Genomic DNA, 72089 nt, shown 5'->3' on the forward strand with positions numbered 1-72089 from the left:
AGCAAATTAACAGCATCAAAGATGAAAAGGGGGACATCACCTCTGATGAAGAGGAAATTAAGGCAATCATTAAAAATTACTTTGCCCAATTATATGGCAATAAATACACCAATTTAAGTGATATGGATGAATATATACAAAAATACAAACTGCCTAGACTAACAGAAGAAGAAATAGAATTCTTAAATAATCCCATATCAGAAAATGAAATCCAACAGGCCATCAAAGAACTTCCTAAGAAAAAATCCCCAGGGCCTGATGGATTCACCAGTGAATTCTATCAAACATTCAGAGAACAGTTAATCCCAATACTATACAAACTATTTGACATAATAAACAAAGAAGGAGTTCTACCAAACTCCTTTTATGACACAAACATGGTATTGATTCCAAAACCAGGCAGGTCAAAAACAGAGAAAGAAAACTATAGACCAATCTCCCTAATGAATATAGATGCAAAAATCTTAAATAGGATACTAGCAAAAAGACTCCAGCAAGTGATCAGAAGGGTCATCCACCATGATCAAGGATTTATACCAGGGATGCAGGGCTGGTTCAATATTAAGAAAACCATCCACATAATTGACCACATCAACAAGCAAACCAACAAAAATCACATGATTATCTCAATAGATGCAGAAAAAGCCTTTGATAAAATACAACACCCATTCCTATTAAAAACACTAGAAAGCATAGGAATAGAAGGGTCTTTCCTAAAAATAATAAACAGTATATATCTAAAACCATCAGCTAATATCATCTGCAATGGGGAGAAACTAGATGCATTCCCAATAAGATCAGGAGTGAAACAAGGATGCCCATTATCACCTCTATTATTTGACATTGTACTAGAAACACTAGCAGTAGCAATTAGAGAAGAAAAAGAATTTGAAGGCATCAAAATAGGCAAGGAGGAGACCAAGTTATCATTCTTTGCAGATGACATGATGGTCTACTTAAAGAATCCTAGAGATTCAACCAAAAAGCTAATTGAAATAATCAACAACTTTAGCAAAGTTGCAGGATACAAAATAAACCCACATAGTCATCAGCATTTCTATATATCTCCAACACAGCTCAGCAGCAAAAACTAGAAAGAGAAATCCCATTCAAAATCACCTTAAACAAAATAAAATACCTAGGAATCTATCTCCCGAGACAAACACAGGAACTATATGAATATAACTACAAAACACTCGCCACACAACTAAAACTAGACTTGAGCAATTGGAAAAACATTAACTGCTCATGGGTAGGACAAGCCAATATAATAAAAATGACCATCCTACCCAAACTTATTTTTCTATTTTGTGCCATACCCATGGAACTCCTAAAAAATTTCTTTACTGATTTAGAAAAAAACATAACAAAGTTCATTTGGAATAACAAAAGATCAAGGATATCCAGGGAAATAATGAAAAAAACACAAATGAGGGGGGCCTTGCAATCCCAGACCTTAAACTATATTACAAAGCAGCAGTCATTATAACAATTTGGTACTGGCTAAGAGACAGAAAGGAGGATCAGTGGAATAGACTGGGGGCAAGTGACCTCAGCAAGACAGTATGCAATAAACCCAAAGATCCCAGGTTCTGGAACAAAAATCCACTATTCGATAAAAACTGCTGGGAAAATTGGAAGATAGTGTGGGAGAGATTAGGAATTGATTAACACCTCACACCCTACACCACGATAAATTCAAAATGGGTGAGTGACTTAAACATAAAGAAGGAAACCATAAATAAATTGGGTAAAGACAGAATGGTATACATGTCAGACCTTTGGGAAGGGAAAGACTTTAAAACCAAGAAAGACATAGAAAGAATCACAAAATGTAAAATAAATAATTTCGACTACATCAAATTAAAAAGCTTTTGTACAAACAAAACCAATGTAACTAAAATCAGAAGGAAAACAACAAATTGGGAGGAAAATCTTCATAAAAACCTCTGACAAAGGTTTAATTACTCAAATTTATAAAGAGCTAAATCAATTGTACAAAAAATCAAGCCATTCCCCAATTGATAAATGGGCAAGGGACATGGATAGGCAGTTTTCAGATAAAGAAATCAAAACTATTAATAAGCACATGAAGAAGTGTTCTAAATCTCTTATAATCAGAGAGATGCAAATCAAAACAACTCTAAGGTATCACCTCACACCTGTAGGAGATTGGCTAACAAGACAGCAAAGGAAAGTAATGAATGCTGGAGGGGATGTGGCAAAGTAGGGACATTAATTCATTGCTGGTGGTGTTGTGAACTGATCCAGCCATTCTGGAGGGCAATTTGGAACTATGCCCAAAGGGCGATAAAAGAATGTCTACCCTTTGATCCAGCCATAGCACTGCTGGGTCTGTACCCCAAAGAGATAATGGACAAAAAAACTTGTACAAAAATATTCATAGCTGCTCTTTGTGGTGGCCAAAAATTGGAAAACGAGGGGATGCCCATCAATTGGGGAATGGCTGAACAAATTGTGGTATATGTTGGTGATGGAATATTATTGTGCAAAAAGGAATAATAAAGTGGAGGAATTCCATGGAGACTGGAACGACCTCCAGGAAGTGATACAGAGCGAGAGGAGCAGAACCAGGAGAACATTGTACACAGAGACAAACACACTGTGGTATAATCGAATGTAATGGACTTCTCCATTAATGGTGGTGTAATGTCCCTGAACAATCTGCAGGGATCAAGGAGAAAAAACACTATCCATAAGCAAAGGACAAACTGTGGGAGTAGAAACACCGAGGAAAAGCAACTGCCTGACTACAGCAGTTGAGGGGACATGACAGAGGAGAGACTCTAAATGAACACTCTAATGCAAATATTAACAACATGGCAATTGGTTCAAATCAAGAACACATGTGATACCCAGTGGAATCACGCGTCGGCCATGGGGGCTGGGGGGGAGGAAAAGAAAATGATCTTTGTCTTTAATGAATAATGCATGGAAATGATCAAATAAAATACTATAAAATTGAAAAAACCTCATTTTGGGTTTTGAACATCAAGAAATCTAGATATCATTCTGGTGGAAGTAAAGTAGTGAGCTGAAGAGTATAAATGAGAGATGCTCCTTTTTTGGAGGCTTTTTAGGGATACAAATGCCCTGAGATTAACTACCCAACTTCCATTCACATGCGGGAAGGTTGGGGGTTATAAAATGTATTTCACTTCAGCTACTAGAATGGGCCTTACACCTCATGGTAGGGGCAGGCAAAATAACCAGAGATTGTTAAAAAAAATTCCAAAAATCATGTTTTAAAAAAACATTAAAATCAGTTGAGCTATTTAGACATTAGATTTTCCAAAGGTTGTAATACCAATTGCAACCAGTTCTGAAGAAGTCCATCTATCCTCTATGTGACAATTTACAAAGGCAAAAATAGAAAAGCTGGTTTTTTTTCATTAATGGGCTTTATTACAATGATATTTATTCAATATGGTTATAGGGGGAAAGCAACAGAATTTAACAGTAGTTAACCCAGCACATTAAAATGATTCAGTGTAACAGAATAATACTGAATGCAGTAATAAATAAATTTAAAATCACAAAGTTAAACCTTAAACAAAGCAATCAATAAAATGCAATAGAATACAGAGATTTTTTTATAAACCATTGGAGTCTGAAATGCCTTAAAATATATAACCTCCAGTCTTTTTAAAGTTCCTTTGGGTTCTTTTTTTTTAATTATCCATTTAGATGTCTATTGTCAGAAGGCAGGAAATCAGTTAAGCAATGGGGGTTAAGTGACCCCCACTAGCAATGGGGGTTAAATGACTGCTCAGGGCCACATGGCCATGAAGTGTCTCAGGCCATATTCCAACCCAGGACCTCCCGTCTCTAGGCCTGGCACTCAGTCCACCGAGACACCCAGCTGCCTCCCCAAAGTTAGCTAAAAGGTTGTACAGAGCTGAATATTTTCCCTGACACGCAGGTGAAGTCAATAAAAGGATCAATGCAATTAAAAGATATCCTTGTAAAATAGCCATGCTTTAAAATTCCTGTTCGTAAGTCTCTTCTCTCCCTTTTTCTCTCTCCCCTCCGATACCGCCTTCTGCCCCAGTCCACCTGGCTAATCTTAGCCTAAGGGAAAATTACCCCATCTTTACCAGCTGGTAGAAATGAGTCCTGAGTGATCTGCTCCAAGGATGTGGGTTGAACAGGGATTGGGTGAGCGAGAGAGAGCAACGAGGCGGGCAGTGCCAGGAGCCAGAGCAGGCAGCTGGGGTGGGCAGGTGAGCTGAAATCTGGGTCAAATAGCAAACCGGTCTGGAGCAGATGGCTGCAGGCAGGTAGAGAAAAGCGGCCGAGCTGGGTGGGGTAAGCTATCTAATGGCTGGAACGAGCAGCAGTTTTGCGAGGGTAAAAAAACCTTGACCAGAGAAAAATGGTTTAAAAAAAAATCTAGGCTAAAAAATTTGAGAAATTCTCATCCAATCTAGTGGTCCCTATAACTGTAACAGATAAAATTTAGGGAAACTGAGCCAAGTAGAAATTAGTTTCGCTCTGGAAGGAATATTAAATTTTTTAGAGATTTATTAAAGGTTGAGAATTTAAGAAAATACAAGTAAGAAAGGCATGTGCTAGGTGAGCCAAGAGGCCCAATTCAATTTCACTCACATAATGAGAGACACATCTACTCCAAAGCGGAAGTAGAAAGAGCGCACTTAGCCTTTACAACCAGGTAAAATGCCCCATCTCGCTCTCAACCCAGGTGAGGTTACAAGGCATTTTGGGAAGTGAGCAAGGACTTCTGGGGAATGGAGTCCTGGATTCAATTCTCCATTTTTTACACTAGGCAATATTAGAGAGTCACAGAATAAGACAAAAACAAGGACTTTTAATTGTGCTTCTCAAGAATCTTTCTGGACCCACATCAGCTAAAGGAAGGTGAACACACAGGTAGGCAATCTACCTCTCTAAAAAGAAGTCTGGCAGGATAGTTTATAATCCTTCTATTCTTCTCACCATGAAACAGTCCTTTCAAATCCTCTCCTTTAAACTCTTCCCTTATTTTCTCATAAACTCACAAGCAGCACAAAAGCTGCTCGTAATGTTTGTTCCTTTTTCTATGCATGTGAACCATCTCATAATGTCTTCAAAGAAAGATCCTCTAGGAGATGACTAGTATATGTACATCACATTGGACAATAAGATGCTGGTACACAATTCTATGATTTCATTAAAGCAGTCTATCTTGAATGACAACCTAGCTCCAACTCATCTTTCTAGGCTGAGTTCATGTTATATTTCCCACACATTATATTCCAATCAAAGTGTCCTACTTGATATTCCCTTGCATACAATATTTCACGTTCCACCTCCATATCTTTGCACAGGCAAAGAGGCCTTTTGAGATGCTCCTCCATTTCCAATTAGTAACATTCTCTACTCCACCACCTGGAAGATAAAACATCATGTAAATTCTGTAAAGTCCTGCACTTTGGATCAAAAAATCAACCATATTTTTATTTTATTTATTTTTATTACCTTTTGAGTTCCAAATTATCTTCCTCCCTCCCAAAACTGTATCAGAAAAAGTTAGCATTATGTGTGTATGTGTTTTATTTATTTTAATGCTGTTGTCCAGTTATTTCAGTAATATCTGACTCTTTGTGACCCCATTTGAAGTTGTGGTTTTTTGTTGGGGGGTTTTGGCAAAGATACTGGAGTGGTTTTCCATTTCCTTCTCCAGATTATTTTACAGATGAGGAATTGAGGCAAACAGGTTAAGTGACTTGTCCAGGGTCACACAGTTAGGAAGTGTCTGAGGCCAGATTTGAACCCAGGATCTCCTCTCTCTGGGCCTGGCTTTCAACCCACTGAGCCACCCAGCTGCCCCCTTGTCATTTCTTAACAGTACAGTAATATCCCAAAGATCAATGTATTAGCACATGATGATGAAAGAACAGTTAGGCAACAGTTAAGATTTTTTAAAACTGGTGAAGAAAAAAATATATATAGGAGATATTCAGAACCTCACCTGTAATCCTTTACTGTTCTTTGTATACAGAAATGTTCATGTTTGATATTTGTCCAGTTGGTTAGAACAAAAGGGAAATGTTCTAAAATATAAAGAAAAAAGGCCTGAGAGAGCTAGTTATTGCAAGCTCAATGGGAGTCAGAAATGTAATGAAACCCAAAAAGCTAACTCTTAAGACTATTCATGGAAACCCAGGATCCGGAATAGGGTTGGCAAAACTTTTCCTAGTTCAAGTGCCCCAGAGAGAGTTAAGTGAGAAAGTGCTTCCTTTGGGCTGCTGGACAGAAGGGTGAGGCTTGCAAAAAATGTGCTGGGCACTGGGAAGAGGGGAAATGGAACAGATACCTGAGAGCTGGCTGGGCACACGTGCCACTGCTTCTCCAAGGAGGATCTCCAATGAGAGAAAGTCTGTTTCTTCTGTCTACCACTCTGGTCTGATCACTTCTGGAATATAATGTTAAATGCTAACATTCCTTTTAGTAAGGACATTCACTTGACAAGCATGAACAGAGTGAAGTGAACAGATTGATGAGATTATGCCATACAAAATAGATGTGTAGCATGGCATGGAGTAATTGGAGAAATGTTTAGCCCAGAGAAGGAAGATTTACTGAGGAGCAGAAGAGAGGTGTGTGAGAGGGGCATTAGGTTTTTTCTGTTTGTGCTCAGAAGGCAAGAACAATGGATGGATGTTGCAGAGAGGCAGATTTAGAATTTGCTCATAATTTGAGTTCAAAATGAAATTGGGTTTCCTCTGTTTGCTAGCACTGAAGATCTTCAATTGGAAGCTGGATGACCATTTTTCTAACATGAGTCAAGAGGAATTCCTTTTCTAGTATAGATGGATTGGAACAAGGGATCTTTGGGATATTTTCCAGCTTGGAAATTCTCCAATCCTCTCAATGTTCTGTCATTTCTATCTTCCCATTGTCTCTTGTGTTTATCTTTGTCCATTCCCAATACCATCTCCTTAGCTCATAGAATGCACCCCCTAGTTCTCAGTGCTCTCACTTCACACCTCCCATGAAACTATGCCTTCATCCTCTTCCAGTGGACTCAGTCCCAAACCTCAGTTCTTGGTCTGATTAGAAGCATAGACAGGCTCTCCGCAGAAGAGGTTAATACAATTTCAACATCATTCTTGCTACTGATTTCTAGATTGTGTGTCTCTCTCTCCTCATGCCATTGGATTAAGTTTATCAGAAAAACACAGCCCAAAGATGAGGGGTGGAGTACCAGGGGTGGGGATACAAATTCCAGAAGAAAACAGACTTAAAAAACATAACTGTAACTTAAGAACCAACTTTTGGGTCCAGTGGTATCCCCAGAGCCACCCTTTTCCACCAGTCCTAGGACAGAAGTGAATTTCCTGCTGGGAGGACACAGTGCACAAGACAACAGTTGTGTGCAGTAGTTACACAGCACAGCTCAATGAAACTTAAGAGGTAAGTTGGCTTTCCTTCTTAACTCTTCTGCCAATCCTTATTTTTGCCCTAAATCCAAACAGATTTTCTCCTTTTTGGAAGAAATTAATTTTCCTTTAGTTCTAGATATCTTAGTCTTCAGGGTCTCCAAAACATTGAATCTCTTTACTATCTTCATCCTTAAGAGAAATTCCTATGGGCTAAAAATATTAGAACCAGTTTCAAGGAGATCAGTCCTTGGAGAGAAAGTAGTAACTAAAAGAATAGATATGGTAAGGCCAAGCCATTTCTGGTACATAAAATAGTATAAACACAAGTACAGAGATAGGTGGGAATAAACATAGAAAAAGAAGGTGGCCTGAATGGAATGAAAGACAAGTGAATCTAAGGACTCATTTTTAGAATTCTGTCATTCTCTTGGGCCTTCCTAGGAAAGATGTTATGGAACTCAGATACACTGACACCCTCTCAAACTGCCATAAACACCCTGTCTCCAGGGTATTTTTTCCTTAGGTATAATGGAGATTGTCAGTTCTTCAGCCAACTTTCTCTCCAGCTTTCTCATCTTCCTCTTGCTTGAGACACATACACTGGCTTCAGGTAGGAGTATTTACTTCTCTTTGGCTCCCAAGGGGTTATCAAGTGGTTATCAGGTGAGTTCTGAAGGATAACTCTAGAAAGACTTTTGCCCTCCCATCTCACTCCCATTACTTCCCAAGTCATTCCCTCATTAACAACCAGTTCTTCCAAACACCTCACAGTTTCTCTTCTTTCCTTTCCAAAGTCTTCTCAATATCCTTATCATCCTGTCCTTTCTTCCTTGGTTTCTTCCATAGGTTCTGCTCCTTTTTCTTTCCAGATGCCTTCTTCTGTCCCATTATAGCTCCCTAATTCCCCTCCCATCTTTTACATTTTTTCTCTATGAACTCATTTCTCTTTCTCAATAGAGCGATTTTCAGTGATTGGACCTACAGAACCCATCCAGGCTTGGGTAGGAAGAAAGGCAGACCTACCATGTTACCTGTCTCCCCAAAAAAATGCTCAAGCCATGAAGGTGATTTGGTTCCAATCTCTGGATATAGTGCATTACTATGAGGATGGGCAGGATAAGTTTGACAATCAAAGCCCTAAATTCCAAGGGAGGACAGAGCTGGTGAAAGATGCCATCACTAGAGGAAATGTCACCCTGAGGATATGGAACATTACAGCCTCAGACCAAGGACACTACAAATGCCATTTTGATGATGGTTTGTATCAAGAAGAAGCTGGTATAGAACTACTTGTCTCAGGTGAGGAGTCAAAAGTGAAGTTCTGGAGATTTGGGGCTTCAATATGAAGAATTGGGAGGGTACTTTTCCCATCTGAATAATGATAAGTTGAGGGTGGTTGTCAGAGGAGGCAGGGAGACTTGGGTCCTGAAATATAAAAACCATGACAGGAAATTTAAAACAGCTTTGTAACACTGATCCCAGGGGTAAAGAAGGAAAAAGGAAATGAGGAAGGGGAAATAAAGAAAGAAAAAGAAACATAAGAAGGGACACTGGTGATGAAAGAGAGAAAGCAAAGAGGGAAGACATAGAGGAAGAACCTGTATCTTTCTATCTTATCCACAGCTCTAATATGAGATACTGGATCATGAGCTTTGCTAAAAATATAGGAAAACTCTATCTACAGAATTTCCCTCATCTACTAGCCTAGTAATCCTATCAAAAAAGGAAATGGTGTTTGTCTGGCATTACTTGTTCAATGAATCTATACATGCTCTTGGTAATCATTTTCTCCCTTTTCTAAATGTTCACCAACAATCTCTTTCATTTCTAGAATTTTCCCAACAAAATCAAATTCATTGGCCTGTAATTTTCAGACTCTTCTTTTCCCTTTTTGAACATCACACTTGTCTTCCTCCAATCTTACAGTATACTTTCCGTTTTCCTGTGATCTTTCAACTATCAATGTCAAGGATTCAGGAATTGTATCTGCTAGTTCTTTCAGAACATGAGGAGGTACTTCATTGGAGCCAAGTGATTTGAATTCATTAGGTATTCTCTTACTATCACCTTACTTCAATTCAGTATCTCTTTCTTTTAATAGACAGTATTAAGAGAAACATAATCCATGGTACTTCAATCTTTAGTTTCTTGCCCAAAAGAATATTTGTGGGCATACTTTTTCAATTCGTTTAGATCATTTGGGTCTGTACAAATAACATAAAATGAACAATTGTTATACATTTTGTTAAATTAATTGATCTGTCTTGAGGAGGGAGAGAAAGAGAAAGAAAGAGAGAAAGAGAGAGCGAGAGTGATGAGGGAGAGACAAAAAGAGACAGAGAGACAGAGACAGAGACAGAGAGAGAGACAGAGAGAGAAGAGAGAGAGACAGAGACAGACAGACAGACAGAGAGACAGACAGACAGACAGAGAGACAGAGACAGAGACAGAGACAGAGACAGAGACAGAGAGAGAGAGAGAGAATGCTCCCTGGAAGACAAATAGATTAGTGTCTCTGAGTGAGGAATCACCAATTACAATTCTTCTCTTATTCCTCTTTCCCTAACTGGATGATCTCTCATCTGACATCCACTAGAGGTCTATTCTATCATCCTTCAGAGAATAAGCAGCTTCATCCCCCCAACATGATCCAACTTTTCCTCTTCAAGAAGAACCTCAAGGGATAGATAGGTGGTTCAATGAGAGCTAAGCCTAAACACAGGAGATCCTGAGTTCAAATCTGTTCTCAGATACTTCCTAGCAATGTCACCCTGGACAAGTCACTTAACCCCCATTTGCCCTTACCACTCTTCTGCCTTGGAACCAATACACAGTATTGATACTAAGATGGAAGGTAAGAGTATTTTTTTTAAAGAACCTCAAATGTGTATTTAAATAGTCATCATACAACTGTATTTTTCCTTCTCTTTCTCCTCTGTATTATCCTCTTCTACTCTCCATTATCCTGACAAAGATTAAATCTCCCCTCCATTTCAGATCTCTTTCTTTCCTTCAAAAAATTTCCATAAGGCATACCCATAAATTCACTCACCTTCAAGGCAGCTAATGGCACATTGGATAGGGTACTAGGCTTGGATTCAGGAAGATCTGAGTTCGAATCCAGCCTCAGATACTGGCTACATTATCAAGGGCAAATCATTTAGCCTTTGATTCAGGTTCCTCTACTGTAAAGTAGGGATAGAGCTTAACTTATAATGTTGTCATAAGAATCAAACGATATATTGTGGAATGAGGTTAATGTTTTATACAGTGCCTGGCACAGAGTGGGCACTCTATAAATACTTATTCTCCTCCCTTCCTGGATATCTTTCTCTGAAACCATTTCAGCTCATCCAAGCCCTTGCAATACATGGAGCTCATAACTGAACACAATACTTCAGATGTCCTCAGAGCAGAGCAGTGCTATGAAAATATTATCTCCCTTATTCAGGGGAGGTTGTTTTTATTAGAATTAGATTCTTAGCTATGTCTCATTCCCAAATCAAACTTGCTGTTCCCCAAAATCAACTTGGTTTTTTTTTTCTTAAAGAAAAATGAATAGTTTTATCTGTGCCTTTTGTTTTCACACAGTATTTATTTCTGAATATGCCATCTATCACATCACAATCCAGTGGGTCATTCTACTTTATAACCAAAAAATGTCAAACAAAACTGATCAATATAGCCAAGGGTCTGACTCCCTAAATACCATTCTACACCCATACTCTTCCAGCTTTTTGACAACATAATTCCATATTTCTTTTCCAAAGACTTTTTAACATTGTTTTAATTTACATTATTATAGTCATTGTTTTATTATTTATGCTTACTTCCTCCTATATCAGTTTTTACAAGTTCCCATGTTTCTCTACATTCATATCCATAATTTCTTATAGCACAATAATAGTCTATTTATTATGTATATTTTGTGTACAAAATGTGTATGTATAAATCACAATTTGGTCAGACATTCTCTTAACTGATGGGAAATCAATTTATTCTCTTTTTTTTTTAAGTTTTTTTGCCACCATAAAAACACTGCTTATAGTTCTACATATTTGTCTCTCTATAACCTTTCTTTCCTTAGCTCTTTGGGGTTTATTTCTAATAGTGAAATTCATATTCAAAAGAATATGAACAATTTAATGACTATTTTTTACAAAATTACAAATTATTTTTCAGAAATTAAACTAATTCCCAACTCCAACAGAACTACCAGGTGTTTTTCATACAAGCTCTTTTGTTACTGTCATTCAATCATTCTAGGTCACATCCAACTCTTTCTGACCCCATTTTTAGTGTTTCCTTAGCAAACATACTGGAGTAGTTTGTCATTTCCTTCTCCAGTTCATTTTAGATATGAGGAAACTGAGGCAAAGAGGCTAAGTGACTTCTCCAGGGTCACGTAGCTAATAAGTAGCTGAGACTTAATTTGAATTTAGGAAGATGAATTTTCCTGACTCCAGGCCCAGCACTTTTTCCACTGTGCCCTTTAGTTGCCCCATTAAATTGCTTTATATGTATTATTTAGTACGCCTCCCTCATCCTACACCCAACCAGTTGATTTTTTTGAAGTCACATGTAGGAACTGACATTTGTACTTCTAGCCAATGTCATTATGGGTGAAGGAAGAGCTAAATAATATCAGGAGCCTTCTACTGCCAACCAAAGAGAGTTGACCAATTGTAGAGGGTTACAGCATACATATATGCACCCTTGAAACATCACTTCATATTATGACTGGCTTAAAAGTCTCTCCAAGTTCAAATATGGAAAAATCAAAGGCATGATCTATATATCACTAAAATTTCAGACACACGGTCTAACTGAGTCTGGGGCCACCACAGCCTGAGCCAAAGAAAAGCTCTCCATTTTGAGGTTAACTCTCTCCCACTCCACATGCTCAGACAAAAATCATAGTAAATTGCCCGTTTGGCAGCTTCAAGTACATTGTAATCCAAATGAACAACAAAAGGGATAAAACTATTCATGTTACCTCCCGTAAGGCAGAAATCAATATTTTTCCACTCTCCATGCTGCAGAGGGGAAATAGGTAGTGGGGGGATAGGGCAGGGAATATGGGAACAATTGAAGGGTCTCCCTGGGCAACTTCCACAAGGAAAGAAAAGGGAAAAGCAAAGGAGTTCTTACCTGGATCTGGGCATCTGGGCAACCACACACCTGCTGCTCCAGCCTAATCTTACCTCAGTTCCATGGCTCTAACCCCAGGCTTCCAGTCTTTCTCCTACTTTAGAAAGGAGAACAGCCCTTGTGTGTATACATGAACTTAATTATTTGTTGACTCTTTAAGAAATGCAACCTTCTCCCTACAAATTACAGCAACTTCCATCAACTTATGCTGAAATGAAAACTCTCACTTCTTTATTGCTCTTGCTGCCATCTCTTCTGAGTTTTCTCAACTATTTGCTATACTCAGGGCTACCAAAGAGATATTTTTTCATTTCCATTATCTGCTATTTGTCAAGATAAGTTTGATCTGCAATTAGCATGTGGCAGCCAAATCCCTAATGCAAACTGAAGCTGCTCTCAGCTCTTATCTGTAAAGTCTTAGGAGGAAATCTGACTTAGAGTTACTTCTCACCTTTTCCTTTCTCCTATCTTCATATTTTAGCTCTTTGTTCTGCCAGTGCATTCTGGTTAAAAAGCCCAGAATATCTCCTGTGAAACCTTTTTATTGCAGATTTTTCTGATTTTTTTTCACTTATCTGATGCTATTAGCTTCAGGTGGATAACCCAAAAGCCACTGGTCTAGGCCTATAATTGGGCTGAATATATGGGTCAGACCATGTTAGAATGGAGCTGGATAGGACACAAGTTTTAGCATCATGGAACCTCAGGGTAGAAAGAACCTCAGAGGTCATCTAATCTAACTCACACTTTGAATAAGAATCCCCTCTACAGTATCACCAAGGAGTGGTTTACTTATCTCTTCTTAAAGGTTTCTATAGAGGGAAGAAAGTAGAGAATACTTTCATTGTTCCTCTGATGACCTGGTCTCCAATATTCTCCAAACTCTAGATTTATTCTGGCTTTCAAATGCCTTTTGTGTCAAATTAAGAATTTTTGTTTTGTTTTAAATTTTAACATATTTTTCCATGGTTACATGATTTATTTTCTGTCCCTCCTCTCTTCCCTTCCTTCTCTTGACCATATTATTAATTTTTGTAACAGAGTAATCTTTTAAGGCCAAAACCCGAAATCAAACCCAATCAAATCAAAAGCCAAAACCCATGCAAACAAATGATAAATCGTGTTTTTCTTCTGCATTTCTACACCCACAGTTCTTTCTCTCGATGTGGATAGTAGCATTAGTTCTCATGAGTCCCTCTGGATTGTCCAGGACCATTGCTACTAGTAGCAAAGTAGATTACGTTTGATCATAAATGAAGGAGAATTTGGAATTGAATCAGAGGACCCATTGTCGCATTTGCAATTAGGGTGAACTTGGACAAGTCACCACCTCTCTGAGCCTGAATAATAATACAAGCCCCAGATGATCTCACAGGTTGTTGTGAGGAAAGTGCTTTGTAAACTATAAAGCATTATTAAGATTCATTTTATTATCACTACTGTCATTCCAGAACCAAACCCTACATCCAAATACAGTACAAGCAGAATAGATGCTGGTGAGACTCTCATATTCTTCATTCTAGAAATTGTCTTTTTATTACTGAAACACTTAAGTGACATCATCTCTCTTCATTTCTCCTAGTATTGAAAATTGTAACTCAGTGAAGCACTCTGTACTGAATCTCCTCTCTCACAATCATGATCACCCTTAACCTATATAAGCTTCTTTATTTTATTCTTTGCCTGATATTTGTGATCAGAACATCATTGAACAGGATTGTGTCTGTTATTGTAGCTTCCAGGGAATCTTAAATAATTTTGTTCTGTGGATGGGAGACATTGTTGGAAGAGAACTTTAAAACTGTTTTTATTCTACCAAAGGCAATACTTTCTCATACTCAATTAACAGTTAACCCTGTAGTATCGCTTTTCCTCTATAGCTTTCAGTCATCCGCAAAACTATAAAGATATGATCCATCATTGGCCCAAAGCCTTCTTGCTCCTTACTAATACCCTCATCAAGGATATCCTTAATTAATGTGTACACAAAGCTCATGAATAATGAATGAGAAAATAGGCTGGAAAAAAGCAATATAGAATGACAGCTGTCAGGAATAGCAGAGAGCAAGAGTTTTTAAAGGATGGGGAAAACTTTGTTGCATTTATAGGTAGCAGAGAAGGAATCAGTAGAGAGGAAGTATTTGAAGATTCTCTCTGTCTGACAAGTCAAGCAGACTAGGAGCTTTTTAGACTCTTTTGGCCACTTTTTTCTGACAACTGACTTATTTCTGTATAAAATTATTATAAGTCTCTCTATTAATGCAGCCTAATAGTCCCCCAAGTGGCAGAAAGCTAATATTCCAAAGTAATATTTAAACCATCTCCTCTTAGGTGAGGGAACTGAGCAACAGATACCTTGGTGGAGCATCATCACTGACTCCTTTATATTGTTTTGGATACTGATATTTATTATTTCTGTGGTTTTAACCCTATTATTCGGAAGTAACTATGAAGGGGATTGGGAGGGGGGCTACTGGCCAGCATACTGGATATATCTAAAAAAGAAGGTCAAAAGAGAAATAAGGAATCAGAGTACTGACTTCTCATCCATCTCCCAGCCACTGATCACTTCTTCCTACACACATCCAACCACTCCTGGAGTCACCATCTCCAAAAACTTCCCATAAGTCACTGCCTCCAGATCTGCACCTTAAGGTCACTCCATCTAATGCATCCTTCCTCTCAAAGTCACTATTCTTCTCACTCCCTCCAATTTCCCTTCTCCACATATACACAAAACCTCATCAATAGGATGGCTCTGAAAGGTTCAAAAATTCCCATCCATCCCTAAGTCTTCATCCAATACTTATATAACGACAGAATTTCAGTACTGGAAAAGACCACAGTGGCCATCTAGTGCAACCTACATGTAAAACTGAGTCCCAATATAACATCACCAAGTGATCCATCATCCAGCCTCTGCTTGGAAACCTCAAAGGCTTACAAACTCACCACTTCTAAAGGCAACCCATTCCACACTTTGGAAGCTTAAAGTATTAAGACAAAACTAAATTTATTTCTTTGCAATTTCCACCCTTTGTTTGTTCCACACTTTCTGGGGACAAATAGAATAAATCTAATTTCTTTTTTGCATACTAACCCTTCAAAAGCTTGACAACCACTTACATGTCTCCCTGAATCTTCCTTATCTTCACCAAGTTCAACATACCCAATTCCTTTATCTGATTTTTATATGGCAAAAACTCAGAGCCTTTCCCCATTCTGTCTGCCCTCCTCTGGACACTTGCCAGATTACCAATATCCTTCTTAGACTGCAGTTTCTAGAACTGTGAAAGCATTATTCCAGATGAGGTCTGATGAAGACAGAGCACAGGGGCATGATCATCTCCATGGTCCTGAAAGCAATCTCTTACTGTGTCAAAAATCTAATTGGTGTCTTCAGCTGCCACAGGACACTGCTCACTCATTATAAGCTTGTTGTCCACTAAAAATTCTAGGTCTATTTCAGATAAACTCTTTTCTAGCCTGAATCCTGTTCAAGCCTAGACTTGTCTCCCATCACTCTCCTTCATGCATGATACATTCTGGCCACACAGGAATGTTCTGCAAACTCATCAAGCTATTTCTTATTTACATTTCTTTACACAGACATCGCCCATGTCTAGAATGCACTCCTTATCACTGTTTCATCATGAAAACCTTAACTTGCTTGAGAACTCATAACTTTTATTCACAAAGTGTCTGTTGTCACCTAGGGTAGGGAGATAAAAGGTTCCTGTCCCTTTCTTCAACCTCAAACTCTTGAAAAAGGGGGGAGAACATTCCAGACGTGAGGGACAACCTTAGCAAAAGCATAAAGATGAGAAATGGAGTTTCATAAGAAGCAACAGGTAGATCCATACACCTAGGTGATAGTCAATAAATGAAGGTCAGCAATATGTTTAAAGGATGGAAAGGTATGATATGATGAAGTTCAGAAGAGTTTTAACTGCCAAATACAGGAATTTGCTAAGTGGAATGATCTTGACCCATGCTTTGAGAAGGAAGATCAATGAAGTAACTGTTGAATTATATCCAGAATATGTAAGAAAAGGAAATACAAGGCAATTTAAGGGGGAGGCACTAAAAACATGGAGAAGGAGAACATAAAGAAAAGCTATTCCTTAATTGATGAGGAGGAGAATAAGAGAGGTCACTGATGTTATTGTCACATACCTTTCAGAACATTGTCTCCAGGACCTTCCCTGGGTGCTGTATATGAATGGGATCATAATTGTGACTTCTGCATTTGAAATTATCATTGCCATTTGTCATCTGTGGATGATGCAGACCTGTGAAGGTAAAGAGTTGGGGAAGATGGGAAGGAGTTATGGGGAGGGGAACAAGATGAAATTAGAGTTGAAGGACCCACAATTGTTATGCAACTCGTATCCCTAATGTGCCTCTACTCACTCCATTCATTATGCTGCCCTTTTAGAATGTAGCCCAAACTTTAGCTCTGTGCTTGTTAAGGACACTGGGGACTGCCAGGTCTGCTCTGAAAGCAGAAATCAGTCACCCAGATATGCTCAGGCCTGGACTCTAGCTAATGGGCTTTGGGGTTTGACTCCCCGCCCCCAGGATATATTCACGGAGAGAATTGGAAATGTATGAACTTATTCATTTGGATGATCTTCCTGTCCTTCGCTTCTGTTAGACTTGTGATTCAATTCTACTTGCCATCTACCTAATTCTGAAATATGCGGATCATTTCTTCCTGCTCCTGGGCCACTGAAAAGGTAACCAAGAATTGAAAGAGTAAACTGATCTCTCCCTCCCTTTCCTCCATCTCTCTTCCATCTCTCCTCTTTCCTTTCCTCTCAATTATTTGTACCCTCTCTAATTCTCCCTACAGAACTTTCTCTTTTTTTGTTTCTCTCCTTTTCAGTCTGTTTCTCTCTATGTCTCTATATTTCTGTGTATCTATCTATCTCTATTTCTGTCTCTGCCTCTCACTCTCACTCACTCACTCCCTTTTCCCTTTTTTTCCAATCCTCCCTAACTTCTAGATCATAGGTATCATTCTCTGTATTATCTCCAGGGAAAGACAGAACAGACATGATATTTTGCCGCCTCAAAAGGAATCCTGATGTAGGAGAAAGATGACTGGATCTATGTTTCTGAATCTAGGTTTTAATATTTATTGATTACATGACCTTAAGCAAGTTTCTCATCTATCAATCAGTCCAGAAACACTTATTAAGCACCTACTATGTGCCAGGCACTGTTTTAGCCAAAGCATAGACAGGAATAATAGTAGTAATAGACAGTGAAGATAATCATCAGAGGGAAGACAAAAGCATTTAGGAGAATTCAGAAAGATTTCTTTGTCATGAGTCCTGACACCAGGGAATTTGATGCAATGGAAAGAACTTTGGATTTAGAATCAGGAATCTGGATTCAAATCTCACTTCTGCTGCTTCTTAGTAATCTTAGGCAAAGTATTTAACCTGAGCATCTGTAAAGTGAAGGAAGGAAGGAAGGAAGGAAGGAAGGAAGGAAGGAAGGAAGGAAGGAAGGAAGGAAGGAAGGAAGGAAGGAAGGAAGGAAGGAAGGAAGGAAGGAAAGAAGGAAGGAAGGAAGGAAGGAAGGAAGGAAGGAAGGAAGGAAGGAAGGAAGGAAGGAAGGAAGGAAGGAAGGAAGGAAGGAAGGAAGGAAGGAAGGAAGGAAGGAAGGAAGGAAGGAAGGAAGGAAGGAAGGAAGGAAGGAAGGAAGGAAGGAAGGAAGGAAGGAAGGAAGGAAGGAAGGAAGGAAGGAAGTCTACTCTCAACCCAATTAAAGTAATCATGAAAGGCCCAGATATCTCAATTTAATAAATCAATAGATGTGATACGGTTTTCATGGAAAAACAAGATGTAGCTATGCCCCAATAGCAGGAGGGTTAAGAAATTCTCCTACAAAAGAGTGATTAAGTCCTTAGTCACTTATAGAGAAGTATATAGGCTTTTGACCACTGGATGAAGGTAGATACACAAGAAATATCTTGTGATTGGCCAAAAGAATCAGATATGTATATCGTCCATATGCATTGTGAATCTTTATATGCATATGGACTACATTCATATCTGGCCAGGGCCATTAGGGGAAGAGTATGTCTTTTGTATACACAGTTATTTACATGTTGTCTCAATCAGAATGAGAATTCTTTCTTTATATATGCTGTGCTTAGCACAATACTGGGCACATAGAAAGTGTTTAAGGACTGACTAATTGACTGGTCCCCCAAGTGTGTGCTACATGTAAAACATAACTTTGTAAGCTACATGTAAAATGTAGCTTTAACTAGAAAAAGATAATAGCAATAACTATAATAGCAAGCATTTATAAAAAGATTTACAAAATGTTTTATGAGTATTATCTCAGTTTTTCCTCATAACTTCCCTAGGAAGTAAATGTTATTAAGTACCCCATTTTACAAAAGAGGAAACTTAGCAAAGGTTAAGTGACTCCACCAGGGTTACAAAGCTAGTTAGTATCTGGGGCTGGATTTGAACACAAGTCTCCCTGGTTCTAAACTCAGAGCTCTATCCACTGTACCACATAACTCCCTATAGTTTTCCCCAGGTCTAAATATTATGCTCTTATGAAAATTGACTAAAACAAAACTTACAGGTTGCAAGGTAAAGGGGCATGGCAAGAGTTCATTCACCCCCCCCCATTTCCTGGCTATAGTACTTTAGTACTTCATTCCCTTTCTAGATTACCTATCCTTTGATGTACTTAGAACCCTTTTCAGTCAGTCCCACATCCCTCACTAAACTAATGTTGGCATTCTGTGCAATCTTGGGGTATTCGGAGCTGTGTAAGATATGACACATTCTCAGATAACTTGGTTGGTTGGTTGGTTAGTTGGTTGGTTGGTTGGTTGGTTGGTTGGTTGGTTGGTTGGTTGGTTGACAAGAGAAATCAAACCCCTGAATAACATCAAGGCTTTCCCCTACTCTGAGAACAATCTGAGACCCCAACTTCTCATAGAACAAAATATGAACTCCACAGATTGGTCTAATAAATACAGTCCCAATACACACTATTTCCAGTTACCCTCCTTCACGTATTTTTTTAATAACCCTTAGCTTCCATCTTGGAGTCAATACTGTGTATTGGCTCTAAGGAAGAAGAGTGGTAAGGGCTAGGCAATGGGGGTCAAGTGACTTGCCCAGGGTCACACAGTTGGGAAGTGTCTGAGGACAGATTTAAACCTAGGGCCTCCCATCTCTAGGCCTGGCTCTCAATCCACTGAGCTACCCAGATTCCCCCTTCACAAATTCTTTGCTTCAGCAAAACTGGTCTTCTCACTATCTCTTGAATGTGTATCATTCAGTTCAACATCCAAGCCTTTGCTTGCCCCATTCTCCCTGACGTAATATACTCCTCTTTCCTCCTCACTTCTTTAAATCTTATATTTCAGGGTTCACTCCTAACATATATCTCCAAAAATTGCTTAGACCCTCAATGATCCATCAAGCCTCTAGCCTCCATTGCCCTTAATTATATGGACCTCCCACTAGACCCTTATCACCTATGTTGTTGTTCATCTTTCTATACAATTATGTTGTTTTACTCCAAATAGATTGAGCTCCCTGAGTGGCTCACAAATATTTCAACCTCAGTTTGTATGCTGAAATATTTAAAGAGGGTTAAAGGTATTTGTGTAAGAGCCCCTGTGAGGTATTACATACCACTTGCATTCACACTTCTCAGATTGGGTCTCTTGATGTAGGTTGATGCCTCAGGTTCTAGATATGATACTGTAAGTAACTACTCCTAATTCAGGAGCTTACCACTGACAACATTCAGTATCCTTAATCAACTTTTTTTTTAAACCCTTACCTTCTGTCTTGGAGTCAATACTGTGTATTGGCTCCAAGGCAGAAGAGTGGTAAGGGCTAGGCAATGGGGGTTAAGTGACTTGCCCAGGGTCACACAGTGTAAAGATTAAAATTTATGGATCGAGTCTATTTTTTACAACAGCTGGGAAGTGTCTGAGGTCAGATCTGAACCTAGGACCTCCCATCTCTAAGCCTGACTCTCAATCCACTGGGCTACCCAGCTGCCCCCTTCCTTAATCAACTTTAAACAAAGGCATTTACTAAGATGGCTCACTATCAATAATTGATATAAAACATCCCCCTTCCAAAAAAAAATGGGGCAAAATCTCCAACAAATAGTTTCTATAGGAAGAGTGGCTTCAAACTTCAACTATGTTGGTAGCAAGGCACACATGTAGGTTGCTTGTGATGTAACAGGTACACCTGTAAATACCAAAAAAAATTTTTTTCTTTCCTTTTTTCTCTCCTCCTTTCTCTCTTGATTTCTTTCTTTCCTTCTCTCTTTCTTAGTAAAGTGCTCTTAAACAGCTGCTGTGAGATTTAAAATGATTGAGGTCTTAAACTGTAGTGATTAAAATAGTGGAAGATATAAATTGTGATGGATATAAGAGAGGGTGAGTAAATTTGACCGCAGAAAATATGCTTCACTACAGTGTCTTGGGTTTAAAATCAAATATAAGGTGGTCGCCAGGGAAATATTCCCAATTATTCAAATACCCAAGTCAATTGGGTTTTATAGAGATTTTAATTAACTATACAATGAGTAATCAAAGAAGGAGAGAGAGAGTAAGAAAAGAATCAGTTTTTTAACACTCACCACAAGATCTGTCTAGGTAAGGATTTCTAATGACACCAGGCCAGCAGCATCTCAGCTGCTTTCACCAGCTCCCTCCTCCATCTGAATGTTTCAGAATCATTCTCCTCAGAAGGAGTCTCTCCAATCTGAATGTTTCAGAATGACCTTTCAGCTCTTCCCTGAGCTCTTATTTTTAGGGACAAAATCTCCTCTGTCACCTCCCCTAAGTCCTTCTTAAAATCACTGTAGATGTTTCTAAAGGACCTCCCATTCTTAGTCGGTGTGGATTTTTGAGTAATTCACACCAGGAAAGCTCTGAGTAAGTTTTCCAGTTCTTTGTTCCTTGTAAATTCACAAGTTGCTTGACCTTTATAGGTACTTAGCTTAAGAAAAGTATGGGTTTAAGTACTTTTCATTGTTCAGAAAAGAGTTTACAACTTTATCTTCCCCTAGGGCAGACCCAAGTAGGTAAAGTAGAATTCTCACATTCCTGCTTTAAGTAGAGTTCACTGCCCAAATGGGGAATGGTCTTAATCCAATCTTATAAAGTAGGGTCTGGGAAATTTTAAGATTTACACTGGTATATAACACAGCTGGGAAGGCTATTCAGGTAGATTCCCATAATTTTTTTGAATCCATCTTCATTGCTTCATTATGCTTGAAACTGCTTCTTCCCTCAAGTAGTCTCTCTTCATCCATGTCTGTCTTCAGATATATGTCTCTGCTCTTAGAGTCATGTGGTCTCCTATTGGTCAGGTGGGTCCCATAACTTGGTTGGTGGTTATGGTATTGGAGGAAGAGGAAAATTCCTACTCCCTCTACCCCTACAGTCTTCTCCTCAATAAAGCACCCAAGCCTGGACCTGAATGGAATGCTGTTTTCTTATAGAAGCCCATGGAATGTAACTGATTCTCTCAGAGAGTCACAACAGGCTTCTTGGGTGTTATCAGTTTCTTTCTTTTTTTTTTTAAACCCTTACCTACCCTCTTGGAGTCAATACTGTGTATTGGCTCCAAGGCAGAAGACTGGTAAGGGCTAGGCAATGGGGGTCAAGTGGCTTGCCCAGGGTCACACAACTGGGAAGTGTTTGAGGTCAGATCTGAACCTAGGACCTCCCCTCTCTAGGCCTAGCTCTCAACACACTGAGCTACCCAGCTGCCCCCTATCAGTTTCTTTCATCCAAGGGTGAAAGCTCTCAAGTCCTGTCAAGTTTAAAGACATTCACATATTGTTGTTGGGTTAGAGGAAACTTCCTTAATAATTGTTTTAACTTTGTGGTTACATTTTGGCTAATTGATTTGTTAATTGATTCTTTGACTGTATAAACTGGAGAGGGGAAGAAAACTTCTTACCTTATCTTTAGTAAACAGTAAGGGTAGTACTAGGGAAGAAAACCCCAATAACTGAACAAAACATCTCCATGCCCTCATCAGAGACAAAATACTGGCAATGAGGAACTGGGAGACTAATCCAATGGATCCCTGATGTTGTGTCTTTCTCTAGATGGGTGAAGCATATCATGCAGTATCATGCATGTGCTGATTTTACTACTGAAGTGTGACTCTCCCGACCAAAAAAAGTACTTCTCCTCCTGGTGGATAATAAAATTTCTTCAGTGACAAAAGAAATTCTTTTTCAGCCTTACTTATTTCCTGTGAATGGTGAGCCTGAGGAAGTTTGCCCTCCAGTGTGTGTCTACTTACCTCAAGTCTTGTCCCACTCAAATTCACCATTCACTTACCTATCAAAACGATCTTCCTAAAATTTAGTGGTCAGTGACTTAGCCCTTACCCAGGTTTATCATTCACTCACCTGTATGTTAAATATTTGAAACAATGCATCAAATGTTTATTAAGTACCTACTATATAGAGCATCATCCTATATTTAGTCTAACCCATAACCAAAAAGAAACTCATTCTACAATATCACTGAAAAGTGGCCATCAACTGGAATACTGTGCTGAAAAGAATAATGAACTGGAGTAAATCCATGTGAACTGGAACGACCTCCAGGAAGTGATGCAGAGTGAAAGGACCAGAACCAGGAGAACATTGTACACAGAGACTGATACACTGTGGTACAATCAAATGTAATGGACTTCTCTACTAGCAGCAATGCAATGATCCAGGACAATTCTGAGTAACTTATGATAAAGAACATCATCCATATCTAGAGGAAGAACTGTGTAAACAGAAATTCATTAGAAAAATATGTGATTACATTGTGATAGGGATATGATTGGAGTTTTGATGTTAAAGGATCTCTCTACTGCAGATATGAATAACACAGAAATGGGTTTTGAATAATGATACATGTATAACCCAGTGGAACTGCTTGTTGGATTCAGGAGGGGGGAAAGAAGATGGGTGAGGGGGATGATGAATTATGTAACTATGGGAAAATATTCTAAATTTAAAAAGGAAAAAAAGTGGCCATCAACCCTCCACTTAAAGAGACCTGGTAAGGGAGAACTTTATTTTTTACTTCCTGAGGCAATCCACCCCACTTTTAGAGAGTTTTCAAGGTGAGGAAGATTGTTTGTTGACAGCAGTTCCAAGCCTGAAATGTATGAAGCCAGACAATGTTGCATATGAGTGGCAAGCCTTTAACAAAAAGGATTTGAAGGAAGAAAACATAGGATTTATTATTTGTGTATATAGGTATAGAATTGGGGGTTTTGGTTTTAAAAGATGACTCAATTGCAAAAATGAATAATGAGGAAATGGGATTTGAGTGATAATATATGTATAACCCAGTGAAATGGATTGTCACCACCTGGAGGGGAGAGGGAAAGGGGGAGGGAGACAAGAAGAATCAGGGAACCATGGAAAAAATTTAAAAATTTATATATATGTGTGTGTGTTCATTATTGAGTTAAAAAAGGGGGGGGGAGGGAGCAGTTTGCGGAGGAAGCAATAGCCTTGATTTGACTCCATCTGGGCTTTTATTCAGGCCTCCCCCTACTCATTCATTTAGTTGGCAGACCCTAAGGTTTGAGGAGCTTAAGGAAAGCTGCAGTGCCTCAGACCTACATAACCCCTTCACCAATATGTCAGAATTTGGCTAGCTGAAATAGTTTGAGGAAGACATTGACAAGATGTCTAGGGTGTAGAAGAAATCTGAGATGAGTAACTCTGAATTCCTGATATAAGAAGATAGGTTGAAAGAAGGATGCATATTTAGCCTGGAGAAAAGAAGACTCAAGAGGGGCAGGATAACTGAGTTTAACTGTATTAAGGGCTGTCTTGTGGAGAAGGAATTAGATTTCTTTTTGACCTTAGTAGGGCAGAGCTAGTAGTAATGAGTGGAAAATGCAAAGAAGCCAATTCAGACTTGACATAAGGAAAAACATCCTTACTGAACATCCTTAATGAAAGTGAAGTGGGCTACCTCAACAGGAGGCAGGGTTCCCTTCTTCAGAGGTATTCAAGCAGAGATTATACAACCACTCATCAGGTATGTTATAGTGAGATTCTTTTACATATGGGTTGAATCTAGATTAGAAATTTTTAGTTGTTTTGATGCCATGGAACCTTTTGGCAGTAGAGTGAAACCAATGGATTTCTTTCCACGATAATGAGATTGAATGCATAAAATACATAGGAATACAAATATAGCCAATTATTTTTTTCCTGTAATTCAGTCATTTTCAGTCATATCCAAGCCTTTGTGACCTCATTTGAGTTTCTCTTGCAAAGATACTGACATAGATTGCCATTTCCTTCTCCAGTTCATTTTACAGATGAGAAAACAGAGACAAACAAGGTTAAGTGACTTGCCAAGGATCAGACAATTAATAAGTGTCTGAGGCCAGATTTGAAATCAGATCTTCCTAACCCCCACACCTGGTACTCTAACCACCAACTAACTCCCCTTGGCCTAGATAGATGCTCAAGTCCCTTCCAACTCTCAAATTCTGAGATTCTGTGGATGCAGGTTGACAATCAAGAATTGACCACAATTAAGGGAATTTTCTAACCCTAAATCAGATAAAAGTTTAAAGTGAATAATCAGATCCTCCAAAGGAAAGTGAATTTAAATGAGAACTAAAAGTCTATGGGCTATAAGCTGACTGCCTGGTCTAAATTCCAAGAGGAGTTAGGTCCTAGCATCTCAGAGCTGATAACCCTCTCTCTTGATGAAGAAAAACTGCTTGTCCTCAGTACAATAACTTGGTTTTGGCATGGGCATCATACCTCCAGAAACCCAGGCAAACTATTGTCAGGGAAATTCCTTTTCTCCCTTACATCCTCCTGACTCAGAACCAAAAATATCTAATACCTCCTCTAAAACTCTGAGAGGATTATCCTCCCTGGATTGTCCTTTAGATTTAAGATGGACAGAGAGATGCACCTCCAGGCTACACCTCAATACCATTGGGCTGTATCTTGGACATCCATCTGTTCCCTAAACTAAAGAATCTTTTATGAGGGTCATCCCCTATGTCTCCCTGCAGGCCCCAGTCAGATGACCAACCCCCCCCATTGAATGCCTGAGGGTTCACCACTCCAGAGGCACCTCCTCACCATGACACAGCATCATGTCCTCACGGTTGTAAAGAGTATATAATCCCCACAATTGATTGTGAAGGGAGCAGCCTTCCTTCTTGCTGTTCTACCTGTATTATCCTCCGGGCCATTCTCAACATTACTTTCTAAATTAATAAATTTCTCTTTTTATATTTATGCTAAGTTTCAGAGTCTTGCATTCCTTCAAAAGGTATCCTTCCCAAATGCCAGGGGTTCACCTCTGTACCCCACAACAGTTTGGACATGCCTTTCTTGATAAGATAATTCAAACTCAAATTCTGCAGTAAAATCCAGGGGACAGATGACAGAATCAATTGCTTTTCTTTTTAAGAGGTAGCATCTCAAATAAAATTTGTGTGAATTAAATATCTGGGGGAACTCCAACCCAGTCCAATTCCAGAATGACTCACCATAGGAATCTCCGACTCATGTGCCTGATGGTGTATGGCATGACAGAGGCCAGGAGGCATGATATATGAAGGTGGTCCGTGAAAGGGTCTGGGGGAGGAGTTTGGACAAGGTTTGAAAAGTAAATGCAGGAAGCTCACCAGCCTCTTTGGCCTTTTTGCTCCCAGCCCTCTCCATGATCCAGTTCTCTCTCTAACTGTCCCTGTTGGCATTTATCTTGCTTGCAATCTTTGGCAAGAGGCAGCAGAGAGGGAACTACGTCAAGCTGAAATCCAGGACCAGATCTTACTTTTAAGTTAGAAAGGCTGGAAACTTTATTTCTCCCCTTCTTTCTCTTTATTAATAAATACTTATAAATTTAGTATATAATTTTTGTTTATAAGTAGCAGTAGTGAGAATTTAGTAGAAAGGAAAAGGAAATGGAGAATAAAAGAGATAAAAGACAGGTCCAGCAGAATAATGCAATAATAGAATAAAAAAAAAATACTGACCTACCCACTATAGCCATGTCTTCCCTATGAAATGCCCTTCTATTTGTGGGCCCTAAAGACACACATATGCTTCCTAACGTATGATATCTAATAGTATCATCTGTTCTCAATGATGGTGTGTATATATCTGTTGAAGAATATATCCAATGTTTACTGAAATAATATTCTACTGATACTTTTATATCTATGTTATTTCATTAAAGTATGTTGCTTTGAGTTAATTGTGTATGTGTCTGGCAAGTGAAAGTAAAAAACATCAGTAAAGGCTTGTGAGCTATGATTTGAAGAGAGTGTGGACCCACAGAACACATGGAACCTAGAGTACTTTTTCTTGAAAAGTCACATTAAATAAAGGGTACCTCAGATATTCCTTAAATGTGCCTCTTTGTGACTTTCACTTATTACTCCTAAGTTTGAATTCACAAACCAATGAGCACAATTCCAAACCTGTTTCCACATGACAGTCCTTCAAATACTTGACAATAAATATCACATCCTTCCTAAGCTTCTTCTTTAAACTAAACACCCCTACTTCTTTCATGTCTCAGTCTAATAGACCAAAATAAAATAACCTCATTTTCCTATTTTACGAGACTACTGGGTATTGGGCATTTGAAGACCAGTTTTCTATGGGAAAAGAAAAAAAAAGCCTTTGCAAAATTTAAATTAATATCCATTAACTCCAAGTATTATATTTTATAAGATATTAGTAATCACTTGAAGTAGAGGAAATAAAAGGGCAAAAGTAAAAGCCTAAGTAAAGAAAAGTTTTCCCAACAGCATTAGTGGGAGAAGAGAGCGAGGGCGAAGTTACAGAAACTTTATCTCCAAAATATGAGGACATAATAGGAGGACAAAAGTGGGATTCTGGGAAATGGAGTCCTGCGGTACAACATTCTAATTACACAATCCCCCTGTGATTCCAATGGAAAATGAGCATGTAGGAATCTCCCAGATTTACATGCCTAGTTTCCCCATGGAATCATTACATATAACCAACTTATGCCTCTAAAGATCTTTAACTAGAGGTACATATAATATTGTACTCTCTAAAGGTTTCTCTAATAATTTGGGGATAAAAGGAAAATAAAAGAGAAAAAAGAACAAAAGAAATGAATGATTGCTACATTGACAAAAAAAAACAATTAGGGGGCAGTCCACTTTGGCATGAGAGTGTACATTCAAAACAAATGCATTCAACGCCCCACAATTCAATTCACCACATCCCAAAGTTCACTCTGGATATTTTGGTGCAGAGTGTGATTTCTGCAGGCATCATCATGGCACCTTCTCCAAACAATTCACTTTCTGGATCCAGTGATGTAGCAAGGTTCTTATCCTAAAATTACTCTCAAAAGTATTTAAACTTTGCATTAGAGGATAATAATACAATCTCTCCTGAGGAGGGTGTTGACAAACACAGGGATCACTGAAGGATCCATGGATGAGTAATGAGGTATATGAATCAATTGCAAAAGAAATAAAAAACATTTAAAAATCCAAATAAAAGAGAAAAAATAACTTGTAGATGAAATATAAAATATCAAAGTCTTATGTGTAAAAATTCTAAGTAAGGAAAAATAAAACTATAACAGGCCCTTGAATAAGTGCCCAATTAAAGTGATTTATGTTCCACAAGCCAGTAGTAGCAATTATGTACTTACCCAATCAGTAGCCAGGAATATAGAAAATTGTCGCATTATGAAAGGAAGAGAAAAATTCTAAGCAAAGAAAAATAAATCTATAACAGGTCCTTGAATCAGGGCCTAATTATGTAATATTTAAAGGAAGACTGTAGAGGATTGAAGAGGTACAAAGGATAAGGAAGGTTTTGTAACATGGAATGGAGGAGTTGAAGGGATAGAGGGAATATGGATGCTGGTGAGATAAAAGGAGAGAGGTACCCTCTGCTGAGAGGCTATCTTTGAAAAATGGGGTTCCCACAAAATGTGCCAACAATGATAGCCTGAGGGGATGTATTCTCTATTGATTGATTTTGAAGATACCCCAGGACAGGTAAGCATGGACCTCCTGAGGGACAAGCCTCCCCCTGGACCAAGGTCACCCAGCAAGGATTTGAATGGTTATTTGTGGTTGAATAGCTATCCTTAGGTTCTGCTCCCTCTATGTCCCTCTGAATGATAGTTCTCCTCTTATCTGACTGTGGGTTGCTTAACTCAAGTTGAATTTAATAACAAGTTTGGATTGGGAAGGTATCAGAGAAGAGGGAATAAGAATTTCCCTATATTTGCCCCAGATTGGGTTTGAGTCTCTCTCAGCTTTTGAGCTGAGGCCAGGCCTCACAGGCTGGTGGAGGGTTTTTTTATTCCTGTCTATGCTAATCTATGCTAGCTTTCTTAAATTCAAAGTTTTAGCAGTAGACAGCAAGAGGAAGAAAAGGTAATGATTTTCATAGCTAGTTGGGCCTGTCTTTTTAGACTAACACCTTAAAGACTAGCCTTACAATTCAAACTGTTCCCCTTAAATCCTTTTGATTGATGACACAATCACAGGAATCCAGGCAGAGCATACAGTTGGGAAAAATCCAGGAATAGAGGTACTTCTATCCAGAGTCAGGGAGAGAGTGCTCCTTCCAGTATGATGGCCAGATAAAAAAGTCCCCTTGAGAGCAACTGTCACTCTCCCAGTCACTCCTCACCTGCCCCCCAACTGTCATCGCTGTCCATCAATCTTCATTCTAACATTCCAACTGCTATTTGCTCCACCTCAGGGGCAGAAAGGTCCAACACTTGATTCAGTTTTCCTTTCCACAATAATCACCTTTTTTTGTTGTGACCTTTCAAGGTCACTTACATTTCTAATACTTACCAAGCTACTAAATTTACTTTCTAAATATTCTCCCAAAAATAATAAACTTCCCTCAATTACTCTGTCTCTATTCTATGCTAATCATATCTACTCTGAGAAATTTTTTGCAGTAAAGTTTGGGTAAGGGTATTTTTAGGGTTTTATAATCAATCCAGTACAATAAATGTTTGAACAAAACCATTACAAAGAAATTTGAATCTTAATGCTAATACTACTTATTCTTGCTAAGTTAAACGAATACAAACATTCTCCCAAAATGGGAATTTATCTATAATTATTTGCAAACCATTTTATCTATATATAAATATATATTTCCATTAAACACAATTTAAGCATCAACTTTACAATAAACAAGTAAAAGTTTACTATCTGTAAATGAAGCTTAAGTCTATTCCTAAGTATAACTAACTGCCTATGCTATGCTTAACTTTACTCCAAATTTATTCCCTACTTATTATAACTATTCCCTAAGTCCCTAGTCTAATCTATAACCTAATCTTATGTACAACATATATACATGCTGTTATATATTTATAGACCCTAACACTGTTACTAACCTAATTATAGTATATATATTATTTACAGAGATTATTTACATATAATACAATAATATACATTGTTTATGCATCTTGAGGTTAGTCGAATAGAAATATGTATTGATCTTTCTGTTTGCCTAAGACCTTATGGAACTAACTATATACATATTTACATTCTGCATAAATACAATTTCAGACACTCATTTATTTACACAAGGTCTCCTAATATATGTCAGTTTGTGATTTGGTGTTTTGTGTCTAATAGTGTATTGAATGGATATTTATCAAATTTCTTCAGATTTCTACTTCTCATGTTGACTGATGACTCTCTTCTTTCTTCTAAGTTATGTAATGTTGCATGCCATTTCGCTAATTTGTGAAATTAATTTTGTTTTATGCTTTTGCTGCATTCAGTCTTACATAAAAGTCATTTTCTGTCTGTCCTCTTCTTGTATAAACAAATTTACAAAGTTCAAAGTCTTAGCTGTCCATTTCAGCTTTTTCTCTTTATTTCTTCTCTCAAGCAGTTTTTCCTGATGCTTTTCCACTGGGATGCTTTAAAATATTTTCCTCTGGGTTGGAAAATTGTCTTCTTATCACTGTAGTGTGCTTGACTGCTGGGATCTTGTTGTCTTGAAAATTATGTGGCACTATTCTTTCTTTGTGGTGTACTTTGATGTTAATCAGTTTGTGTTTTCATTTCTAAGCACTATCTTTTATGTAGATATATTCTTCTCCTATGTCTGTGACTGTGATATTGGATTTTTCTGGTTTTATGTGGGAAAAGTGGAACCATAAGTCTATCCCTACATTTTCCTAGCTGCTGGGGTAGTAAGCAATACTGCATGTGGTCCAGTTCATTGTATTTCCATAGCCAATTTTCTATTGAAATTTTCTTATGTATACTGTCTCCTGGTTTGATGTTGTGCAAATTGTAATCCAGGGGTAATGTTTGTTGTATCAAGCCCATTTCATGCAACTCTGCTATTCTTGTTTGTAAAGCTTGTATATATTTTGTTAATTGACAATCTCTTCAGCTGGTTTACAAGTCCTTACTTGCCAAACTGTGTGTCCTTATAACATCTCAAGTGGAAAACTTGAGACCTGTGCATTGATTCTGTTCTGGCCTGGTCTAATTCTTGTTGTCTGTTCTAAAATGTTAATCCCAGAGCACAGTTAATCCCTCTAGCACCTCCTAGGCAATATTAGAGAGTCACAGAATAAGACAAAAAACAAGGACTTTTAATTGTGCTTCTTAAGAATCTTTCTGGACCCACATCAGCTAAAGGAAGGTGAACACACAGGTAGGCAATCTACCTCTCTAAAAAGAGGTCTGGCAGGATAGTTTATAATCCTTCTATTCTTCTCACCATGACACAGTCCTTTCAAATCCTCTCCTTTAAACTCTTCCCTTATTCTCTCATAAACTCACAAGCACCACAAAAGCTGCTCGTAACTTTTGTTCCTTTTTCTATGCATGTGAACCATCTCATAATGTCTTCAAAGAAAGATCCTCTAGGAGATGGCTAGTATCTGTACATCACATTGGCCAATAAGATGCTGGTACACAATTCTATGATTTGATTAAAGCAGTCTATCTTGAATGACAATCTAGCTCCAACCCCTCTTTCTAGGCTGAGTTCATGTTATGTTTCCCACACATTATATTCCAATCAAAGTGTCCTACTTCATATTCCCTTGCATACAATATTTCACGTTCCACCTCCATATCTTTGCATGGGCAAAGAGGCCTTTTGTGATGCTCCTCCATTTCCAATTAGTAACATTCTCTACTCCACCAACTGGAAAATAAAACATCATGTAAATTCTGTAAAGTCCTGCACTTTGGATCAAAAAATCAACCATATTTTTATTTTATTTATTTTTATTACTTTTTCAGTTCTAAATTATCTTCCTCCCTCCCAACCCTGTATCAGAAAAGGTTAGCATTATGTGTATATGTGTTTTGTTTATTTTAATGCTGTTGTCCAGTCATTTCAGTAATATCTGACTCTTTCTGACCCCATTTGAAGTTGGGATTTTTTTGGGGGGTGGCGGGGTTTGGCAAAGATAATGGAGTGGTTTGCCATTTCCTTCTCCAGATTATTTTACAGATGAGGAATTGAGGCAAACAGGTTAAGTGACTTGCCCAGGGTCACCCAGCTAGGAAGTGTCAGAGGCCAGATTTGAACCCAGGATCTCCTCTCTCTGGGCCTGGCTTTCAACCCACTGAGCCACCCAGGTGGCCCCTTGGCATTTCTTTTTTTTAAAAAAACATTATTTTATTTGGTCATTTCCAAACATTATTCACTGGAAACAAAGATCATTTTCTTTTCCTCCCCTCCCCCCACCACCTTTCCCTCTCCCATAGCTGACGCATGATTCCACTGGTTATCACATGTGTTCTTGACTCGAACCCATTTCCATGTTGTTGGTATTTGCATTAGAGTGTTCATTTAGAGTCTCTCCTCAGTCATATCATCCCAACCCCGGTAGTCAAGCAGTTGCTTTTCCTCAGTGTTTTTACTCCCACAGTTTATCCTCTGCTTGTGGATAATGTTTTTTTGATCCCTACAGATTGTTCAGGGACATTACACCACCACTTATGGAGAAGTCCATTACAATCGATTATACCACAGTGTGTTTGTCTCTGTTAACAATGTTCTCCTGGTTCTGCTGCTCTTGCTCTGCATCATTTCCTGGAGGTTGTTTCATTCTCCATGGAATTCCTCCACTTTATTATTCCTTTTAGCACAATAGTATTCCATCACCAATATATACCACAATTTGTTCAGCCATTCCCCAATTGAAGGGCATCCCCTCGATTTCCAATTTTTGGCCACCACAAAGAGTGCGGCTATGAATATTCTTGTACAAGTCTTTTTCCTTATTATCTCTTTGGGGTACAAACCCAGCAGTGCTATAGCTGGATCAAAGGACAGACAGTCTCTTATCACCCTTTGGGCATAGTTCCAAATTGCCCTCCAGAATGGTTGGATCAATTCACAACTCCACCAGCAATGAATTAGTGTCCCTACTTTGCCACATCCCTTCCAGCATTCATTACTTAACTTCACTGTCATGTTAGCCAATCTGCTAGGTGTGAGGTGATGCCTCAGAGTTGTTTTGATTTGCATCTCTCTGATTATAAGAGATGTAGAGCACTTTTTCATGTGTTTATTAATAGTTTTGATTTCTTTAGCTGAGAACTGCCTGTTCATGTCTCTTGCCCATTTATCAATTGGAGAATGGCTTGGTTTTTTGTACAATTTAGTTCTTTGTAAATTTGAGTAATTAGACCTTTGTCAGTGGTTTTTATGATGATTGTTTCCCAATTTGTTGCTTCCCTTCTGATTTTAGTTACATTGGTTTTGTTTGTACAAAAACTTTTTAATTTGATGTATTCTACATTATTTATTTTGCATTTTGTAACTCTTTCTAAGTCTTGCTTGGTTTTGAAGTCTTTCCTTTCCAAAGGTCTGACATGTGTACTATTCTGTGTTCGCCTAATTTTCTTATAGTTTCCTTCTTTATGTTCAAGTCATTCACCCATTTTGAATTTATCTTGGTGTAGGGTGTGAGGTGTTGATCTAATCCTAATCTTTCCCACACTGTCCTCCAATTTTCCCAACAGTTTTTATGAAATAGTGTATTTTTATCCCAAAAGCTGGGATCTTTGGGTTTGTCATATACTGTCTTGCTGAGGTCGCTTGCCCCCAGTCTATTCCACTGATCCTCCTTTCTGTCTCTTAGCCAGTACCAGATTGTTTTGGTGACCGCTGCTTTATAATATAGTCTGAGATCTGGGACTGCAAGGCCCCCTTCCTTTGTATTTTTTTTTCATTATTTCCCTGGATATCCTTGATCTTTTGTTCTTCCAAATGAACGTTGTTATGGTTTTTTCTAAATCAGTAAAGAAATTTTTTGGAAGTTCCATGGGTATGGCACAAAATAGATAGATGAGTTTGGGTAGGATGGTCATTTTTATTATATTAGCTCGTCCGATCAATGAGCAGTTAATGTTTTTCCAATTGTTCAAGTCTAGTTTTAGTTGTGTGGAAAGTGTTTTGTAGTTGTGTTCATATAGTTCCTGTGTTTGTCTCAGGAGATAGATTCCTAAGTATTTTATTTTGTCTAAGGTGATTTTGAATGGGATTTCTCTTTCTAGTTTTTGCTGCTGAGCTGTGTTGGAGATATATAGAAAAGCTGATGACTTATGTGGGTTTTTTTGTATCCTCCAACTTTGCTAAAGTTGTTGATTATTTCAATTAGCTTTTTGGTTGAATCTCTAGGATTCTTTAAGTAGACCATCATGTCATCTGCAAAGAGCGATAATTTGGTCTCCTCCTTGCCTATTTTAATGCCTTCAATTTTTTTTTCTTCTCTAATTGCTACTGCTAGTGTTTCTAATACAATGTCAAATAATAGAGGTGATAATGGGCATCCTTGTTTCACTCCTGATCTTAATGGGAATGGATATAGTTTATCCCCATTGCAGATGATATTAGTTGATGGTTTTAGATATATACTGTTTATTATTTTTAGTAACGGCCCTTCTATTCCTATGCTTTCCAGTGTTTTTAATAGGAATGGGTGTTGTATTTTATCAAAGGCTTTTTCTGCATCTATTGAAATAATCATATGATTTTTGTTGGTTTGCTTGTTGATGTGGTCAATTATGTGGATGGTTTTCCTAATATTGAACCAGCCCTGCATCCCTGGTATGAATCCTACTTGATCTTTGTGAATGATTCTTCTGATCACTAGCTGGAGTCTTTTTGCTAGTATCCTATTTAAGATTTTTGCATCTATATTCATTAGGGAGATTGATCTATAGTTTTCTTTCTCTGTTTTTGGCCTGCCTGGCTTTGGAATCAGTGCCATGTTTGTGTCATAAAAGGAGTTTGGTAGAACTCCCTCTTTGCTTATTATGTCAAATAGTTTGTATAGTGTTGGGGTTAGCTGTTCTTTGAATGTTTGATAGAATTCACTGGTGAATCCATCAGGCCCTGGGGATTTATTCTTAGGAAGTTCTTTGATGGCCTGTTGGATTTCTTTTTCTGATATGGGATTATTTAAGAAATCTATTTCTTCTTCTGTTAGTCTAGGCAATTTATATCTTTGTAAATATTCATCCATATCACCTAGGTTGGTATATTTATTGCCATATAGTTGGGCAAAGTAGTTTTTAATGATTGCCTTAATTTCCTCTTCATTGGAGGTGAGATCCCCCTTTTCATCCTTGATGCTGTTAATTTGCCTTTCTTCTTTCCCTTTTTTAATTAGATTGACAAGTACTTTGTCTATTTTTGTCTGTTTTTTCAAAGTACCAGCTTCTAGTCTTATTTATTAGCTCAATAGTTCTGTCACTTTCGATTTTATTAATTTCTCCCTTAATTTTTAGGATCTCTAGTTTGGTTTTCTTCTGGGAGGTTTTAATTTGTTCGTTCTCAAGTTTTTTGATTTGCATTTCCAATTCCTTGATCTCTGTCCTCCCTAATTTGTTAATATATGCACTCAGGGATATGAATTTTCCTCTAAGTACTGCCTTGGCTGCATCCCATAAGGTTTGAAAAGATGTCTCACCATTGTCATTTTCCTCAATGAAATTGTTTCTATGATTGCTTCTGTAACTAACCAATTTTGGAGTATCGTATTATTTAATTTCCAATTAATTTTTGATTTGGCTCTCCATGTACCCTTACCAATCAATATTTTTATTGCCTGGTGATCTGAAAAGGCTGCATTAATCATTTCTGCTTTTCTACATTTGAGTGCCATATTTCTGTGACCTAGTGTATGATCTATTTTTGTGAATGTGCCATGTGGTGCTGAAAAGAAGGTGCATTCCTTTTTGTCCCTATTTATTTTTCTCCATATGTCTATTAACTCTAATTTTTCTAAGATTTCATTCACGTCTTTTACCTCTTTCTTTTTTATTTTTTTATTTGATTTATCTAAATTTGATAGTGGTTGGTTCAAGTCTCCCACTAATATGGTTTTACTGTCTATTTCCTCCTTCAATTCTCCTAGTTTCTCCATTAAAAATTTAGATACTGTACTATTTGGTGCATACATACTGATTAGTGATATTTCCTCATTGTCTATACTCCCTTTTAACAGAATATATTTACCTTCCCTATCCCTTTTGATCAGGTCTATTTTTGCTTTGGCTTTGTCAGATATCATGATTGCAACTCCTGCCTTCTTTCTATCAGTTGAGGCCCAAAAGGTCTTACTCCAACCTTAATTCTAACCTTGTGAGTGTCAACCTGCCTCATATGTGTTTCTTGAAGACAAAAAATGGTAGGGTTTTGTGTTCTAATCCAATATGCTATTTGTCTACATTTTATGGGTGAGTTCATCCCATTCACGTTCAAAGTTATGATTGTCATTTGTGGATTTGCTGGCATTTTGATATCTTCCCCTAGTTCTGACCTTTCTTCTTTAGCTATATCCTTTTGAACCAGTGATTTACCTTAGGTCAGTCCCCCTAGTCCCCTCCCTTGATATGCTTCCCTTTCTAGCCCCTCCCTTTTTATGCTCCCTTCCCCTCCCCCGTCTCCTTCCCTCCCTTTTTATACTCCCTGTCCTTCCCCCTCCTTAATTTTCCCCCTTGTCATTTCTTTACAGTATAGTAATATCCCAAAGATCAATGTATTAGCACATGATGATGAAAGAATAGTTAGACAGCAGTTTAGATTTTTTAATCTGGTGAAGAAAAAAAAAATATATATATAGGAGATATTCAGAATCTCACCTATAATCCTTTATTGTTTTTTGTATAGGGAAATGTTCATGTTTGGTATTTGTCCAGTTGGTGAGAACAAAAGGGAAATGTGCTAAAATATAAAGAAAAAATGGCCTGAGGGAGCTAGTGATTGCAAGCACAATAAGACTCAGCAATGTAATGAAACCCAAAAAGCTAATTCTTAAACTGTTAATAGAAACCCAGGACCTAGAACAGGGTTGGCAAATCTTTTCTGAGTTCAAGTGCCCCAGAGAGAGTTAAGTGAGAAAGTGCTTGCTTTGGGCTGCTGGACAGAAGGGTGAGGCATGCAAAAAAATGTGCTGGGCACTGGGAAGAGGGGAAATGGAACAGCTACCTGAGTGCTGGTTGGGCATGCATGCCACTGCTTCTCCAAGAAGGATCTGGAATGAGAGAAAGTCTGTTTCTTCTGTCCAGCACTCTGGTCTGATCACTTCTGCAATATAGTTTATAGTTTATCAGAAAAACTCAGGCCAAAGATGAGGGGTGGAGTACCAAGGGTGGGGATACAAATTCCTGAAGAGAACAGATGTAAAAAACATAACTGTAACTGAAGAGCCAACTTTTGGGTCCAGTGGTATTCCCAGAGCCACCCTTTTCTACCAGTCCTATGACAGAAGTGAATTTCCTGCTGAGTGAGGACACAGTGCACAAGACAACAGTTGTATGCAGTAGTTACACAGCACAGTTCAGTGAAACTTAAGAGGTAAGTTGGCTTTCCTTCTTAACTCTTCTGCCAATCCTTATTTTTGCCCTAAATCCAAACAGATTTTCTCCTTTTTGGAAGAAATCAATTTTCCCTTAGATCTAGATATCTTGGTCTCCATGGTCTCCAAAACATTAAATCTCTTTACTATGTTCTTCCTTAAGAGAAATTCCTATGGGCTAAAAATGTTAGAACGACTTTCATGGAGATCAATCCTTGGAGAGAAAGTAGTAACTAAAAGGATAGATATGGTAAGGCCAGGCCATTTCTGGTACATAAAATAGTATAAACAAGAGTACAGAGATGGATGGGAAGAAACCTAGAAAAAGAAGGTGGCCTGAATGGAAAGGAAGACAAGTGAATCTAAGGGCTCACTTTTAGAATTCTCTCATTCTCTTGGGCCTGCCTAGGAAAGACGTTATAGAACCCAGATACACTGACACCATCTCACCCTGTCATAAACACCCTGTCTCCAGGGTATTTTTTTTTCCTTAGGTAAAATGGAGATTGTCAATTCTAAAGGCTCCTTTCTCTCCAGCTTTCTCATCTTCCTCTTGCTTGAGACACATACACTGGCTTCAGGTAGGAGTATTTACTTCTCTTTGGCTCCCAAGGGGTTATCAGGTGGGTTATCAGGTGAGTTCTGAAGTATAACTCTAGAAAGTCTTTTGCCCTCCCATCTCACTCCCATTACTTCCCAAGTCATTCCCTAATTAACTACCAGTTCTTCCAAACAGCTCTCAGTTTCTCTTCTTTCCCTTCCAAAGTCTTCTCAATATCCTTATCATCCTGTCCTTTCTTCCTTGGTTTCTTCCATAGGTTCTGCTCCTTCTTCTTTCTAGATGCCTTCTTCTGTCCCATTATAGCTCCTAATTCCCCTCTCTTTTACATATTTTCTCTACGAACTCGTTTCTCTTCCTCAATAGAGCAATTTTCAGTGATTGGACCTACAGAACCCATCCAGGCTTGGGTAGGAAGAAAGGCAGACCTACCATGTTACCTGTCTCCCCAAAAAAATGCTCAATCCATGAAGGTTATTTGGTTCCAATCTCTGGAAATAGTGCATCACTATGAAGATGGGCAGGATAAGTTTGACAATCAAAGCCCTAAATTCCAAGGGAGGACAGAGCTGGTGAAAGATGCCATCACTAGAGGAAATGTCACCCTGAGGATATGGAACATTACAGCCGCGGACAAAGGACACTACAAATGCCATTTTGATGATGGTTTGTATCAAGAAGAAGCTGGAATAGAACTACTTGTCTCAGGTGAGGAGTCAAATGTGAAGTTCTAGAGATTGGGGGCTTCAATATGAAGAATTGGGAGGATATTTTTTCCCATCTGAATAATGACAAGTTGAGGGTGGTTGTCAGAAGAGGCAGGGAAACTTGGGTCCTGAAATATGGAAACCATGACAGGAAATTTAAACCAGCTTAGCAATATTGGTCTCAGAGGTAAAGAAGGAAAAAGGAGATGAGCAAAGGGAAATAATGAAAGAGAAAAAGAAAGATGAGAGGGGACACTGGTGATGAAAGAGAGAAAACAAAGAAGAAAGAAATACTGGATGAACCTATACCTTTCCATCTTATCCACAACTCTAATATGAGATAATGGATCATGAGCTTTGCTAAAATTATAGGAAAACTCTATCTACAGCATTTCCCTCATCTACTAGCCTAGTAATCCTATCAAAAAAGGAAATGGTGTTTGTCTGGCACTGCTTGTTCAATGAAGCCATACATGCTCTTGGTAATCATTTTCTCCCTCTTTCATTTCTAGAATTTTCCCAACAAAATCAAGTTCATTGGCCTGTAATTTTCAGACTCTCCTTTTCCCTTTCTTGAAAATCACATTTGTCTTCCTCCAATATTGCAGTACACTTTCCCTTCTCCTGTGATCTTTCAAATATCAGTGTCAAAGATTCAGGAATTGTCTCTGCTAGTTCTTTCAGAGGATGAGGAGGTACTTCATTGGAGCCAAGTGATTTGAATTCATTACGTATTCTCTTACTATCACCTTACTTCAATTCAGTATCACTTAATATTAATAGACAGTATTAAGAGAAACATAATCCATGGTAGTTCAATCTTTAGTTTCTTGCCCAATATGATATTCGTTGGCATACTTGTTCTATTCCTTCAGATCATTTGGGTCTGTACAAATAACAGAAAATGAACAATTGTTATACATTTTTGGTAAGTTAATTGTTCTGTCTTGGAGAGAGAGAGAGAGAGAGAGAGAGAGAGAGAGAGAGAGAGAGAGAGAGAGAGAGAGAGAGAGAGAGAGAGAAAGAGAAAGAGAGAGAGAGAGAGAGAGAGAGAGAGAGAGAGAGAGAGAGAGAGAGAGAGAGAGAGAGAGAGAGAGAGAGAGAGAGAGAATGATCCCTGGAAGGCAAATAGATGCCTTAGTGTCTCTTAGTAAGGAAACACCAATTACAATTCTTCTCTTATTCCTCTTTCCCTAACTGGATGATCTTTTATCAGACATCGACTAGAGGTCTATTCTATCATCCTTCAGAGAATAAGCAGCTTCATCCTCTCAAGATGATCCAACTCTTTCCTCTTCAAGAAGAGCCTCAAGGGGTAACTAGGGAGTTCATTGAGAGCCAGGCCTAAAAACAGGAGATCCTGAATTCAAATCTGTTTTCAGATACTTCCTAGTTGTGTCACCCTGGACAAGTCACTTAACCCCCATTGCCTAGCCCTTACCACTCTTCTGCCTTGGAACCAATACACAGTATTGATACTAAGATGGAAGGTAAGAGTGTTTTTTTTTTAAAGAACCTCAAATGTGTATTTAAATAGTCATCATACAACTGTATTTTTCCTGCTCTTTCTCCTCTGTGTTATCCTCTTCCACTCTCCATTACCCTGGCAAAGATTAAATCTCCCCTCTATCTCAGATCTCTTTTTTTCCTTCAAAAAATTTCCAAAAGACATACCCATAAATCCACTCACCATCAAGGCAGCTAATGGCACAGTGGAGAGGGCACTAGGCTTGGATTCAGGAAGATCTGAGTTCAAATCCAGCCTCAGATACTGGCTACATTATCATGGGAAAATCATTTAGCCTCTGTTTGACTCTACTGTAAAGTAGGGATAGAGCTTAACTTATAATGTTGTCATCAGAATCAAATGAGATATTGTGGAGTGAGGTTAATGTTTTATACAGTGTCTGGCACAGAGTGGGCACTCTATAAATACTTATTCTCCTCCCTTCCTGGATATCTTTCTCTGGAACTATTTCAGTGCATCAACGTCTTTGCAATATGTGGAGCTCATAACTGAACACAATACTTCAGATGTCCTCAGCAGAGCAGTGCTATGAAAATATTATCTCCCTTATTCAGGGGAGGTTGTTTTTATTAGAATTAGATTCTTAGCTACGTCTCATTCTCAAATCAAACTTGCTGTTCCCCAAAATCAACTTGGTTTTTTTTTTTCTTAAAGAAAAATGAATAGTTTTATCTGTACCTTTTGTTTTCACACAGTATTTATTTCTGAATATGCCATCTATCACATCACAGTCCAGTGGGTCATTTTACTTTGTAACCAAAAAATGTCAGACAAAAACAATCAATATAGCCAAGGGCCTGACTCCCTAAATACCATTCTACACCCATACTCTTCCAGCTTTTTGACAACATAATTTCATATTTCTTTTCCAAAGACTTTTTTAACATTCTTTTAATTTACATTATTATAGTCATTGTTTTATTATTTATGCTTACTTTCTTCTTTATCAGTTTTTACAAGTTCCCATGTTTCTCTACATTCATATCCATAATTTCTTATAGCACAATAATAGTCTATTTATTATGTATATTTTGTGTACAGATATATGTGTTTGTATGAATCACAATTTGGTCAGATATCCTCTTAACTGATGGGAAATCAATTTGTTCTCTTTTTTTTTTTAAGTTTTTTTGCCACCATAAAAACACTGCTTATAGTTCTACATATTTGTCTATCTATAACCTTTCCTTCCTTAGCTCTTTGGGGTTTGTTTCTAATAGTGAAATTCATATTTAAAAGAAGATGAACAATTTGATAACTATTTTTTATAAAATTACAAACTATTTTCCAGAAATTAAACTAATTCCCAACTCCAACAGAACTACAACGTGTTTTTCATACAAGCTTTTGTTGTTACTGTCATTCAGTCAGTTTGAGTCACATCCAACTCTTTCTGACCCCATTTTGGGTGTTTTTTGGCAAAGATACTGGAGTAGTTTGTCATTTCCTTCTCCAGTTCATTTTAGATATGAGGAAACTGAGGCAAAGAGGCTAAGTGACTTCTCCAGGGTCACGTAGCTAATAAGTAGCTGAGATTTAATTTGAACTTGGGAAGATGAATTTTCCTGACTCCAGGCCCAGCACGCTATCCACTGTGCCATTTAGTTGCCCCATTAAATAGCTTTATATGAATTATTTAGTAAGCCACCTCATCCTATAACCGACCAGTTGATTTTTTTGAAGTCACATGTAGGAACTGACATTTGTACTTCTAGCCAATGTGGTTATGGGTGAAGGAAGAGCTAAATAATATCAGGAGCCTTCTACTGCCAACCAAAGAGAGTTGACCAATTGTAGAGGGTTACAGCGTACATATATGCATCCTTGATACATCACTTCATATTGCGACTGGCTTAAAAGTCTCTCCAAGTTCAAATATGGAAAAGTCAAAGGCATGATCTATATATCACTAAAATTTCAGACACACGGTCTAACTGAGTCTGCTGCCACCACAGCCTGAGCCAAAGAAAAGCTCTCCATTTTGAGGTTAACTCTCTCCCACTCCACATATTCAGACAAAAATCATAGTAAATTGACCGTTTGGCAGCTTCAAGTCCATTGTAATCCAAATGAACAACAAAAGGGATAAAACTATTCATGTTTCCTCCAGTAAGGCAGAAATCAATATTTTTCCACTCTCCATACTGCAGAGGGGAAATAGGTAGTGGGGGGATAGGGCAGGGAATATGGGAGCAATTGAAGGGTCTCCCTGGGCAACTTCCACAAGGAAAGAAAATGAAAAGCAAAGGAGCTCTTACCTGGATCTGGGCATCTGGGCAACAACACACCTGCTGCTCCAGCCTAATCTTACCTCAGTTCCATGGCTCTAACCCCAGGCCTCCAGTCTTTCTCCTACTTTAGAAAGGAGAACAGCCCTTGTGTGTATACATGCACTTAATTATTTGTTGACTCGTTAAGAAATGCAGCCTTCTCCCTGCAAATTACAGCAACTTCCATCAACTTATGCTGAAATGAAAACTCTCACTTCTTTATTGTTCTTGCTGCCATCTCTTCTGAGTTTTCTCAACTATTTGCTATACTCAGGGCTACCAAAGAGATATTTTTTCATTCCCATTATTTCTTATTTGTCAAGATAAGTTTGATCTGCAATTAGCATGTGGCAGCCAAAACCCTAATGCAAACTGAAGCTGCTCTCAGCTCTTATCTGTAAAGTCTTAGGAGGAAATCTAACTTAGAGTTACTTCTCACCTTTTCATTTCTCCTATCTTCATATTTTAGCTCTTTGTTCTGCCAGTGCATTCTGGTTAAAAAGCCCAAAATATCTCCTGTGAACCCTTTTTATTGCAGATTTTTCTGATTTTTGTTCACTTATCTGATGCTATTACCTGCAGGTGGATATCCCAAAAGCCACTAGTCTAGGCCTATAATTGGGCTGAAAATATGGGTCAGACCATGTTAGAATGGAGCTGGATAGGACACAAGTTTTAGCATCATGGAACCTCAGGGTAGAAAGAACCTCAGAGGTCATCTAATCTAACTCACACTTTGAATAAGAATCCCCTCTACAGTATCACCAAGGAGTGGTTTACTTATCTCTTCTTAAAGGTTTCTATAGAGGGAAGACAGTAGAGAATACTTTCATTGTTCCTCTGATGACATGGTCTCCAATACTCTCCAAACTCTAGATTTATTCTGGCTTTTCAATACTTTTTGTATCAAATGAAGAATTTGTTTTTGTTTTGTTTTTAATTTTTAAATATTTTTCAATGGTTACATGATTCATTTTCTGTCCCTCCTCTCTTCCCTCCCTGCTTCTGACCATATTATTCATTTTTGTAACAGAGTAATCTTTTAAAGCCAAAACCCGAAATCATATACCCATGCAAACAAGCGATAAATCATGTTTTCTTCTGCATTTCTACACCCACAATTCTTTCTCTCGATGTGGATAGTAGCATTAGTTCTCATGAGTTCCTCTGGATTGTCCAGGACCATTGCATTGCTACTAGTAGCAAAGTAGATTACGTTTGATCATAAATGAAGGAGAATTTGGAATTGAATCAGAGGACCCAGTGTCCCATTTGCAATTAGGGTGACCATGGACAAGTCACCACCTCTCTGAGCCTCAATATTAATACAAGTCCCAGATGATCTCACAGGTTGTTGTGAGGAAAGTGCTTTGTAAACTATAAAGCATTATTAAGATGCATTTTTGTTATCATTACTGTCATTTCAGAACCAAACCCTACATCCAAATACAGTACAAGCAGGATAGATGCTGGCGAGACTATCATATTCCTCATTCTAGAAATTGTCTTTTTATTACTGAAACACTTAAGTGACATCATCTCTCTTCATTTCTCCTAGTAATGAAAATTGTAACTCAGTGAAGCACTCTACTAAATCTCTCTCACAATCATGATCACCCTTAACCTATATAAGCTTCTTTATTTTATTCTTTGCCTGATATTTGTGATCAGAACATCATTGAACAGGATTGTTTCTGTTATTGTAGCTTCCAGGGAATCTTAAATGATTTTGGTCTGTGGATGGGAGACATTGTTGGAAGAGAACTTTAAAACTGTTTTTATTCTACCAAAGTCAATACTTTCTCATAATCAACTAACAGTTAACCCTGAAGTATCACCTTTTCTCTATAGCTTTCAGTCATTTGCAAAACTATAAAGATATGATCCATCATTGGCCCAAAGCCTTCTTGTTCCTTACTAATACCCTCATCACGGATGTCCTTAATTAATGTGTACACAAAGCTCATGAATAATGAAAGAGAAAATAGGCTGAGAAAAAAAGAGGGATATAGAATGACAGCTGTCAGGGATAGTAGAGAGCAAGAGTTTTAAAGGATGGGGAAAACTTTGTTGCATTTATAGGTAGCAGAAAAGGAATCAGTAGAGAGGAAATACTTGAAGATTCTCTCTGTCTGACAAGTCGAGCAGACTAGGAGCTTTTTAGACTCTTTTGGCCACTTTTTTCTGAAAACTGACTTATTTCTGTATAAAATTATTATGAATCTCTCTATTAATGCAGCCTAATAGTCCCCCATGTGGCAGAAAACTAATATTCCAAAGTAATATTTAAACCATCTCCTCTTAGGTGAGGGAACTGAGCAACAGATACCTCGGTGGAACATCATCACTGCCTTCTTTATGGTATTTTGGATACCGATATTTATTATATCTGTGATTTTAATCCTACCATTCAGAGGTAACCATAAAGGGGATGGGGGGAGGGGTTTACTGGCCAGCATACTGGATATATCTAAAAAAGAAGGGCAAAAGAGAAATAAGGAATCAGAGTACTGACTTCTCATCCATCTCCCAGCCACTGATCGCTTCTTCCTACACACATCCAACCATTCCTGGAGGCACCATCTCCAAAAACTTCCCATAAGTCACTGCCTCCAGATCTGCACCTTAAGGTCACTCCATCTAATGCACCCTTCCTCTCAAAGTCACTATTCTTCTCACTCCCTCCAATTTCCCTTCTCCACATATACACAAAACCTCATCAGTAGGATGGCTCTGAAAGGTTCAAAAATTCCCATCCATCCCTAAGTCTTCATCCAACAGAATTACAATACTAGAAAAGACCACAGTGGCCATCTAGTACAACCTATTTGTAAAACTGAGTCCTAATATAATATCAACAAGTGATCCATCATCCAGCCTCTGCTTGGAAACCTCAAAGGAGTACAAATTCAACACTTCTAAAGGCAACCCATTCCACACTTTGGAAGCTTAAAGTATTAGGACAAAACTAAATTTATTTCTTTGCAGTTTCCACCCTTTGTTTTGTTCCACACTTTCTGGGGCCAAATAGAATACATCTAATCTCATTTCTGCATACTAACCCTTCAAAAGCTTGACAACCACTTACATGTCTCCCTGAATCTTACTTCTCTTCACCAAGCTCAACATACCCAATTCCTTTATCTGATTTTTATATGGCAAAAACTCAGAGCCTTTCCCCATTCTGTCTGCCCTCCTCTGGACACTTGCCACATTACCAATATCCTTCTTAGACTGCAGTTCCTAGAACTGTGAAAGCATTACTCTAGATGAGATCTGATGAAGACAGAGTACAGGGGCATGATCATCTCCATGGTCCTGAAAGCAATCTCTTACTGTGTCAAAAATCTAATTGGTGTCTTCAGCTGCCACAGGACACTGCTTACTCATAATAAGCTTGTTGTCCACTAAAAATTCTAGATCTATTTCAGATAAACTCTTTTCTGGCCTTAGTCCTGTTCAAGCCTAGACTTTTGTCCCATCACTCTCCTTCATGCATGATTCATTCTGGCCACACAGGAATGTTCTGTAAACTCATCAAGCTATTTCTTATTTACATTTCCTTACACAGACATTGCCCATGTCTAGAATGCACTCCTTACTCACTGTTTCATCATGAAAACCTTAACTTGCTTGAGAACTCATAACTTTTATTCAGCAAATGTGGATGAAGTCCCAACTATATATGCAAAGTGTTTGCTGTCACCTAGGGTAGGGAGATAAAAGGTTCCTGTCCCTTTCTTCAATCTCAAACTCTTGAAAAAGGGGGGAGAGCATTCCAGACGTGAGGGACAACCTTAGCAAAAGCATAAAGATGAGAAATGGAGTTTCATAAGAAGCAACCATACACCTAGGTGATAGTCAATAAATGAAGGTCAGCAATATGTGTAAAGGATGGAAAGATAGGATAGGATGAAGTTCAGAAGAGTTTTAACAGCCAAATACAAGAATTTACTAAGTGGAATGATCTTGACCCATGCTTTGAGAAGGAAGAACAATGAAGTAACTGTTGAATTATATCCAGAATATGTAAGAAAAGGAAATACAAGTCAATTTAAGGGGGAGGCACTAAAAACATGGAGAAGGAGGACATAAAGAAAAGCTATTCCTTAATTGATGGGGAGGAGAATAAGAGAGGTCAGAGATGTTATTGTTACATAACTTTCAAAACATTGTCTCCAGAACCTTCCCTGGATACCACCTGTGAAAGGAATCATAACTGTGGCTTCAACATTTGAAATTACCTGTGCCATTTGTCATCTGTGGATGATGCAGACCTGTGAAGGTAAAGAGTTGGGGAAGATGGGAAGGAGTTATGGGGAGGGGAACAAGATGAAATTTGAGTTCAAGGCCCCACAATTGATATGCAACTCGTATCCCTAATGTGCCTCTACTCACTCTATTCATTATGCTGCCCTTTTAGAATGTAGCCCAAACTTTAGCTCCGTGCTTGTTAAGGACACTGGGGACTGCCAGGTCTGCTCTGAAAGTAGAAATCAGTCACCCAGATATGCTCAGGCCTGGATTCTACCTAATGGGCTTTGGGGTTTGATTCCCCCCCACCCCCGATATATTTATGGAGAGAATTGGAAATGGACGAACTTATTCATTTGGATGATCTTCCTGTCATTTGCTACTGTTAGACTTGTGATTCAACTCTATTTGTCATCTACCAATTTCGAAAATATGCTAATCATTTCTTCCTACTTCCTGGGCCTGGAGTGTATGGGGTGTTCAGAGAGGGTAGTATCTCTGGTATGGAGGGCTTGTCGTGCCCTTCTAGTGCAGCTCTCCAGCCTCTGACCCCAACCTGACACCCAGCTCTCACTTGTGGCTCCCAGTAGCTGCTAGCATGTGGCAGAGGCCACACCCCAGGCAACGGCTTCGACAGGCCAGCCAAACCTTGTGAGAGTAGCCAGCGGGTCATCGACCCCTGGTTAACCAGGGCTTTACTCACCCAGCATGTGAAGACTGCTTCGGCTGAACAGGTGGAAGAAACCAACAAGAAGGTTCAACGGCTGAGAGGGCGACGCAGCAAAGCACTGTGGAGTGCTCAGGGCATGTTGGAGCACAAAAGGCAACACAGTCATCCAATGCAACTGAGGAAGTCTCCAGGTGTAACAACCTTTAATGCCACTGGACCCAGGCTTCCAACGCCGAGAGAGTGGGACTGTCTCTATACACCGACTCTTCCACTTAAATCTCTCTCACGCACAAGTGTCTTTGTACACACTCATCTAACCTAGTTGAAAACGCACAAAGACAATTTTCATTCTCGGTTACGGAGAGACTACTACTACTTCCTGGGCCACTGAAAAGGTAATCTAGAATTGAAAGAGTAGACTAATCTCTCCCTCCCTTTCATCCATCTCTCTTCCATCTCTCCTCTTTCCTTTCCTCTCAATTAATTGTTCTCTCTCTAATTCTCCCTACAGAACTTTCTCTTTTCTTGTTTCTCTTCTTTTCAGTCTCTGTTTCTATGTCTCTTTATATTTCTGTGTATATATCTATCTCTATTTCTGTCTCTGCCTCTCACTCTCATTCCCTCCCTCCCTTTTCCCCTTTTTTCCAACCCTCCCTAACTTCTAGGTCATAAGTATCATTCTCTGTATTATCTCCAGGGAAAGACAGAACAGACATGATATTTTTGCCCCCTCAAAAGGTATCCTGACGTAGGAGAAAGATGACTGGATCCTTGTTTCTGAATCTAGGTTCTAATATTTACTGATTACATGACCTTAAGCAAGTTTCTCATCTCTCAATCAATCCAGAAACATTTATTAAGCACTTACTATGTGCCAGGCACTGTTTTAGCCAAAGCATAGACAGGGATAATAGTAGTAAAAGACAGTAAAGATAATCATCAGTGGGAAGACAAAAGCATTTAGGAGAATTCAGAAAGATTCCTTTGTTGTGAGTCCTGACACCAGGGAATTTGGTGCAATGGAAAGAACTTTGGATTTAGAATCAGGAGTTTGGATTCAAATCTGACTTATGCTGCTTCTTAGTAACCTTAGGCAAAGCATTTAACCTGAGCATCTATAAAGGGACGGAAGGAAGGAAGAGAGTCTACTGTCAACCCAATTAAAGTAATCATGAAAGGCCCAGATATCTCAATTTAATAAATCAATAGATGTGATATGGTTTTCATGGAAAAACAAGATGTAACTATGCCCCAATACCAGGAGGGTTAAGAAATTCTCCTACAAAAGAGTGATTAAGTCCTTAGTCATTTATAGAGAAGTATATAGGCTTTGGGCCATTGGATGAAGGTGGATGACACAAGAAACATCTTGTGATTGGCCAAAAGAATCAGATATTTATATGGTCCATATGCACTGTGTATATAAAGATAGACAAGATCACAGTTCTTGTCCTCAAGGAACCAACATTCTAATTGAGATAACATGCAAATAACTATGTATACACAAGTCATGTGGGCCTCTGCATTAAAACAGCCAGCAGTCCAAGGAAGAGGCAGGTCAGTCATGGGATAAAAGCATTTCAGTTCACGATTCACCAGTCCTAGAATCCAAAGTAGGAAAAAACAGAAGAGGGAATTTTTCTCTCTCCTTCTCCCTCTAGTTATCCATTGACAATATCAAACAACACATTTAAGCTAGGATCAGAAATACTAGAGGACTAGGAGTGTGAATTTTAAAACTATTCCACCCTAATCAGACCATTCTTTAGAAGATCTGAATTAGCTATTTCCTGATCAATAACAATGGAGATACTTGGAATAACAGAATCAGGTCTTGGAAACTCTACATTCTCCACCCTACTCAATTTAACAAGATTTTGAAGGTCTACATCAAACTCAAGATTTAATTATCTGAGGAGATGGCCTTCAACAGACATGTGCAAAAGAAGACCTCTGGGCTGTCCTAAGTCAAGCTAAGTCCCATTGGTTCACATGAGGCACAGAAAAGTGATGTAAAAACATCCATATAAGGCACGGCACGTCCTGCCTCTTTCTCTTCCCCTGGAGAGGTGACTCTGGCTGGCAGCGTGCTAGGCATTCCAACATCTTGGGAGTGGTGGAAGTTATTTGTCTGGGTTTTGGCAGTGAGTTTTGTCCTTGACCTGATTCAGGTTCAAGCATCTCAGCTGAGCCCCTTTTGGAGTTCAGGTCGATTCCTTCCTCCTTCACAGTCCAAACCCTTACTTTCTAAATCTTCTCTACTATATCAATTAAATCACTATAAAATTTGGCAGCTGACTTGGGTATTTTATTATTTGGGTTTTTCATTAGGATTTTTATAAATAAAATCCTTGGTGACCTAAATTAATTATACATTGTCTCAGCCATAATTTCACCCTTTACAGGAGATTTGAGTGCCATAGATATTATATTTGGGTGAGAGTGTGCCCCAGGATTTGTGTGTGGAATATTTTATATGCACTTTTCTAGTAGTATCTTCTTGGCAAATGCCCTTGCTGAGAGTTAAGTGCGGCTACTGACTGATTATGAAAGGAAAGCACACTAGCGTGGAGGACTTATCAAAAACAATATAAAAAGGATAGCTCCTCAGAGTTGCCCCTAGAATACTGAGAGCAGAAGAAGTTTCCATTTAGGAACCCAAAACATAAGGGCCAGGGCCAGTTGGGGAGAATACATCTTTTGTATACACCGTTATTTTCATGTTGTCTCAATTAGAATGTGAGTTCTTTCTTTATATACACTGTGCTTAGCACAATACTAGGCATATAGTAAGTGTTTACAAATGACTGATTGACTGGTCCCCCAAGTGTGTGCTACATGTAAAACATAACTTTGTAAGCTACATATAAAATGTAGCTTAAACTAGATAAAGATAATAGCAATAACTATAATAGCAAGCATTTATAAAAAGATTTACAAAATGTTTTATGAGTATTATCTCAGTTTTTCCTCATAACTTCCCTAGCAAGTAAATGCTATTAAGTACCCCATTTTACAAATGAGGAAACTTAGCAAACAAAGATTAAGTGACTCCACCAGGGTTACGAAGCTAGTTAGTATTGTGAATTTCAAAACTACTCAACCCTGTTCAAACTATTCTTTAGAGGATGGGATTTGGCTATATTCTGATCAATAACAATAGAGATACTTGGAATGACAGAATCAGGTCTTGGAAACTACAATCTCCACCCTACTCAAGGTAACAGGATTTAGAAAGGGCTGCAGCAAAGCTCAAGATTTAATTATTTGAGAATATCGCCACAACAGACATGTGCAAAGGGGACAGACCTCTGGGTGGTCCTGGGTTAAGCTAGAGCCACCATTGGCACAGGGGAACACAGGAAGTGAGGTAGAGGAGAGCTGAGGAGGCTGTGACTGCTGGGATCTTGTTGCCTTGAACATTATGTGGCATTATTCTTTCTTTGTGGTGTACTTTGATGTTAATCAATTTTTGTTTTCATTTCTAAGCACTATCTTTTATGTAGATATATTCTTCTTCTATGTCTATTACTGTGGTATTGGATTTTTCTGGTTTTATATGGGAACAGTGGAACCATAAGTCTTTCCCTACAATTTTTATAGCTGCTGGGATAGTAAGCAATACTTCATGTGGTCCAGTCCATTTTATTTCCATAGCCAATTTTCTATTGAAATTTTTTTATGTACACTGTCACCTGGTTTGATGTTGTACAAATTGTAATCCAGGGGTAATGTTTGTTGTATCAAGCCCATTTCATGCAACTCTGCTATTCTTGTTTGTAAAGCTGGTATATATTTTGCTAATTGACAATCTCTTAAGCTGGTTTACAAGTCCTTACTTGTCAAACTGTGTGTCCTTATAACATCTCAAATGGAAATATGTGCAAATTTCCACTGGGTCTTGTTCTAAGATGGAACAGAACTAATGGTAGAATGTCTGTCCATTTTAGGTGTGTTTCTTCACAAAAATTTACCTATTAATGTTTTGATGTCTTGTTTCATCTCTCCAATTGCCCTGAACTTTGGGGATGATATGGTGTGTAGTGTGTTGCTTGTTTTCCTGGATTTTTATAATTCCTGGATTTTATAAATTTCATTTAATATTGATTGAATAAAGTGGCTCCCATGACCTGAGTCCAATTTTGTGGGAATCTCAAATCTAGGTATGATTTCTTTTAATAATATTTTAACCACAAATGCTGTATTGTTCTTTTTGGCAGGAAAAACTCCTGGCCATCTAGTTAGTCTGTCTATAATCACAGGGCAATACTTAAACCCTTTGTCTTTTGGTATGTTGATAAAAACTATCTTTTTGCATTCAAGTGGAGTTAAGTGATGACCTCTTAACCTTTTGGTCTTATAAAATCCCTGATTGAACTGCATACAAGTTTTACATTTTTGACAGACTCTTATAGGCAAGATGGGCTTGCCTAGTTGTGAAAATCATATGCCCCTTATTTGTTTTCCCCTAAGTTCTTTATCCATGATTGAATTTCTGTTCATTGTAGGTGTGTGTTAGATTGTCCTGTTCAACTAATGAGAAATTCAATATATGTAGAGGTCCTTCTCTAGCTCCAAATTTTGCTGTAATGTTGACTCTATAGTTTCCTAACAACACATGATCTTTATTACCTGTGTGTGATCTGTAATGGATTATTGCCACTTCCTTGGGCAGTTGTATGGCCTCAAGAAGTTGCATGATGATTTTGGCATATGCGATCTCTTTGCCTGTACTTGTTAAAAATCTTCTATGTTTCCAAATTTCTGCTGTGGAATGAATTATTGAGAATGTGTAGTGGGAATCTGTGTAAATATTGACCCATTTATCTTTCTCAATTTGACATGCTTTTAATAAAGCAATGAGCTCTGCCCCTTGAGCACTCACATGCTTTGATAAACATGCATACCATAATGTCTCTGTTTGTGTTACTACTACTGTTCTGGTGTACCTTTCCCCATTAACTATCATGTTCAAACCATCTGTATACATTTCAATGTCTGGTTGCTCCAGGGGAGTGTCTTTTAAATCATGTCTTGGTTTTTCTACTAATTATATTGTTTCCTGGCAATTAGGTATGAGTTCCCCTTCAAATGGCAGATCTAGAATCAAGGTTGCTGGATTCAATGGTTGACAACGTTTTAAAGTGATGTTTTCATTGCTTAGTAACAATTTCATATTGAGAAAGTCTTTACTGTGTGCAAGCTTGTAAATTATATTTCTTCAATATAGATTTTAGTTGGTATGAAGAGTAGACATTAAGTTTTGATCCTAGTAACAAATCAGATGACTTTTGAATCATGGTCTCTGTGGCTGCAATTGCATTCAAACAGGGAATCATTCCTTTCTCGATTATATCCAACTGTGTACTGTAATATACCATTGGCTTAAAATTGGGTCCTAAAGTTTGGACGAATCTTCCAGAAGCTATGCCTCTTGCTTCACTACACAGATAAATGATGGTATAATGTCTAGATTTACTTGGAATTTCTGAGATTATTTTAGATGGGCTTAGAATGACTGCATGGGACTTTTTAACAAAGTTATTTATTGCTCTTAAATCTTGGACCAGTCTCCATTGAATTTTTCCTTCTGTTATAAAGGATGGAAAGGTATGCAATTTTCAAAACTGGGCAAAAACTGAAAAGTGAAAACCTAGGTATGATTGACAGTGGCAAGGGAGCCTGAGCGGCAGGATGTTAGAAGAGTCCATCTTGCCCCAATGGACTTTTCTTCTGGCCTCCTGAGGAAGTCAAGAGGAAGGTCTGAAGAGGATTTACCCATGTTGAACTGAGGAAGAACTCCTGTATCTAGCTGCTGGCAGCATTGGACATCAGGACTTACTTGGAAATCTAATGACAGATCCTGGCTTTAACTGGTTTGGGACCCCTGCTGAGATATTTGGCTATTTTGTTAAATTCTTTTAGATTAGTAACCTAGTTAACATAGTTAGTTAGTTTATACCTTTCCCTTCCAAAACAATAAAATAGATTTTTATATGTTTTTTTCCTCTTGTGTTTCCCTTTTCCAAAATCCTATCCTAACACTTCAGAGTCATGTTTTGATTTCTTTATGGGTATTATTGGTGTGTTGTAATTTGAAATTGTTGGGATTAAAATTTTCTGATCTAACAAGCTCTGGATAATCAGGTTGATTCCATCCTCTAATATGTGAAATAAGTTATTTATATCCCACAAACCTATAGTAGTAATTATGCACTTACCCAATCAGCAGCTAAGACTACAAGAAATTGCCACACTATGAAAGAAAGAGAAAACAGAACACATTTTGAAGCAGATGGGAAATAGCATTCCTTGGTCTGATTTTACCTTTTCACTCAGGGAGAGGGGAGCCAGAATGGCTGCCAAAGTGGGGTAGTTGGTGGAAGTATGGATCTGGCACAAGGGAATCTTGTGTCTGACTTTGCAAACAGCCACTTCCTTGAACCTCAAAATAAGTTCAAGTGCCTTGTCTTGGCACAAAATCTCATAAATCCCACTAGGATTGGTTGGTCTCCTTGACCTTATGCTCATTGGCACTATGCAGATTAACTTTGTACTCCTTGGCACTGTACAGTGGCTCTTTTGTGATCCCTTCTCCTGGAATCAGACACAATCATTAATAAAAGTCCCATAATATTAAACAATCAATGGCAGGTTTCCAAAGTCTAAAACTTTTGGGTATGCACTGACATTAGGGATAATGGTCATTTTAACCTTACCCTAGTACAAAATCAAAAAACCATTCATACTGGTAACATGCTTCAAGTACAAAAAAATAAGAGAAAAAATTAGACTCAAATACTGTATTGCATATACAAGGAAAAACAATAATAAAAATTTTTTAAATCAAAAATACATAGTTCACAATCCATGAAAAAGTGCCAGCCAAGTAGAGGCAGAATACAAATGTTTCTCACCCAAAAATGAAATCCATTTCATTTTTAACTTGGCCATGATCCACAGTATGAGTACAAATGATTTTTACCAACTAACAGCTTTATAAAACAATAGTACTGCAGGTGATGCACATTCAAGGAAGTACAAAAATCCCCAAAATCATAATAGCCCAGTTAATGACAATAGCAAGTAAACCCACTATCATTAGGATTCATATGAGTCTCTATAGCCACTGAAGCTCATAGATACTTGTCACAAGTTCTCCAGATCTAGCCAGTCTTTCAACCTTGGCTGAGATATTCTTAACAAAACCTATTATTTCCATCATTCCAAAATTTGGCAGGAGAGTCCAGAAAAAAAAAATCTCTGTACTGCTAATGGAGATCTTTTGGGTCTAAAATGTCACCAAGAATCTAGATCATTCTGATGGAAGGGTAGAGTAAGTTGAAGAGTAACAAATATAAAAACCATCCAGGAGCCACCAAGCCCACTAGGAAAATCCTTCCCACCACCCAGATGAGATTATAACCCATCATAGGGTAACCAAGCCCCTTGGGAAACCTCCTTCCTCTAGTATGAGACTGTAACAGCATAAAAGGCATGTCTTTATATGCCCCATCTATTGCAATGTGGAGGTGAGGACTACAATAGTGAAAATCACTTCTGACGTCTCATCCATTACATTTTTATAAATGCAGAGGTGGGGAATACAATAGTGCCATTGCACTTCACTTCAGCTACTAAATGGATCCTTACCTCTTGTTACAAACAACTCAAAGACAGGCAAATGATCAGTCAGAGGTAGTGGGGCTTCTAGATTTCTAAAAAAAATCACTTATGAAGACCCCTTAAATTCAATTTAAATTTTTAGGTCATTAAATTCTCCAAAGGTCATTTATAGGTTGAAACCAGTTTGATGGAGTCCATATATCATTATCTATGTGACAATTAGCAAAAGCAAAAAGGCACAAAAGGCTGTATAGGAAATATGTGACCTCAATGGATCTATTGACAAACCTAGTATCCATAAATACCTATGGTTTTGCCATGGAAAAAAAAGGTTTTCCCAAGTTGTTTTTGGACCTTTATAATGGTATTTTCTCCAGTCCAGGCATAGGACAGTACAAATAAAGACAGTGCAACTGAATATATAGCTAACAACCAAAACACAGTAACAGAAAGTGGCATAGTGTAACAGAATATTAGATTAGATCAATTTGTGAACTGAAAAAACAAAATTAAATCATAAAACAAACAATCAGCAAATACAATATATGTGACAGGATACAGGCACTCAATTCAAGAGTCATTTTCTCTAATTTCAATAGCTGTGTTACAGAGACTTCTTCACTATTTGGAAGGGAACAAACTGAAACATTTAACATTGATAAGGCAAATGGAGTCTAAAATTCACCACCAGACTCTTTAAGGTTCCTTCCCCTCCCCAGTATCATCATCCATCTAGATTCCTTTGGTCATACTTCTGGGGTTCCCCATACCCACATGAGCATAGTATGGATGAACCCCATATTGAATGTGTTGCAGAGACTGGGCAGGTCAAAGTGGCAAGGAGGTATAGGGAGATGAATCTCCTCTCTGAATCTTGAGATTACTCAAGCTATCAACTGCAAGTTATCCAATCAGTAAACCCAGGAATGGCAGCAAGAAAAGATATCCTAAACCTGTAAGCTGCACAAGCTCAGTAAGGCTCTCTGGAAATGGAAGCTTTTTGAGATAGGCAGGAAACTGGGCCATGCTTGCACTCTCTACTTCCTGTCCATAGGTGGCACTACCCTGGTATGCACTGTCTAGGAGTAAAAGCTTCACAAAGAATGTTTGGGGGAAAAGTTCCATCCCTTCCCCCACACACACAGGGGTAAAACTAGTGGCCCCATGATACCTCAGTCCCCACTCCCACAGCCAGGAACGTGGAAGTCCTGCTTGGTTAGCCATGCTAGGGTTGGGGTGGATAGCATGGATTGACTACTCCATGCGGTGCTCTCCTGCTGAAAAGTGGCTATCACAGGCTTGAGACCCAGGTGGGTGGGTGTGGGGGGTGAGGTAACCATATGGGATTTGGATCTCAACCTTCTGGCAGGAAAAAGGTGCTGCCAAACAGCTCTCAGACCTTCAGGCAAACAGCAGTGGTAAGGAGGCAGTGGCAGGAGTGAGGAAAGCAACCATGTGAACTGCAGTAGCTTGTGGACAGCCCACAAAAAAAAAAGAAAAAAGCACAGGAAAGAGCAGTTTATCAGCAGGGGGAAATATTTATCTGCTCCCTATCTTTACTCAAAGGCTTTCTTTTTAAAAAAATTCAAGGCTTCTATCTCTTTGTGGTTCACCAGAATGCAAAATTTAAATTAATATCCAATAACTCCAAGTATTATATTTTATACAATTTAATTAATAATCACTTGAAGTAGAGGAAATAAAAAGACAAAAGTAAAAACCTGAGTAAAAGAGTTTTCCCAACTGTGTTACTGGGAGAAGAGAGCGAGGACAGGGTTACAGAAACTTTATCTCCAAAACATAAGGACATAATGTGAGTACAAAAGTGGAGTTCTGGGAAATGGAGTCCAGGGGTACAAAATTCTAATTACAAATTTTTAGTACCTTGCTTCATGAATTTGTAACTGATTCTTTGGGCCCCATGGCCTAAGGGCCAGTTATATTTCATCCCTCTACCAAGGTTCCATAGAGTCCTTAGGAGGTTAGCAGGTCCTTTATTTCTGCCATTATCTCAAGCCATGACTGACTGTGTTCTCCAAGTTTGGGGAATTAAACCACCCTAGCTCCATTTAACTTAACAATCATATTACCTTTTTAAAAAAATTACTTCAAAGGAATAGCAAGAACAAATATAAACATCTCCCCCATCCCAGACCATTAGACATAATCCTTCCCTACTTCTCTCCTCCTCTTTTCTGGAGAAGGGATGGAGATTAAGTTCATAGTTCCTATACAGCATTTATCCCACCAAGTCCCAAGGTCAATACTCCCCTGGGCCCTTTCCCCCATAACCAGACTTCTCAAGGCTCTACTGCTGGGCAGGTTATTAGCTTAGTATCCGGGGCTTCAAGGTCACCATGGCTCAGATTCCCAGGTCTGGGACTTCCACTCTCTAGACCTAGAACTGAAGAGTATAAGCTAAATTAAACCAAAATCCCAAATCCATTTTTCAGGACTTATGGCCTAAAGCAAGGAGAATTTACCTTCAGGTCCTCCCCAGAAACTGCATTATGCAGGCCCACCTCCAATTACTATATTAATACATTCACTTACTAAATAAATCCCTGGACCACTAGAAGAAAGAGCAACACTGTTCCCATCTTGTAGTCTTAAAGATACAACATTCATTACTATCTTCAGTTTATTCTTTTTTTTTTCAACTCTTACATTCTGTCTTAGAATTGGTACTAAGTATTAGTTCCAAGGCAGAAGAGCAATAAGTGTTAGGCAACTAGGGTTAAGTGACTTGCCCAGTGTCACCCAATGTCTTAGACCAGATTTGAAACCAGGACCTCCTCATCTCCAGGTCTATCTCTCTATCTACTGAACTGCCACCTTCTTTAGTTTATTCTTTAACTTTAACCCTTCTGACACTATTCTTATAGAATCAGACCACTCTTTTATAGTCCTCAGTTGTTTGATTCTAATTCCACCTATAGTGCATCTATAAAATCAGGGAACAAAACTAATTGACCCCCAAAGTCTCTCCTGGTTCTAAATTTAAATCTTATGGTCCCATGATTATAAAAAAAATCTAAATTAATCACTGGTTTCTGTATATATCCAAATTGTTGTCTCTAGAAAGCACCCCCTTTTCTCTTCTTCACCAGAATCATTGATTTGGGTCCTTAGTATTGCACTTTTGAAATTCTCTGTATTCTTCTGTGGAGTTCTAGTCTACTAACCTTTCTCTGAACTCTTTGAATTCTATTGCTCCAACACTGAGGTGGTCTGAGGATCAGAATACATCTATTCTGGGGGCAGCTAGGTGGCTCAGTGTATTGAGAGCCAGGCCCAGAGATGGAAAGTCCTGAATTCAAATCTGGCCTCAGACACTTCCTAGCTGTGTGACCCTGGGCAAGTCATTTGACTCCCACTGCCTATCCATTACCACTCTTCTGCCTTGGAACGAATATAGAGTATTGGTTCCAAGACAGAAGGTAAGGGTTTAAAGGGTAAAAAAAAAGAGTACATCTATTCTCTATTTTCTTCCATGAACAATAAAATCAAGTGATGATTTTATTCCAAGTTTCCCATCATCTCTACTTCAATGTCCAGTTCCTCCTTATTGGTCAGAATCAGGTCCATATTTGTTGCTCTCTGATGACATGAAAGACAACCACTCAGCAACCTCAAGCCCACAGAAGTGTGTCAAATAGTCCCCAAAGGACCTTCATCTGTCACTGTTCAATCAATTGAAACTTAAAGAGTTTGGGGCTTCTTCCTGTTGTGTCTGGACCAATTGACTGAGCTGCTGGCCTGGATCAAAGGTTCCTAGAAGAAGATACTTTTTAGTGGTCAAGTACTAACCCAGGAGGCTCCAGTACTGAACCATAAAACTACAGATATAGAGCTCTACTCCCTGGGGACTGACTTGTTATACCCCAACATGATTTGTACCATTCATAGTCCAGTCATTTGCCTCCAAATTTGCTCAACGGAAGGAGGACAAGAGCATGCTATTGTGGTTTCTGAGCAGCTTGACTATGTGACAAGGAAATCACTTTAAAAGACTGATATATATTAATTTAAGGTCACCAAGGAATTCAGCTATGTAATTCCTAAATGAAAACTCAAGTCAGCAGTCAACCTTTTATGGAGTTTAATTACAAACAGGAGGAAGAAAGGTATTAGAGAGAGAGAGAGAGAGAGAGAGAGAGAGAGAGAGAGAGAGAGAGAGAGAGAAAGGGGAGAGAAGGGATAGGGCTTAAATATCCCCTCTGTTTAGGCTGGGCCAAAAGGCCCAAGCCCTTAGATAGCTGAGGCAAAGAAAAGAGATCAGTCCCTATCACTCACGTGACCAAAATGGAGAAACAGTCTCAGGGGCCTCCACCTCCAGCTTCCTTCAGAGCAAGCTTCTCAGAACACAACCTCTCAGAGCAAAACCTCTCCCACCACCCCTCAGTCCTCAGACCCCTCCATCTTTAAGGAAACCATCTCAGTTCCCTCCCCTCAGTTCTCACATCTACCAATCACTGTCCATGTTTTCCCTGTGCCAATGGTGGCTCTAGCTTAACCCAGGACCGCCCAGAGGTCTGTGGCTTTGCACATGTCTGTTGAAGGTCATATTCTCAAATAATTAAATCTTGATCCTTTGCTGCAGCCCTTCCTAAATCCTGTTACCCTGAGTAGGGTGGAGATTGGAAGTTCCAAGACCAGGTTCTGTCATTCCAAGTATCTCTATTGTATCAATTCTAAAATCAATCATGACTCAAAGAACTTCCTGTTCTATGCTTAAGCATAGGTCAAAGCCCTTTCCATTGTTCAGCAAAAGGTTTCTGTCCTAAAGTAATCTTAAGTAGGGAGGAGAAGGACCCTCCCATGCCAAGGGATGGTTCACATTCCAATAGACTATAAGTAGGAAAATTTTCAAGTATGAAATTTCCCAATGGTGAAATTTCCAACATTTATAAGTCTAAGAAATTTTAAGGTTTACAATCCCCCCTGATGATCATTAGGAGACTAGTCTCCTCATTGATCATTTAACATAATCATTTTGTAGTTCTAAATGCACTTCTAACTATAGATATACACAATATTCAATTTTCTAAGAGAAATTAGAATAGTGAGAGAGGAAATAGAAAAGAAAAGAAAGCAAAACCAATGTTTTGCTAGGTGCATTGACAGAAAGCCAAATTAGGGGCAGTCCCTTTTGGCATAAATGTGTACAATTACAATAAATGTTCAATCAAAAGTTCAGTCCAATCAATCATATCCAAAGTTCATTCTTGATCTTCTTGATGAAGTGTAGGTTTTCAGCATCTTTTTGCAACAGTTCATTCTCTGGATATAAAAGTTTCAAGCTTCTTTCTTGAAGATCATTTCTCGAACAGAATCAAAATCTTTGATTTTTTATAACAGTAAAATCTTAAACAAAATTCAAAATTCTTGGATTTTTATAAAAATACAATCTCAAACAAAAAATTCAAAAATTCTTAGAATTTAAATTAAAATACAATCTTAAACAAAAAAAATTCAAAAATAAAAAAATTCTTAGATTTTAAATTAAAATACAATCCCCCCTTAAGTAAGTATTAAAAAAATTATCAAGTTTAGCTCAGAATGCAATGTTCAGTTATGGGGGTGTATGTGTCAATTATCAAAAGAATAGAAAAATAATCAAAAACATAAGAAAAAATTCAAAATAGGCCTTGTAGAGGTCCAGTTTAAAGTAATTTCTATCCCACAAGTATGTAGGACAGAATGCAGTAATATTTCACTTAGCCATTTGTAGCCAAGACTACAGGAAGTTGCCATAATATAAGAAGAAAAGAATTAAAATTCTATTTTGATGGGGAAATGTCATTCCCTTGTCTGATTTTTTTTTCAGGGATATAGGGAACCAGCGTGATAGTCAAGCTTTGTACTTGTTTGAGTACTTCGTAAAGAGTGTAGATACAAGGAAGTCCTACGACTTAAACATAAGTTAAGCATCGCAACCTCGAGTCTCACTTTAATATTTCTTGTGTGCTCTATTGGCACTATTCAGGTTTAGTCTGTGCTCCTTGTTTTTATCCCTTTTCCTGGAATCAGACACAAACATTAATCACAATTCTATAATATTTTATCAATAAATGGCAGGTTCCCATAGTTTAAAGCTTTTAGGCATATATTGATATTATAGCAAGAGTATATATATAAACTTGTATTACTGCAGGAAAAAAATAATATTAATATTAATTATGTGTACTTTCAGTACAAAAAATTAGAAAAAATCAAATATTCTGATCAAAAAATAAAAGAAAAGAAATAAGAAAAATAAGAAAAAAATCAGTAATTCAATGTATTCTTGAAAAAACAGCATCCATTTGTCTATGGATTATTATCTCTAATTCATATGATAAGATAGAGTCACAATTCATATGATAGGATACAGTCAATCAGTCTCAGCAGAAGATGCTTTCTTCACATGTGAGCAGTGAATCCAAGAGTCTCTTTCTCCAATCTTTATAGATGTTGGAGTAGTTAAGGTCATGCAGAGAAAAGTCTAATGGTCCATCTTGTACTGCAGCTCCAGATTCATGAAGTTCACGTAGTTTGTGCTATAACTCCTGTATATAGGAAGCAATAGTAATATCTCCCCCTAATAGCAATGTATAAGCCAGGGAGAAAGGCTTAGCCTGTATAGGTGGATGTCCAAAAAGCATCTCAAATGGTGAAATATGTAAGTCTCCTCTAGGCCTGCTTCTAAGATAAAATAGGGCCAGAGGGAGAATTTCAGGCCATTTTAAATGGGTCTCAGTGCATAATTTGCCAATCATAGTCTTAAGTTCCTTATTCATCCTCTCCACTTGGCCTGAGCTCTGGGGGTGATATGGAACATGGAATTTTGGAGTTATCCCCAAGCAAGAATATATTTGGTTTAAGACAGAATTGGTAAAATGACTCCCTCTATCGGAGTCAATACGTGCTGGCAGGCCAAAATGAGGAATAATTTCTTTTAAAAGTATCTTTGCAACAAAATCTGCTGTGGCTCGGGTCGTAGGAAATGCTTCTGGCCATCTGGTTAGTTGATCTACAATTACTAGACAAAATTTATAACGTCCAGCCTTTGGCATCGTTATGAAATCTATCTGTAGATGTTCAAAAGGTGTGTAAGCCAGAGGACGTCCCCCAAAGGCTTTTCCACGATATGCATGTTGGTTATATGCCTGGCAAATAGAGCAGGCTGAACATACTTTAGAGGCTATAGTAGTTATACCAGGGGCTATCCATACTCTCTTCACAGAGTCCACGATGCCCTGGGTGCCAAAATGACTATTTTTGTGAATAGACTGGCAAATTTGGTTATAGAAACTTCTAGGGAGCAGGGGTTTTCCTTCAGATGACACCCATACTCCATTAATCTGTTTTGCTTTAAATTTTTGTTTCCATTTTTCCACTTCCTTTTCATTATAGGAAAGTGATAAATTTAAATTATCAGTGGTTGTTAATATTAAAATTAATCCAGGTCCTTCTATGGCTGCTAGTTTTGCAGCGGCATCTGCTCGGTCATTTCCTCTAGAGACAGGGTCAGAGCCACCTGTATGGGCAGAGCAATGAACTACAGCTAGGGCTTTAGGCAGTTTGAGAGCAGAAAGAACTTCATTAATAATTTCTGCATTAGCTATGGATTTTCCAGCTGAGGTTAAAAATCCTCTCTGGAGCCATAGCATCCCGACTGAGTGACAAATGCCAAAAGCATATCTAGAATCCATATAAATTGTTGCCTTCTTCTCCTTGGCAATTATACAAGCTTGTTTTAGAGCTATGAGTTCTGCTCCTTGAGCGCTAATGTTAGAAGGTAGTGAAGCTGACCATTCAGTGGCAAATTCTGAGACTACGGCAGCTCCAGTGTAACGAATGCCATCCCTCATAATAGGGGAACCGTCGGTAAATAAAATCAGATCTGCATTGTCTAAGGGAGTGTCCAAGAGATTATCTCGAGGCTTTTCTGCCATGGACACTAATGTTTCACAGCTATGTAATGGTTCTCCTGAAGTAGGTAAATCTGGAAGCAAGGTGGCAGGGTTAAGAGTTGAACAGCATTTCAAGGTAATATTTTCACTATTTAATAAGGTTATTTCATACCTTGTAATTCTCTGATACGAGAATGCCTGTGTTCTATGTTTTATCAATAATGCTTCTATCTCATGTGGGCACATTATTGTTAATGGACATCCCAATACTAAATCAATGGTTTTTGTTACTAGTAAGGCTGTAGCAGCTACTCCTCTAAGGCATGGTGGTGCTCCTGCTGCTACTGGGTCTAGTTGGGCAGAATAATAAGCAATTGGGCGCTGAGAAGGTCCCAAAGTCTGAGTTAACACGCCAGAGGCTACTCCTCTTCGCTCATGCACATATAAAGTAAATGGCTTGTTGTAATCTGGGATGCCTAGAGCAGGGGCAGACATGATAGCCTTTTTTAGATCTGATAGAGCTGACAAGTGTTCAGGCTCTAATTTGAGGGGTTCAGGAACTGAATCCTTCGTTAATGCTATAAGGGGTTTAGTAATTTCCCCATAGCAAGGAATCCATTGTCTACAAAACCCTGTTGCTCCTAAAATTGCTCTCAGCTGTTTCTTAGTGGTAGGAGCACTCAATTTTTGAATATTCTCAATTCGTTTTGGAGAAATATAACGAGCACCCGCAGTCAAGATGAATCCCAAATATTCTACTTTTTGGAGACACCACTAAACTTTATCCTTAGAGATTTTATGTCCTCTTTTGTGCAATTCCAAAAGAAGGTGTTTGCTATCTTCTTGACATGCTTTTGCATCTGTTGAAGCCAAGAGTAGATCATCTACATATTTGATTAATTTGCTATTTTTAAATGTTATATTGTCTGTGTCATGGCTCAAAATTTGCTCAAATAAGCTCGGACTTTCAACATAACCCTGTGGCAGCCAACACCAGGTATATTGTGAGCCCTTCCAGGTGAAAGCAAAAATATGCCTGGAGTTCTCATGTATAGGTATGGAGAAGAAAGCTGAACACAAGTCTACTATTGTAAAGTATGTAGCTGTGCTAGGAATGGATGAAATAATAGTATGTATGTTAGAAACTATGGAGTGTCTCTTTATAACGTGATTATTCAGTGCCCTTAGATCCTGTACGAATCTATAGAGGTGCTTGCCATTGGACCCTCTTTTTGGTTTTTTAATTGGCAGGATGGGCGTGTTGTATTCAGATTTGCAAGGGATTATTGTTCCCTGCTCTATTAATGAGTTAATAACTGGTGTAATACCCTCAATTGCCTCCTTTGAGAGGGGATACTCTGGGTCAACATTCACTCAGAACTGTATTTAATGCGCTTACTTCAAGCAGATAGAGAACACATTGGTTCAACAACAAAAAAAAAAGTTAATCACATAGCATAGCAGCAATTGAAGTGCCAAAAAAAAAAAAATCTCCATAGAATAGTAGGAGAAGTCATAGTCATGATCAGGGAAAGTCCACGGGCATAAACATAGGTCATGCATGTAGCCAAGAATAATGAATGAAGAGGAACATTCCAGGAATGCAAGGAGTCATCAGAGCACCTGGCACCACTACAAACAATGAGAAGCCACCAATGTCTTCTGGTGATGCCACAAAATTACTTTCAATTAAGCATCCCACATTTCTTGTTCTTGTATCATTTCTGAGTTGGGCATCACAGTCAGAGCAGCCCAGTGCCAGCCAAGCAGTAAAAGTTCCAGAGAAGGAAAAAGAGGGTCCTGTGCCAAAGAGAGCCCATTACTGCCACACCACCTCTCTTACAAGACCAATGGCGTCTCTCCTCCTGCATCTCTGATTGGCCAGGCTTAACCTCAGTTTGGGTCCCCAGTCATAGAGTTCAAACAGGTCACCTATAGGGACTTCTGCAAGTCAGTATTTCAGGTAGCCACAAGGCATTTTAGCCAACCTCTTCCAGGGAAGCCAGAGAGCTGCATGATCTCTTGTGTTCTGCCTAAGAAAGTTAGTCTGGTGCAATAAGGTGATACACTTTTTATTAAATTTACACACCCACTATCTTAAGAGGCTACTTTACAGATAAACAAAAAGCTTTCTCTCCATTCTAGTTCAATAAGAAGATGGGAGAAAAGTAAGTTATAGCTTCAACTTTAAGATTAAATCCTTTCCCTTTAAAATCCAAACGTTGTCTTGGGGTGCCAAAGAAAGGGTTAAATGCTAGTGTTAAATTTTCACAACAACATACCAAACAGCCAAAGCAGTAATCAGAGGAAATTTTTTATCTTTAGTGCTTACATCAAGAAAAGAAAGATCTCATCAGTGAATTGGGTATTAAATTTTAAAAACTAGAAAAAGAACAAATTAAAAGACTCCAATTAAGCACCAAATTAGAAAATTGAAAATTGAAGGTGAGATTAATAAAACTAAATGTAAGAAAACCATTGAATTAATAAATAAAATTAGGAGCTGGCTTTCTGAAAATAAAAAATAATAATTAATAAAATAATAAAATAGATCCATCAGTTAATATCTTTTAATAGAGAAGAAAATTAAATCACTGATTTAATTTTTTAATATGACTATAACACTAATGCAGATGAAATTAAATAAATTATTAGTTGTTTTCCTCAATTATATGAAAATACATTGAACAATCTAAGTAAAATGTAAGAATAGTTAACAAACTATAAACTGCTCAATAAGAAAATTTGTTACTAATATATTGAATTATTTCTATTTCTGAGTTTTATATTAAGGCTCAGATTCATTTGCCTCTATACTTATTCCTTTGTTCCTAGAAGTTTCAAAGAATGCCCTTCTCAACTAATTTTTTCCACTATAGGATAGAAGGGAAAATGAGATTATTAATTCTGTTTTAATCAGTAAATACCAATCAGCCTAAGCCAAGTAAGTCTGCTAGCAGCAGACCCAAGTCCTTGAATCTCCCATTGAGAAACTTTGGAGAGTCACTTCTAAGTGGACAGAACTTGATTTCTCCCTCTAGATATTGAAGGTCTTTGATCATCAAGAAAGATTTATTTATTGGTTATTACTAACCTGATCAATAAATTGATTTTCTTCTTCAGAAGCTAGGCTCTCAGAATTTTTAATCATCACACCAAATTAACAGAAGAGGAAAGAGGATATCTAAAAATACCTTTTGGGGCAGCTAGATGACCCAGTGGATAGAGAGCCAGGCCCAGAGATGGGAAGTCTTGGGTTCAAATTTGAGCTCAGGTCTTCATAGCCATGTGACCCTGGGGAAGTCATTTAACCCCAATTGCTTAATCTTACTTCTTAGACCAATACTTAGTATTGATTCCAAGACAGAAGATAAAGGGTTTTTTTAAAAATCTATTTTAGAAAAATAAACTGAACAAACCATAAAATGAGTTTCTTCAGCAAAATGCATCAAGACCAAATAAATGGGTTTACAAGTGAATTTCACCAAATATTTAAAAGTCAAGTCATTCCAATGTTAAATAAATTACTTGGAATAATAATAGGCAAAGAAGGGGTCCTACCAAACTCCTTGTATGAAACAAATATGGTGCTGCTTCCTAAAACAGAAATAGCAAAAACAGACTAAGAAAATTTCAACCAATCTCACTAGTGAATATTGATATAAAAATTCTAAATAAAGTTCTAGCTACATGATTACAACAATATAACACAAATATTATATGTTGTGACCAAGTAGGATACCAGGATTGCAGAGCTGGTTCAATATAAGGAAAACTATTAACATAATTGATTATATCAATAACAAACTTTTTAAAATTATATTACTATACCAATACATGCAGAAAAGTTTTAACAAAATATAAAATCCCTTCCTATAAAAAAATCTGAAAGCATAGGTATAAATGAAACTTTTCTTAAAATTATGAGTATACCTAAAACCTTTAACAAGCATTATCTGTACTGAGGATAAGCTAGAAGACATGTCAATAAGATTAAAGTTGAAGCAAAGATTCCCATTATTACCATTATTATTAAATATTTTACTAAAAATGCTAGTAATTGCAGTAAGAGAAGAAAAAGAATTTTAAAGAATTAGAACGGGTAATGAGGAAATAAAACTCTCTTTGAGGGGATGATATGGTGGTGTTCTTTGTAAATGCTAGAGACTCAACTAAAAAATACTTTTAGCAAAGTAGTAGGATACAAAAGAAACCTACATAAATCATCAGCATTTCTATATATTAACAACAATGACCTGCAAGAAGTGATAGTAAGAGATAATTCATTTAAATAGGCAATATAAAATACCTGTGAATATACCTACCAAGAGAAACCCAGAAACTTTTTGGTAGTTTAATTGGGATGGCACTGTAGACTAGTTTAGGTAGAATTGTAATTTTTACTATATTGGCTTGGCCTATCCATGAACTAATTCATATATTTCCAATTACTTAAATCTGACTTTATTTGTATAAAAAGGTCAAAAGATATACAGGCAGTTCTTAGGGAAAGAAATCAAAAGTATATATAATCATAAGAAAAAAATGCTCTAATTATTATTCAAGAAATAAAAATTAAAACAACTCTAAGATACCATTTCACACATATCAGATTGACTAAAAGGATAGAAGGGGGGAAATGACAAATGCTAGAGATGATATGGAAAAATTGGGACACGTACACTATTGGCAGAATTGTGAACTGATTCAACCATTTTGGAGAATAATTTGTAATTATATCCAAAAAAAGTTACAAAACTGTGTATATCCTTTGATCCAGCAAAATATCTCTATTAGATGTTTCCCAACACGATTGGAGCAAAAGGAAAAGAATCTACTTATTAATATCTATAGCAGCTCCCTTTGTAGTGGCAAAGAATTTGAATCTGAAAGGATGCTTTCATTTATAGAATGGCTAAATAAGTTGTGGTATATGACTGCAATGGAATCCTATGTGCTGAGAAATGGCAAGCACTTTGGTTTGAGAGAAATATAGAAAGAATTGCATGAAATAATGCAGAATCAAGAAAGCAGAATCAAGAGAACATTATTGGTAACAGCAGTATTGTTCAAAAAGTAACTGTGAATGCCTAAACTATTGAGTGATATATTAACTATGAAGTACTTAAGAAGGGAAATGCCATCCACCTCCAGACCTGACATATGGAAGTATATATTGTATTGTTCTACATATATATATATATACATATATATATATATATCTTATTAAATATTGGCTTTTTCTTATGCAAGAATGGGAGATGGGGAGAGTGACAGCTTGGAACTCATAATCTAGCAAAAAATAAATATATTTTTTAAATGTATTCATACTTCCCGACCCCTGTGTAGGCATCTACAAGTCAATAGCAACAGTCATTGACTTCTATGATGTAGATGGGAGCATTCAAAACTGATTGGCCATTCATGCCGCTATAACACAAAAATTTTAGCATATGACACCTGAATCTTCCAGGCAAGCAGCAAAGATATGCTCAATGCTTAGAACATAGTAATCACTTTTAAAACATACTTGCTTATTTATTGAGCAATTGCCTAACTATCCCAAATATGAGTCCTGTGAATATGAGAGTTGTGACCAGAAAGAGAAGAGCTTTACTGTGGAGAGCTCTGGATTTTATATTTTTGATATCTTGAGTGTGTCAACTTGAAATCTAGAAACCCCCAAGTTTAGTTAGCTTGAAAGCTGGACATCAAGTTTGAGAATTTCTCCTGATGGGAAATCTCAGCTTCACAAGTTTCAAACTAACAAAAGACCTAAAAGTAATTTAGGTGAAACTAGCTGGACTCAGTACCCTTTTGTCCTAGTAGATTATCCCTGAGCCCTTTCTCAGGTAGTCCAACCCTTTGGGTTGGCTCTTTCCCCTTTTTTGTCCATTGTAAATCTAATCAGCCATACTCTCCTGCACTCAGTTCCCCAGGGGTATATAAATTCCCCTGGACTGGAACCACCATCTCAAGCCTCGATATTATCAGGGATGCTGTCCCCAGAGTCCCAAGGTGTAAATCCTGTAAAGGTTTTGGTGTCGGGCTCTGGACACGGCTAACTATTGGACTTATCCCTCTCCCCCCAGAGTCCCAAGATGTAAATCCTGTAAAAGTTTTGACGTCGGGCTCTGCACGGGGCTGAATATGGGACTTATTCCTCTCCCAGGGATGCTGTCCCCAGAGTCCCAGGGTGCAGACCCTGTAAAGGTTTTGGTGTCGGGCTCTGGCACGACTAACTATTGGACTTATCCCTCTCCTTGCCATACTGTCCCCAGAGTCCCAGGTTTAGATCCTGAAAAGGTTCTGGCGCCGGGCTCTGGACGTGACCGAATATCGGATTTATTTCTCTCCTTGGTTTTAGTGACTACTTAAGTAGTTCTGTGGGGTTTTGAGGGTTTGTTTGGGGTTTTTTTGTTTGTTTGTTTGTTTGTTTGTTTGTTTGTTTGTTTGTTTGTTTGTTTTCCTGTTTAACAAGTGTTATCCTATTTCATCCCTTAGATGATTCCAGATCTGGCCCGATTGAGCTGAATTTCTTAGTTCTGAAGCTTGAAGAAAGCATAGACTTCTCTCAGGGATGTAGAGAGGATGATCATGGGCTCCCTCTAGTGTCCAGTGAGGACTCTGCGGTGGGTACTAGTAGGTCACAGAGAGGAGCATCACCTGGTGAGTGACTCAGATATAGCACTTAGCATAGCATGATGAAAAGAACATAGAATTTGGAGTTAGAAGATATGAGTTTGAATCTTGCCTGTTACTAGTGATAAGTCACTTAATTTCTCTGGGTCTTAGATGCTCTTCTATCAAATAAAAAGGTCAGACTTAATGCCCACTAAGGACCCTTTCAAATCTAAATTGATGAGCCTATGATCACTTAATAGATAATTAACATAGCAGCATATGATTGGGCTCTCCAGGTTATCAGGTACCTCAAGGACTTATCTGAATTGGCTTTAGGAAGCTACAAATTGTGGTGCATGTTTACATGCTCTCTTGCTTATGGGAAGTTGGTGATTTCCTAAGGAATATAATTATATCTCTCATGTTAGAGAAATACAAATAGCAATTGTGTCCAGTCCTATACTCATACTTGAACTCATACAAAAAGGTGAATGTCTTCTCTCTCTTCAGAAGAGTCAAAACTCTTCCTAAACTTCCATCTACACTGGCATTAACCAAATTTTCAAACAAAAATTTAAAGTTTCAAAGCCAAGTTAAAAGACGACACCAATATGTGAACTCGGGAACAAAACTCTACTCAAACATTTCCATAGTCTGACATTTCCATGGCAATGTTCTTTAGGTTACATCCCACGAGCCAAGATCTTACATTTATATTTTGTATTACATAGATTTAGAGCTGGAGGGAACTATAGAGGTCACCTAGTCAATAATCTCATTTTGTAGTTGATGAACAGAGGCAGAGATCAAGTGACTTGCCCAAGGCCACTCAGGAAGCCAATGCATCTGTCTAAATGATGCAGTGGATGAGTATTGCACATGGAGTCAGGATGTCTTGAGTTCAAAACCTGGTTTAGACACACGCTAACTGTGTGACCCTGGGAAAATCATTTAATCTCTTTCACCATGTTTCCTTATCTATAAATGGGGATCATAATAGCACCTACCTCCAATGATTAATGTGAGGAACAAATGAGATAATGTGAAAGATGCTTTATAAACTTTAAAGCACTGTGTAAATGCTGGCTATTATTATTACCCAAGTTCTTATTTTTCCCTCAAATTTGAAAATAAATTACTTAAAGGCAGGAAATGGGTTGTGTTTTTTTTATTTTGTTTTGTTTTTTGTCTTTATGTTCATAGCATCTAGCTCAAGCATCCTAAGAACTTAGTAAATGTTTGCTGATTTATTGATTTACTAAATTGGGTTATTCTAACTAAAGATTTCCTTCTCCTTTTCTGCCCTAAAGAAATTCTGGCCTACCTATGCCCAAAAGGCTATAAACAATGCATACCTTTTGATCCTGTAATACCACTACTGGGTCTGTATCCCAAATTGCTCATAAAAAGGGGGAAAGGACCCATTTGTACCAAAATATTCATAGCAGCTCTTTTTGTAGTGGCAAGGAATTGGAAATTGAGGGGATTTTCATCAATTGGGGAATGGCTGAACAAATTATGACAAATTTTGTTGATGGATTACTTTTGTGTTATGAGAAATGATAAGCAAAATGATTTCAGAAAAATCTGGAAAGATCTGTAAGAACTGACAGGGTAAAATAAGCAGAAGTGGGAGAACATTGTACAGAGTAACAGCAATATTGTATGATGATCAACTGTGAAAACTTGGCTACTCTAAGCAGTACAATGATCTGGGACAATCCTGAAAGATTTATGAAGATGAATGCTATCCACCTCCACAGAAAAAATTGTTGGAGTAAGATGGATGTGGATCAAAGAATATTTTCTTTCACATCAGTGTATTTATGATTTTATTTTGGGGTTTGGGTTTTGTATGAGTGTGCCAATGACTAATATGGAGATGTGTTTTGCATGATAAGAAAAATAAAATTAAAAAAAAAAAGTAGTCCTGGCCTCTTTCTCTTGTTCCTGCTTCTGGGGGCAGTTTATATAGTCCCAGAAGCCTTCAGGTAAGGACTCCTCAGTTCCTCTCTCCCCACACTGCCACCACTAGCAGTCAGTCATCTTTCACATGCTCACCTCTGCTGTTCCAGAGCTCATGCAAAATCATGTTGCTTTGCTTTTTTAATATGCTTTAAGGGAAACAGAAAGTCACAGCATTTCTGGGTTGTGACAGTTGCAGTCACAAATTCTCCTTTGGAGGACATGAAATCCAGTGCTTCTTTAATAGGATCACAAGTCTAGATCTGTAAGGAATCTGAGAAATCACCTAGTTATATCATCTCATTTTTCAGAGGAATTGAGGCTCACAGAAATTAAGTGACTTGCCCACAACCACATAGGTATTAAATATGAGAGCCGGAATGCAAATCTAGGTCCCAAGTCTCAACACTTAGCTTTTTTCCCACTGGTTTTCTTGCTGTTTCTTGCTGGGAGCCATCAGGCCACAACGCCTTGACAAAGTCACGCATGGTAGCTAAGGAGGCCACAGAGTAACCCTTGGCAAGATATGATTGCCC

General features: G+C 38.1%; 1 protein-coding gene and 1 long non-coding RNA gene across 3 annotated transcripts; both read left to right on the forward strand.

The window, feature by feature from the left end:
• The first annotated feature begins 7229 nt into the window (after positions 1 to 7229).
• On the forward strand, positions 7230 to 26917 carry LOC103100637 (uncharacterized). 2 transcript variants are annotated; one of them, XR_008917449.1, is made up of 6 exons: positions 7230 to 7437; positions 7914 to 8016; positions 8364 to 8705; positions 16741 to 16857; positions 17139 to 17296; positions 22686 to 26917. It is a non-coding gene; the product is annotated as an uncharacterized LOC103100637 (long non-coding RNA). The 2 variants fall into 2 exon arrangements; XR_008917450.1 differs by having other exon boundaries at positions 7231 to 7437; positions 17215 to 17296.
• Positions 26918 to 37938: 11021 nt separating this feature from the next.
• On the forward strand, positions 37939 to 39172 carry LOC103100411 (myelin-oligodendrocyte glycoprotein-like). Its single transcript, XM_016431997.2, has 2 exons — positions 37939 to 38033; positions 38378 to 39172. The coding sequence occupies exons 1-2, from the start codon at positions 37952 to 37954 to the stop codon at positions 38743 to 38745; spliced, it is 450 nt and encodes a 149-aa protein (XP_016287483.2). The 5' UTR covers positions 37939 to 37951; the 3' UTR covers positions 38746 to 39172.
• The last annotated feature ends 32917 nt before the right edge of the window (positions 39173 to 72089 follow it).

Source organism: Monodelphis domestica, chromosome 3 (assembly GCF_027887165.1).
Source record: "Monodelphis domestica isolate mMonDom1 chromosome 3, mMonDom1.pri, whole genome shotgun sequence".
Taxonomy (NCBI): domain Eukaryota; kingdom Metazoa; phylum Chordata; class Mammalia; order Didelphimorphia; family Didelphidae; genus Monodelphis; species Monodelphis domestica.

Coding starts and splice junctions, on each gene's coding strand:
- LOC103100411 (XM_016431997.2), top strand. CDS start 37,952: ATGGAGATTGTCAATTCTAAAGGCTCCTTTCTCTCCAGCTTTCTCATC. Junction 38,034..38,377: donor GACACATACACTGGCTTCAG/GTAGGAGTATTT, acceptor CTTCCTCAATAG/AGCAATTTTCAGTGATTGGA.